Raw genomic sequence first — 72,089 nt, forward strand, 5'->3', positions numbered from 1 at the left:
GAGCTACAAGGTACTGCATCCCTCACCCGGATGCAGGGCCTACCCCCTAGGGACCCAGAAGCCCAGTGCTGGTAACACACAAACACTCCAGATAATCCCAGTTTTCCCCAACATCCTCCATAGAATGGTACAAGGCTAGGGTCGGACCAATGGATGGCCACCTAGAGGTGGAGCCAATCTAGTCCACTAGTTGACCAGGTGGGAGGGGCAGACTGTGTACAGTCAGGAAGATAGTAGTCAGTCTAGCAGGGACAGAGGAACTGAACAGTCAGACAGTAGTTAGTCGGAGTTGAGCAGTGACTGTGAAAGTGAGCAGACATGCTGACCGGAGTGAACAGTAACCTGGTGCCCAGGAGGGTAGTTGCCGGTGTACGGTGGAGTACTCCCGGAACTACGCATCAACGGGGTAGAGGACCCTAGGTAGGGCAGAAGCTCTAGGCAGGCCTGGTGACACCTGCACAGTGAGGGGACCATCAAGGACCTCAATGACCTGGAAGTCCGGGACTCAGTAGCAAAGGGAGAACCTGGGACAGGACCAGAGACTCCAACCCCACAGGGTTCACGCTACCGTCATACGGACTGCAGTGGAAGACCACCAGACGGGGACCCCCAGCTGCTCTACGCCATGGGGACCCACCAACCAGAGATAGGTGCAGGGGAAGAAGGCACCAGATTACTAAACTGACATTGGGTCTACGGGGACCTGAAGGTGAAACCAGCCGGCTTCGGGTGACCAGTTACCACCAGAAAGTGAGTAAAGAACCAGTTGCACTGAACCCCTTGTGTGGACTACCTTCTTCCGACACCCGTCATTACACCTACCCTCTGGGGCCTGGCCCTGCTTGCGGAGGGTCTAACATCCAGGCTGCCATTAACACCAGCCCTGGTAGTGGATATTGTGCAGCGGCGGCTCCATCCACATAGCCGCAACACCGCAAGTGGCGTCACGTGTGAACATTATTCTAATCCCCTGTAAATATTCCCCTTTTCAAAAAGGACCCAGGGCACGGGACCGGGCAACGGCCACCAATGTGACATTCCCCAGTTGTACACTGCCCGGGACCGAGTACCCCATAACCCTGGGCGACACACACTTGTATGTTAAAAATTCTCAGTACTCCACTAGATGAATTCCTTGAAGGGTCTAATTTCCAAAATGGGTTCATTTGTGGGGGGTTTTGTTGTTTTGCATGTCAAAGACTCCACAAATGAGATATGTTGCCTGCAATCTATTCCAGATAAACTTATACATCAAAAATGAAATAGCGGTCTTTCCTTTCTGAGCCCTGCCATGTGCAGAAACAGCAGTTTTTGACCTCTGTGAGGTAGCGTCGTCGGCTGCGCTGCAGAAGACACGGGATCCAGGCACCAAGGTTCACAGCACATGGTTTATTATTCAAAGAACAAGTCCACAATAGTACATATGGGCCTTTCCGGCAGAGAACTCAGAGAGATGTGATCACTCCCTCACACCCGGCACACCTGCCCTCGTTCCTGTTTCCTTTTAACCCTTCCTGAAGCCTGTAGGGAAACAGCATTAACCCCTGAGTGGAGTTGCTTTCTATCATGGAGTGAGCACAACCAGGGCGAGACATACCGGCCGTCATAGATAACCCCGGTCACAGTCTCACATATCCCCCCCCTCAGTTCAAGCGTGCGGGGTTGAACTCCTGCCATCAAACACGGGCCGCGGGACAAGGCATCGGCGTTGCCCTGCAACCTACCGGCCCGGTGTTCAACCGTAAACCGGAAGTTCTGCAGAGAAAGGAACCACCGGGTAACCCGGGCATTCCGTTCCTTGGCGGACCTCATCCAGACCAGTGGAGAGTGATCCGTCACCAAGCGAAACTGACGTCCCAGCAGGTAATAGCGTAGGGACTCCAAGGCCCACTTGATCGCCAGGCACTCCTTCTCCACTACGCTATAATTCCGCTCGGGAGGGGTGAGCTTCCTACTCAAGAAGGTGACGGGGTGTTCCTCCCCCTGAACCACCTGAGACAGCACTGCCCCCAGGCCGACCTCCGAGGCGTCAGTCTGTACTATGAACTCCTTCCGGAAATCAGGGTTGACCAGAACGGGCTGTCCAAACAGGACCTCCTTCAGGGCCCGGAAGGAGTCCTCGGCCTGCGGAGTCCAGCGCACCATGACGGACTTCTTGCCTTTGAGAAGGTCTGTCAAGGGGGCTGATAGTCCCGCAAAATCTTTTACAAACCTCCTGTAGTACCCCACGATACCCAGGAAGGCCCTAACCTGCTTCGTGGTCAGGGGTCTAGGCCACTTCTGGATCGCCTCAACCTTGTTAATTTGGGGCTTAATCACTCCTTGGCCTATCACGTAGCCCAAGTAGCGGGCTTCCGTGAGTCCCAATGCACATTTCTTGGGATTGGCTGTCAATCCGGCTGTTCGAAGCGCGTCCACCACCGCTTGTACCTGTTCCAAGTGGGTCTGCCAATCGGAGCTGTAAATAATGATGTCATCAAGGTACGCTGATGCATACGCCTGGTGGGGTTCCAGCACTAAGTCCATCAACCTCTGGAACGTGGCCGGAGCGCCATGTAACCCAAAAGGCAAGACAACATAGTGGAAGAGACCCTCTGGCGTAACAAAAGCGGTTTTCTCCTTGGCGGACTCCGTCAGTGGCACCTGCCAGTACCCCTTGGTCAGGTCGAGCGTGGTAAAATATCGCGCCTGTCCCAGCCTATCAATCAGCTCATCCACCCGCGGCATGGGGTAGAGATCGAACTTGGATATTTCGTTCAATCTCCTAAAGTCATTGCAGAACCTTAAGGAGCCATCGGGTTTTGGTATTAGGACAATCGGACTAGCCCATTCACTCCGGGATTTTTCGATGACCCCCAGGCGTAACATTGTCTTTACTTCCTCCGATATGGCTTGTCGTCGAGCCTCCGGTACCCGGTATGACTTCAGGCGTACCTTCAGGTGGGGCTCGGTGACAATATCATGTCGTATCAGACTGGTCCTACCGGGCAGCTCAGAGAAGACATCGGGGTTCTGCTGAACCAACCGTCTGGCCTCTCGCCTCTGTTGCTTGGTGAGGGCTTCTCCAATCCTTACTTCCGGGTCGTCCTCTCCGGAGGTCGCTGGAGCCGGATGTGAACGACCCGAAGAGGAGGGAGATGGGGAGAAAACAGCCATCAGGCTTTCCCGTTCCTGCCATGGTTTTAATAAGTTGACATGGTATATTTGTTCAGGTTTCCGCCTACCGGGCTGCAATACTTTATAGTTAACCACCCCGACTCTTTCCTTTATCTCGTAGGGGCCGTGCCACTGAGCCAGGAATTTACTCTCCGCCGTGGGGATCAATACCAACACCCGATCCCCGGGATTAAAGGTCCGCACGGTGGCTTGTCTATTGTAGCGGCCGCTTTGCGCGGCCTGAGCCTCCTGTAAATGCTCCTTCACAATTGGCATGACCGCGCTTATGCGGTTCTGCATACCCAAAATGTGTTCAATCACACTTTTATGGGGGGTGGGCTCCTGCTCCCAGGTTTCTTTTGCCAGGTCCAACAATCCCCGGGGATGTCGCCCGTATAACAATTCAAAAGGCGAAAACCCCGTGGATGCCTGTGGCACCTCTCGTATGGCAAACATCAAATAGGGAAGCATCATATCCCAGTCTTTCCCGTCTTTGGAAATCACCCTTTTGAGCATGGTTTTCAGGGTTTTATTGAATCGTTCCACTAAACCGTCCGTCTGAGGATGATACACAGACGTACGCAACTGCTTGATCTGGAGTAGCCGGCATAGTTCTTTGGTCACTTTAGACATGAATGGGGTCCCCTGATCCGTAAGGATCTCCTTGGGCAACCCCACCCGGCAGAACACAGCAAACAACTCCCGAGCTATAAGCTTTGCTGCAGTATGTCTGAGAGGTATCGCCTCTGGATAACGGGTGGCATAGTCAACGATCACTAGGATATGCTGGTGCCCTCGAGCAGACTTTACGAGGGGCCCCACCAGATCCATCCCTATCCGTTCAAAAGGGACTTCTATAATGGGTAACGGTACCAACGGACTGCGAAAGTGGGTCAGGGGTGCGGTAAGCTGACACTCCGGGCAGGTTTCGCAGAACCGTTTTACCTCCCCAAAGACCCCGGGCCAATAGAACCTTTGCAATATTCGCTCCTGCGTTTTATTGACCCCTAGGTGACCACTCATCAGGTGTTTATGAGCCAAGTCGAGGACCCGCCGGCGATACGGCTGGGGCACCACCAACTGCTCTACCCCTACGCCCCGTATTTCATCTACCCGGTAGAGTAAATCCTGCTTAAGAGCGAAATGGGGGTATCTTACCTGGGCACCAGGCAGCTGTGCCACCCCGTCAACTACTGTCACCCGACTCCGGGCATGTATTAATGTAGGGTCCTGGAGTTGGGCTGTCCCAAACGTATCCGGGGATACCTCCAACTCCGGGATGGGCTCGACCGTCTCAGCCTCTCCTGCCAATACCTCTAGGGGCGACCTATCAGGTTCACATCCTGTCCCTATCATGGGGACCCCTACGGCAGGCGTCCCGGATTCAGGATTGTAGGGCTCAGGTCCCGGACTGACCAATATCTGAGGGGACTTAGGAGGTCCCTTCCATAAAGTCCAAAAATAGGGCAGATCCCTTCCTAGGATCACATCATAGGGAAGAGTATTAATAAGTCCCACCTCATGTTGCACCTGACCGCAAGGTGCTGTGATGGTGACTATCCCCGTGGGATAGTCTCGGCGGTCCCCATGTATGCAAACCACCCCCACGGTATGTCCTGTGGCCTTTACTTTAGCCCTTAGGGTTGATCGCACAAGGGTCACTAAGCTTCCGGAATCCAACAAGCCTGTAACCGGACATCCATTCACCTGTATTTGGCACAAGTGGGGCTCAGTCTCTGGGTAGACCAGGTCAGCGGTACACACCACCTGAGCATACATTGAACCCCGTCGGGTAACCCCACAATCCATGGGCTCCGTGGTGAGGGGACACTGGGCTTCCATATGTCCCACCCGCTGGCACCGCCAACATCTAATAGGGAAGGACACCCCCTTGACGAGTTGTTGTTTAGGGTACATAGTTTTCCGGACCTCAGGGACGGAGGGTGCGGCCTCAGACGGGACGGTAGCGGACTCCCGCACCGGTGTCAGCGGTGGGTCCTTGGCCCTAGGCTTGGAGGGGCCGGACCGACGGGCGGTACGCAAAGTCTCAGTGTCCCGTATCAAGTCCTGCGTAGCCACATGCCGCTCTACCAGGCATACTAATTGGTCCAGGGTACTTGGGTCGCCCTGTCCAACCCACCGTTGAATGGTGACGGGTAAAGTGCGTACAAAACGGTCAACAACTACCCTTTCTACCATTTGCGCCGGGCTCAGAGTGTCAGGCTGCAACCACTTTTTTTACGAGATGCAACAAGTCATAGGCCTGGGAGCGTACAGGTTTGGTTTCCTCAAAGAACCACTGATTTACCCGCTGAGCCCGTACATAGGTATTCACCCCCAACCGAGCCAGTATTTCGGCTTTCAGGGTCACATAGTCAATGGCGTCCTCGGTACAGAGGTCCAGGTACGCTTTTTGGGGTTCCCCCGTCAGATAGGGTGACAATACCTCAGCCCACTGCGGGGTCGGCAGCTTTTCCCGCTCGGCCACCCGCTCAAACACCGCCAGGAACGCTTCCACATCATCACCCGGGGTCATCTTTTGCAACGCTTGTCTCACCGCTTTCCGGACGCTGCCGTCGTCACCCGGTCCCTGGGTTGTTGCTGCCGGTCCGGCACGGATCGACTTGGCCAGGAGAACCATCTGTTCTTGGTGCCTTTTTTCATGCAATTGCAAGGCTTGCTGCTGACGTGCATTGGCCTGATCCATCTGTTCTTGGAATTTTTTTTCCTGCACTTGCAAGGATTGGAGCAGGTGTGCATTGGTCTGTTGCTGCTGTGCATTAGCCTGTTGCTGCTGTGCATTAGCCTGAGCCAAATGCTTTAGTATGTCCTCCATGGCGTCGCCGGGTTTGGGCTGTAGTATAGCCGCTCGAATCCAGGACATGCGCAGCTGGGTCACCAGGGATGAATGCTACACCTCACCGGCTGTCATGCCCGCCGATTCTCCACCATATGTGAGGTAGCGTCGTCGGCTGCGCTGCAGAAGACACAGGATCCAGGCACCAAGGTTCACAGCACACGGTTTATTATTCAAAGAACAAGTCCACAATAGTACATATGGGCCTTTCCGGCAGAGAACTCAGGGAGATGTGATCACTCCCTCACACCCGGCACACCTGCCCTCGTTCCTGTTTCCTTTTAACCCTTCCTGAAGCCTGTAGGGAAACAGCATTAACCCCGGAGTGGAGTTGCTTTCTATCATGGAGTGAGCACAACCGGGGCGAGACATACCGGCCGTCATAGATAACCCCGGTCACAGTCTCACACCTCTTATGGAGTATCATCGCCTTCGGTAGAAATTGCCTAACAAACTATGTGGTCTGTTTTCTTCTTTTATCCATTGGGAAAATTACAAATTTGGGGATAACACAATATTTTAGTGGAAAAAAAATATAATTTTTTTTCACATCCATATTTTAAAAAGTTCTGTGAAGCATCCAGACGTTCAACATGCTCAACACATGCCTAGATGAATTACTTGATGGGTCACTTTTGGGCTTTCTGCTGTTTAGGCACCTCAGGGGCTCTGCAAATTGTACATGGTGTCTATAATCTATTCCAGTGAAATTTACACTCAAAATACCAAATGTTACATCTTCCCTTCGAGTCACTGCCATTTGTCCAAACAGACCTTTTTGACTACAAGTGGGGTATCACCAAACTCAGAAGACAGTGGGTAACAAACTGTATGGTCCACTTTTTTGTGTTGCCTCTTGCAAAAGTGAAGAATTTGGGGTTTTAACCCCTTCACGACCGCGGGCCGTAAAATTACGTCCTATTTTAACGTGACTTAACGACCAGGGACGTAATTTTACGGCCTAAACTTCATTTGATTGCCGTGGCCATAGCAACGGCTTTCAAATGATGTCCCCTGCTGTTTCTTACAGCAGGGGACCTTTGCTTGACCCCAGGGGGGCCGGCATCGCCACCCCCTATCGACGATCGATGTGATTGGCTGTTCAAATCTGAACCGCCAACCACATCGATCGCACTAATTTCGGCAAAAATAATGCCCGAATTAGTGCGATCCTGTGAGATCCAGCTATGAGATGCCGCAGCTGCTGCAGCATATCATAGGTGGACCTCAAACATGCCGCCCCCAGCCCCTGCAGCACTGATTGGAGCGATCGTGCTATGACGCGCAATCGCTCCAATCAGTGTGCAGTGGGGCGGTCTGATCTGCCGGTGGCCGCCCTCCCCAGGCCTGTGTTGGTTTGGGAAGCCCTCCCCCAGCATGTTTGCGGCGTGCACTGGCTGGTACTTGTAGTACCACACAACGCTGCTGCCGCCGCCCGATCGCCGCTCCTGCCCCACTTGAGTATTGCGCGCCTGATAGCCCCTGCGCGCTCCTGTGATGGCCCTGCCCCCTGCCGATGTGTCCCCCCGATCTGCTCCCCGCCACGATCTGCCCCTCTGCTGCGATCTGCCCCCCTGCCACAATGTGCCCCCCTGCTGCAATCTGCTTCCTGCTGCGATCTGTCCTCTGCCATGATGTGCCCCACTGCTGCGATCTGCCTCCTGCCGCAATCTGCCCCCTGCTGCCATCTGCCTCCCTGCTGCGATATGCCCCCTGCCGCTGCGAGCCCTCCCCCAACATGTCTGCAGCGTGCAGTGGCTGGTACTTGTGGTACCACGCCACCGCCGCCGCTGCTGCACGTGAGTACTGTGCTCACTTTGCAGCCCGTGCGCGCTCCCGTGGTGCCCCTGCGCGCTGCCGTGATAGCCCCTGCCGTGCCCCCCCGCGATCTGCTCCCCCCAACCCCCCCCCATCCCGATCTGCTCCCCCCGCTTTCTGACTGCCTCCCCCATTATCTCTGTTCTGCTTCTGCAGCTCCCTCTCCGGTCTCCCCCTCTGCTCTACCCCCTCCCCCTCTGCTCCCCCCCCTCTGCTCTCAGCCCCCCCTCTTCTCTCACCCCCCCTCTGCTCTCACCCCCCCTCTGCTCTCACCCCCCCCTGTCCCCCTCTGCTCTCCCCCGACGTCCTCTTACCTGTCTTCACCGGCCTGATCACATCTGCGTCCATCGCTGGGTCCTTCCTGGGCATTCTGCTGATCTGCCTGCTGCTCCTGTAAAGCTGTCCATCTCTCTGCCATCTGTTCCTCTGCAGCTCTTCTGGTCAGTGATCCTCCTGCTAATTGTCTGCTAATTGTCTGGGTACTGTCAGTATAACTTTTTTTTTTTTCCGTATCCCCTGTCCATTTTTACACCTCATCCGTCCGTGCGTCCCGCCAAGCGCTGATCAGGGATGCAGATAACGGATCGGCATCCCTGCTCAATTTTTGGCGGGACTTTTTTTTCCGTATCCCCGACGCTTTTTGTATTGCATCCGTCCGTGCGTCCTGCCAAGCGCTGATCAGGGATGCAGATAACGGATCGGCATCCCTGCTCAATTTTTGGCGTGACTTTTTTTTCCGTATCCCCGACGCTTTTTGTATCGCATCCGTCCGTGCGTCCCGCCAAGCCCTGATCAGGAATGCAGATAACGGATCGGAATCCCTGCTCAATTTTCGGCGTGACTTTTTTCCGTATCCCCGACGCTTTTTGTATCGCATCCGTCCGTGCGTCCCGCCAAGCGCTGATCAGGGATGCACATAACGGATCGGCATCCATGGTCAATTTTTGGCGTGACTTTTTTCCGTATTCACGACGCTTTTTGTATCACATCCGTCCGTGCGTCCCGCCGAGCGCTGATTAGGGATGCACATAACGTATCTGCATCCATGGTCAATTTTTGGCGTGACTTTTTTTTTTTTACGTATCCCCGACGCTTTTTGTATCGCATCCGACCGTGCGTCCTGCAGCGGCCGATCAGTGCACTGCGTCTGTGCGTTTGAAAAGTCAAATGGCGCTCCTTCTCTTCTGAGCCCCGCCATGCGCTCAAACAATTACTTTCCACCACATATGAGGTATCTGCGTACTCAGGAGAAATTGCACAATACGTTTTATGGTGCATTTTTTCCTGTTACCCTTGTGAAAAAAAAAGCTACCTAGTTGAAGCAACCGTTTTGTGGTAAAAAGAAAAAAATTTCTTTTCACGGCTCAACGCTATAAACTTCTGTGAAGCCCCCAGGTGTTCAAAGTGCTCACCAAACATCTAGAAAAATTATTTGAGGGCTCTAGTTTCCAAAATGGTGTCACTTGTGGGGGAGCTCCACTGTTTAGGCACCATAGGGGGTCTCCAAACGTGACAGGGCGTCCGCTAATGATTCCAACCAATTTTGCTGTCAAATGGCGCTCCTTCTCTTCTGAACCCCGCCATGCGCCCAAACAATTACTTTCCACCACATATGAGGTATCTGCGTACTCAGGAGAAAATGCACAATACATTTTATGGTGCATTTTTTCCTGATAGCCTTGTGAAAAAAAAAGCTACCTAGTTGAAGAAACCGTTTTGTGGTAAAAAAAATTTTTTTTCTTTTCACGGCTCAACGATATAAACTTCTGTGAAGCCCCCAGGTGTTCAAAGTGCTCACCAAACATCTAGAAAAATTATTTGAGGGCTCTAGTTTCCAAAATGGGGTGACTTGTGGGGGAGCTCCATTGTTTAGGCACCTCAGGGGGTCTTCATACCCCACATGGCGTCCGCTAATGAGTGCAGCTAATTTTGCACTCAAAAATTCAAATGGCGCTCCTTGCCTTCCGAGCACTGCCGTGTGTCCAAAGATTTGATTTCCACCACATATGAGGTATCTGCGTATTCAGGAGAAAATGCACAATACATTTTATGGTGCATTTTTTCCTGTTACCCTTGTGAAAAAAAAAGCTACCTAGTTGAAGCAACCGTTTTGTTGTAAAAAAATTTTTTTTTCTTTTCACGGCTCAACGCTATAAACTTCTGTGAAGCCCCCAGGTGTTCAAAGTGCTCACCAAACATCTAGAAAAATTATTTGAGGGCTCTAGTTTCCAAAATGGGGTCACTTGTGGGGGAGCTCCATTGTTTAGGCACCTCAGGGGGTCTTCAAACCCGACATGGCGTCCGCTAACAGGTGCAGCTAATTTTGCACTCAAAAATTCAAATGGCGCTCCTTGCCTTCCGAGCACTGCTGTGTGTCCAAACATTTGATTTCCACCACAAAAGAGGTATCTGCGTACTCAGGAGAAAATGCACAATACATTTTATGGTGCATTTTTTCCTGTTACCCTTGTGAAAAAAAAGCTACCTAGTTGAAGCAACCGTTTTGTTGTAAAAAAAATTTTTTTTCTTTTCACGGCTCAACGCTATAAACTTCTGTGAAGCCCCCAGGTGTTCAAAGTGCTCACCAAACATCTAGAACAATTATTTGAGGGCTCTAGTTTCCAAAATGGGGTCACTTGTGGGGGAGCTCCATTGTTTAGGCACCTCAGGGGGTCTTCAAACCCGACATGGCGTCCGCTAATGAGTGCAGCTAATTTTGCGTTCAAAAATTCAAATGGCGCTCCTTCCCTTCCGAGCTCTGCCGTGCGCCCAAACAATTGATTTTTACCACATATGGGGTATCAGCGTACTCAGGAGAACATGCACAATAAATTGTAGGGTGCACTTTCTCTTTTCTCCCTTGTAAAAATGAAAATTTTATGGCTAAAGTAACATTTTTGTGTTAAAAAGTAAAATTTTCATTTTTTCCTTCCACATTGCTTTGGTTCCTGTGAAGCACCTAAAGGGTTAATAAACTTATTGGATGTGGTTTTGAGCAGTGTGAGGGGTGTAGTTTTTAGAATGGGGTCACTTTTGGGTATTTTCTGTCACCTCGGCCTCTCAAAGTCACCTCAAATGTAATGTGGTCCCTAAAAAAAATTATTTTGTAAATTTTGTTGGAAAAATGAGAAATTGCTGATGACCTTTGACCCCTTCTAACTTCCTAACGGAAAAAAAATTTGTTTCAAAAATTGCGCTGATGTAAAGTACACAAGTGGGAAATGTTATTTAGTAACTATTTTGTGTGACATATCTCTCAGATTTATGGGCATAAATTTTCAAAGTTTGAAAATTGCGAAATTTTCAAAATTTTCGCCAAATTTCCTAAATTTTCACAAATAAACGCAAAAAATATCGGCCTAAATTTACAACTGACATGAAGTACAATATGTCACGAAAAAACAATCTCAGAATCGTCAGGATCCGTTGAAGCGTTCCAGAGTTATAACCTGTCAAAGTGACACTGGTCAGAATTGCAAAAAATGGCCCGGTCATTAGGGTGTTTTAGTGGCCGGGGGTGAAGGGGTTAAGCAATGGTTTGATTAAAAAAAATAAATTCCAATATGATGACTTCATGTTATCAAATTCTGTGTTGTATTTGTGAGTTCAAAATGCTCACTATACCCCTGATTAAAATCCTTGAGGGATGTAATTTCCAAAATGGCACCTTAGGGGCTCTGCAAATGCAACATGGTGCCCGAAATCTATTTCAGCCAAATTTATGTTCCAAAATTGAAATGGCGCGCCTTCTCTTCCGAGCCCTGCCGTGCTCCCAGAGGTTTCTGACCACATATGGGGTATCAATGCACTCAGAAGAAACAGTGTAGCAAATTGTGGAATCCATTTTCTCATATTATCCTTTGTAAAAGCGTAAATATTGGTGCTAGGGCAACATTTTTGTGGGAAAATTCACATTTTTTTTGCTTCATTCCACTTTGCATTACCATATTTTCCAGATTCTAAGACGCACATTTTTCCCCCAAACTAGGAGGGAAATGGGGGGGTGTCTTATGATCCAGATATGCCTTACTGGGGCGGCGATGTTGGAGCGGGGTCACAGGAGGCAGGAACGGCGATACTGAGGGCTCAGAGGAGGGGGTGTCACTGCAGTGGAGCACTCAGAAAAGTCACAGGACAGAGGGGCAGGGATACTGCGGGCTCGAGGGTATCGCGGCGGTGAGCGCCATTGATCTGTCGGCTGTTGACGTGATGAACTTCAAGAAAATAGCTGCAGATGCCTATCTGCGCACATGCTGCCTCCACGGCTATTTTCTTGAAGTCAACGCGTCAACAGCTGGTAGTTTAATGGAGTATGCAGCCCACGGGCAGATAAATGGCGTCCGCTGCTGCGATACCCCAGAGCCCGAAGTGTCGCCGACCCTCCATCCACTGACCCTCCTGAGCCGCAACATCCCCTCCTCTGAGGATTATTAGATGGACCCTCATTTTAACATTAAAAAATATTTTTTTCCTCCTCTAAATTTGGGGTGCATCTTCTGATCCAGTGCGTCTTATAAAATGAAAAATAGGGTAATTCTTGTGGAGCACTCGAAGGGTTAAAAAATTTCAAGGCAACAGTTTGAAGTATTTGAGGGGTGCAATTTTTAAAATGGCATTACTTTTGGGGAGTTTCCAACATATAAGCATCTCAGAGTCAATTTACTGTCAGTGTGCTAGCCGTGTAACATCCGGATAACACACGGACAGCATGAACTTCTAAACTCACCTGTCCCCAGCACTGCTGCTTCTTCTGGGTCCGCAGTGCAGTGAATATGCATAAGCATAATGAGCAGGCCCGGAAGCAAGTGACAGCAGTGCCGAAGACAGGTGAGTATAAAAAAAAAAACATTTTATTTCAAACACACGTGTTTCCTCCTGTACGTGTCACACTGATGTCACACGGATCACAACAGTGTGCAGTCCATGTGACATCAGTGCTGCCGGAGAAAAATGGACTTATCGCAGTGTGTGAAAACATGGAGGTGTGCGCAGACCCATTGATTTTAATGGGTCTACGTGTGTCTGTGTCTCCAGTATGTGTGAAAACGGATGTCACACGTACCTGAAACACAGGAAAGAGAAAGAGTTGTAAGGATATGTGCACATGTGGCATTTTTTTGTGTTTTTTTATGAGTTTTCCTTGCTCCTTTTAATCAATAAAAGCAAGGAAAAAGCATCCCAGCAAAGTCTATGAGAATTGTGACCTGCTATGCACATGTTGCTTCTTTTTTCCTTGTGTGACGTCCTGGACTAGCCAGGTAGTCACAGACATAACAACACACACACCCCCACCCTAGACAGTTACAACAGTCAGACAAAAACCCTTGTTGCCTCCCTCCAGGGTCTGATGTCCACACCAGGTGGGGCGGAGCCAGGTGGTTGGCCCCACCCACCGAGGAGTTCACAGGCCTGGAGGCGGGAAAAAGCAGAGAGTTAGAAGTTGGAGGTGAAAGTGAGAGGTCACGAACTGCGTGTGCCTGAGTAGGAGCCCAGGCACTGACAGCAAGGTTGGCAGACGGTGGTGGCCGTCTGCAGGAGTTGGTGGAACTCTGCGAAGCCTTAAGGACCGGGGTCGGGCGTTAGCCCGCCGGTACCGAACCGGGGAGCGGAGTGAAGCTAAGCACACAGGCAGGGCCATCGGACCCCGACCAGGCTTGGAGCCGCCGTCAAAAGTCAAATGTGACAGGAACCCCAGGGGTTTCCCAACAACCAAGTCCCGACAGAAGGCAACAGTCCACACCGTGAGGATATACAGCCACCGCCACAGGCTAGAGATCCAAGGGCCAGCGCCTGTGGGCAAAACGGGCTCCTACGGCACATATATGCCGGGGAGTGGACTACCGGTGGGCAACCACAGGAGTCAGAACATTTCTAAAAGGTGCAGGGAAAGACAGCCACCATCAGCCGTCCGGGGAGAGCACAACAACAACACTGCAGCCAGCTGCAGGACCCGTCCATCCAGCCGTTTTGGTTTAACAGTGACTCTGTCAGTGATTGTCTGAGTGAGTACACCAGTGCCGTCCGGCACCATGCCGCGCTGCCCCTGCAACCCTGCACCCCAGCCATCCAGCCACTCCGTTACACCACCGGGCCCCGGGATCACCAACCCGCCTACCCACGGAGGGGACAACATCCTAGCTAGTCCCTACCATCTCTCCTGGGATCCCTGTCACCAGCAGCGGTGGTGCCATCATCACCACGTCCCGTGGGTGGCGTCAAGAACAATCTCCCTAATCAAACCACCCCTTTTCACTCACGGGCGAGGAGCGCTGCTCGAGTCCCCGGGTCCGGCCCACCGCTCGAGCCACCGAGCAGCAGCAGCAGAAGCCCCGGACCCGAGCGTGGCGAGCGTGTCCCCTCCACCCGCGACAACTTGGCGTCTACGAACAAGATAGAACCAGTCTACCTACCGGTAGAAGTGCGCCTTGTAGTCTCCGCCGGCGGCATCCGGCCGCAAAATTTAAAGCGCCGCCATCATTGGCGCGAAGATTTCCCACTCGAGTGTCTTCCCCGAGCAGGGAAGGCGCGAAAGTGAAGCCCCGCCCCCAAAGAAGGAAGTGCTAGAAAGAACCAAGGGGGGCAGGTAAAGGCCTGCCTAATGTAGCCGAGGACATAAAAAGCGGGGATGCCAGGACTCTGCAACATATCCGGTTCCTGGAAGCCTACCAGCAAGCATGTCCGTTCCGTCCGGTGATGCCAAAATTCCCGAGCCCACGCCAGGAACGGTGGCGTGGGTGGAAGCCTGGCCGCACAAATGTGCTGCCGCCTGCAAAACCAGATCCGGTTCTTGATGGAGCACTGGATGGCTGAGATGGAGGAGGTGGCGGCGGCTGCCGTGCGGAGACGCGAGGTGGAGGCAGTGTTGGAGGAGCGGGTAAGCGACCCACGCCCCTGTGTCCGAGAAGGACCGGTCGCTGCGGCCGAGGGGCCAGGTCTGTGTCCGCTCACCCTCCTGCCTCTCCGAATATGCGATAAGTGCAGCCCCATAAAGCCAGCACTGCACTGATCAGTCTTGTTCAGTGACTTCTGTCTCCATGACAACAATAATAAATAATAAGGGAATAACTGCAGACTATTCTGATCTCCAGCTGCACAGATGAGGCATGCTGCTGCTGAAGAGTGGCAGGAGAATAACGTTCCATAGTCCACTTCTTCCAGCTATAATAACCGAAATCCGCCACTAGATGGCGCAAGATCATACTTTCTTGCCACAAGTAATATGGCGCCTCCACCCTGACGTGACGTAAGGAGATCACGCGCGCTATCGCGGTGCTCCACCATCCTGAGCTTAGTTGAAGCCACTCCCCTTCCTCTTACTTCCGGGCTGCCTTCGTAACAATGGAGAAGATGGCGGAATAAGGAGAGGTCTGGGCGGAGGAGCCGGAATAGAGCGGATACCGGAGCAAGAGGGCTCTCCTTGAGGTCTGTACCTTGAGAAAAGGCTTTATGGTAGGCGTGTGAGATAAAACAGTCGTCGTTTTACCCGTCGGATAACGAATGCCGGGGCCTCGCTGTGTGGCGAACTTTCGGCTGGAAAACTACGAGAGCCCCAGGCTTTATAGGGGTGACTAGGCCTAACGCGTTAGGAGCGGGAATATAGAGCCGGGGCCGTGTGGAGCGGATTGTGGCGGGATCCTACCCGCGGACACGAGCGCTCGTGTGTACAGGGGGCGGCCTGCTCCTCGGGCCCAGGGCCCATGACTGTGCTGCAGGGGAGTGCGGCGGCCATGAACAGCTCCTGTACACAGTGCGCGGCCATTACACCTCGCCGCTCCGGGCGGGACGGTCATCGCACTGCTGCACCCCCACCTTTATATGCCTCATAGATGGTGTGCTGTCCGGGGCAGCCAATCACAATTCAGGTTTTTAGTTCTCGGGTAGAATAAATGAGTGGTGCGATGTGATTGGTGATTGTGGGCGACTCCTCTGCATTTCTGTTAGTGACCCGAAAGTCAGTGACAGATTTGCCTCCTCTGTGACCTCCACTAGGTGGCAGCAGAGTGTCGGTGCCTCTCTGCTTCAGGGCTGAGTGCATAGGTTATTTCTATAGGAGCATACAAGGGAACTACTGTGACCGCCTGCCCCAAAAACCACATCTGCAGGGCTTTGTATGTTCTTCCCGTTTTTGTGGGTTTCCTCCCACACTCCAAAGACATACAGATAGGGAATGTGAGGCCCCAATGGGGACAGAGATGATCCTGTCTGTAAAGTGCAGTGAAATATAATAGCGCTATACAAGTGAGTAAAATGAACAGTTCAATGTGTACAAAATGCTGCAGATTTCCATGCGGATGTGTCTGTGGAACATCTGCCGTAGTATACAGCTGGTTTCACCCACACGTGCCTGATTTTTCTGCACAGAATTCCCTGCACTGTGGATTTTCACACTTGCATTATGGATTTCACTTATTTTAGCACAAAGGGATGACATTTACTAAAGATCAACTGTTACAAACTTGCTGGTGAATTTTTCTGCATTCTGGAACCTTTAGGCCAGGACTACACAGGTCATGTGGCCAAAAATCGCTATATGCTGCCGCCGCCATATGGCTGCCTATTGCAAGGGAGTGGCGGTATATTTTGTCTCGCAGGGTACCATCATTGCGACAAGCAGGTTGTAAAGAGTCGGAGCCATCTGGATCTAGTTGTATTTCCTGTTGCAGTCCACTGATGGAGCCGCAGGATGATCTTTGGCCGTGTGACCGGCAGTTTCTGCTACATGCAGGAGACATCCGCTGCAGCTGTAAGGCTATGTGCCCACGTTGCGTTCTATTCCGCAGAGTGCAAGTCACTGCATGTGCGCCTCAGAACGCAGCTGAAAAGCTGCGTTCTGAGACACATTGTAACTGCAGAATTCCTGCGTTCTGGATGCTTTCAGAACGCACACTTTTCACAGTGCGGTCCCACTCGCCTCAGCTGCATCCCCATAGACTTGAAGCAGAGCAGAGTGGGACCGCACTGTCAAAAAGAGCATGGCTGGCTTCGAGACTGAGCCGCGCAATCAGAATGAACTTCACCCGACTTCATTGTGATCGTGCAGCTCTGTGCATGTGCCGTGGCTTGATTTGCGATCACAGGTGAAGGACTCACCGGAGACCGCAAATCTCCTGAGTGACTGAAGTGAGCCGCGCGATCACCGGTGCCGTCACTCAAGTTACCTGCGGCCAGCTCGAGTACTCCACCCGAGACCTGTGGCCGCGGGAAACCTGAGTGACGTCTCCGCTGACAGTGCGACTCACTTCAGTTGCTGCGTGGAACTGACAGGAGTGGCGGTGTTCTACGGCTGCTCCTGTCTGCTTCATGTAGCAGAGCTGGATGCGTCGTGGGACCTCGTGAGGATTACGCCGGACCTGGAGGGGTGTTTGGGGATTTTAATAAAGTGGTGAAAGAGGGTTTTTTTTTTTTTTTTTTATTTTATTTCAAATAAAGGATTTTTTTTGGGTGTATGTGTTTATTTCCCTTCACTTACAGGTTAATCATTGGGGGTGTCTCATAGACGCCTGCAATGATTAACGTAGGACTTGGTGGCAGGTATAGGCTGCCATTAACTCCTTATTACCCAGATTGCCACCGCACCAGGGCAATTCTGGATGAGCCGGGTAGAGTCCTGGGACTGTCGCATCTAATCAATGCGGCAATTCCGGGCGGCTGCTGGCTGATATTTTTAGGCTGGGGGGCTCCCCATCCTGAGAATACCAACCTTCAGCCGTGTGGCTTTATCTTGGCTGGTATCAAAATTGTGGGGAACCGCACTCTGTTTTTTTTTTTTTTTTAATTATTTATTTTACTGCACTACATAGGCCCGCCCACCGGCGACACTTTTTGCAGTGAGACAGCTGTCACTCAGCATGGGGGCGCGTCTGACTGCAACCAATCATAGGCGCCGGTGGGCGGGGAAAGCAGGGAATACCAGATTGAATAATGAGCGGCCGCCATTTTCAAAAGCTGGAGAAGCTGCCGCAGTGTGACAGCCGCGCCGATGTTTGGTCAGTGATCGGTGAGTATGAGAGAGGGGGAGAGACCGACCGACTGACAGGAAGAAAGAGACCCACATTGCAACAAAAACGCACAAAAGAAGTGACATGTTGCTTTTTAGAACGCAGCGTCTTGGCAGAAGCTGAAATGCTGTGTTCTAAAACGCAACGTGCGCATGGATTATGCACAATCTTCATAGATTGTGCTGGGGACGCAGGACGCGTGCAGTTACGCTGCAGTGCAATACACAACGTAACTGCATGTAAATACGCAACGTGGCCACAGAGCCTAATAATGATTTTCTGCTGAAGTCTTGACATTTTATCACTCTAGGCTGAAATGGGTGAAATCTGCACCAGTAAGTGATGTGCAGTGGATTATAGGATCCTCCCAGATGTCTTCTTCTGTTCCGGAGCCTGTGGATGAGAAGTGGTACAATCTCCTGCCTGGTCCTAAATACATCTGCAAATTTCCTATGCGCAGATCTGCTTGGAAAATCTGCAGCGTTCCTGTGACATGTTTCCAAATGCTGTAATGCCACCCATTGCAGGCTTCTAGTGTCGGCTTCAATCTGTACAAGGTTTTATCATGGCTGTGACCGGCTATGGATAAGTCCTGTAATGTTGGTGTGGTGAATGAGGCATCGGGAAACACTACAGAGGTTTCCTAAATAATAACAGCCGGTGACCTCACAAGGGACGGTGAGGAATGCAAGAAGTGCGTGGAGCTGCCTCTGGCCTCTATGACATGAATTAGGCAATCACATAATGGTCGTGGCCCTCAGCTTATCACATGTGACATGAATCTGTCATACTGGTCACACCAGACCCCCACAATAGACACCGGGGGTCACATTAATGGTTTTCATGGGAAACCCCTTATTCAAGACCCTGATACAGATATTAATGCATTTGAACAGTTGGTAGGGCCCAGAGGGCTCGCCGTGTGATGCCACCTGTTTTGCCCCATACTCCATTCATTTATGACCTGTTACAGATTGGTACAAAACATGGAAATGAAGAGAAATGTGAATATCAAAGTTTATTATTTTGCGTGCTGTATTTAGTTGTGTTTATTGAGGACAGAATGTAAGACCTTGACTGCAGGGACCCCACTAATCCCGAGAAAAGGGGCTCTGAAGAGACGCGGGGGTGGGTCACATGCCGCACCACTCCATCATTAGTAGTGGGACCGCCGGAGCTAGCCAAGGGCTGTGTTTATAGCACCCCCCCCCATAAGAAGCTCTTCAGAGCCCCAGTGGTTGGGAGAATATTGCTTTGTCCTTGCAGGCCATTATTGTACATTCTACCTACTGACAATGTGCCTAGGAGACACTGATCCCTACCGTTTTGTGCATATTATTCAGTTTTATATATTGTCTATGTACATATCAACACTCTGCTACCGGACCCACTAATGTGGCCTGTATTTTCTCCTTCTGTCCTCCATCCTGCATGAATACTAGGCAGATGAGGAAATATAAAGGATATATTCTACTTAAAAATGTGATCAATGCCTTCAGCTCCATTCTCCACTACAGGACTCCACCAAGGATCTTCAGTGCGAGTGTAAGGCTGGGGCCACACGGGGACTACTGCGATCCTCGCATGACACTGCGGCTCACGCTGGCAGCACTGCAGAGCCGAGTGTCATTGCGACTGAGGTCCGATCGCGCGATCAGACCACCGCTGAGGAGGAGATGGAGGGATTTATCTTCCTCTTTCCTCCGTTGCCGGCTATTGCCATTCTCGCTCTGCACTCGCGGTACACTAGTGTAATGCGAGTGCAGTGCAATGTTTTTTTCGCCCCATAGGCTTGAATGGGTGCGAGAGAAAGGATCGCATTCCACATGCTGCGACTGTTTTCTCGCTCTGATTAGGGCAGAGAAAATAATCGCTCATGGGTGCTGGCACATGACTAATATTGGTCCGACTAGAATGTGATGTTTTATCGCATTCCACTCGCTCCGATTTTCATGCCGTGTGGCTTAGGCCTTATCTGACAACATCAGATCGCTCTCAAATCAATGATATTCAGTGAGGCAGTCACATGTCCATATTTTTTTTTATTTATTTTTTTATTCTCCTCGGGCAGTGTTATCATAGGGAAAAAAAATCACAACCTGCACGGTTTGTGTCAGTAAATTGGACCCAAGTAGGCCTGCCCTGTATCTGCCAATTTAGATTAATTTATTCAAGCACTGTGCACTTTAATATATCCCTAGCCACCTTTTGAGGCACTGCACTTTATTTGGCAGGGGGATACAGGATTAAATAGGGTAAGCCTACTGTGAGTGGGGGGCCATTACGCGATCTAGGGTGCCGACCTCTGCTGGTAGGTAGGGCACAGGAGGGAGAAAACGTTATAGGGTCAGCAATTCTCATTTTTCTGTGCACATGTAGCAAGGTACTCACTTGTTGTCACATCTGGTTTGAGATTTTAGATTATGTAATTAAAAATTGTTTTTAAGGGGTAATTTGATTTATGACCCAAGTGGCCATTCAAGTCTGTGGGTCCATGAAAAACACCAGATTTTCATGCACTGACAGACTAGAGACATTTTTTTTACTTTATTCTTTTCCATATCTGAGGTAAACAGCTCCCACTCTGATCATTCTGATTAGCAAATCTGGACTGGTTTTCTTGGATGGAGAATATACATTGTGACCCCCACCCCCAGGGTATGAGCACACCATGTCTTACAGGAGGAATCCACCAGTAACTCGCCCGAAAAAGGGCTAGAAAAACGCCAAAAAGAATGAACAATGTCACAATGACTTGCTGTGTATATGTAACGTATTTATTTTTTTTTTCCACTTTTTTACCACCTCAGCCTTCACTATCTATAAAAGCGCTAAAAGAAGTAACCTGGCCATTGTTCATATCTGTAAAAGATGCCGTGTGCACATCCCCTTAGTGTCAGGACGGGGGCGCCGATGGCATCCACTACATGATTCACACAAGCAAAGTTCACCAATGATTCCAATCTTTAAGTTTTGATAGTTTATATTTCCATTTCTTAATAAGTTTTGTACTGACATGGAATGGTGAAGAGTAAATGAATAGCGTGAGAGGAGGAGAATCGGGTTCAGGGGACCTTTTATAATACTCAACGGTTTAAATAACAGTCACATCAGCATGCCGGAGGCCTATCTGTACTGGAGAGTGGTCTCTGAGCCTTCATACCATATGACTGTGTATGGTGGTGATATATTCTTTCAAGTGGGGTATATTCTCCCATAGAACAGCATATGGTCAGCAGAAAATGTGTTTATCTCTGATTCACATGGAGTATGACAGAAAAGTCCTCCTTAAGGCTATGTGCGCACTGGAAAATGGAATTTTCTCAAGAAAATTCTGCAGGTATTCAAAGATTACCGCACCCGCGGTAAAAAAACGCGGCAAACCGCACCCGAAAACCGCATGCGGTTTGCTGCGGTATTGTTCGCGGTATTGCCGCGTGCAGGTTGGGATGTGCTTTATTGCATTCAATGCAATAAAGCACATTGAAAAAGAAAAAAAAAAGTCATTTCATTCTGAGATAGTAGATAGATAAAGAGACAGAAGAATAGATAGAGGGATCGACAGAGGACAGATCGCTGCATTTCCCACGGTCGGCAGTGAGTTCATATTACTGGCCGTGGGAAATGACCGGTAATTACCTCTGCTGTCTCGCTGCGAGACAGCAGAGGTAATTCAGCGCTGTGTGTCAGTCGCGGCTGGATGTAAGCAGCGCAGGACGCCAGAGCTGTGGATTACGCCGGAGCTTTGTTTCGGGAGGGGTTAATAAAAAGGGTGAACGAGGCTTATTTGTGTTTTATTTAAAATAAAGGATTTTTCTGTGTGTTTTTTCACTTTACTTACGGGTTGATCATGTCAGCTGTCTCATAGACGCTGCCATGATCAAGCCTGGAGTTAATGGCGGTGATCCGCCACCATTAACTCCTTGTATTACCTTGACTGCCACTGCTACACGGCAGCAGGAAGAGCCGGGGACACTCCGGTACTGCCGCATAATGCTGCGGCTGATATTCTCGGCAGCGGGAGGTGGGAGGGAGGCGGGGGACATTAACCCTGCCCCTCGCCCTCCCCAGCCTGAGAATACCGGGCCGCCGCTGTGTGCTTACCTCGGCTGGACGGTAAATATGCAGCGGAGCCCACGTGCTTTGTTTTCTATATTTCCGTTTTCTTTTTATGTGTGTTCTATGTGTCTGTGTCTGTGATGTGTGTGTGTTCTATCTGTCTGTGATGTGTGTGTGTCTGTGATCTGTGTGTTTGTTACTCTCTGCTCCGCTTCCTCTTCCTGTAATGACATCACTTCCCTGCAAAACCGCAGGCAGCGATGTACATTACCGGAGGCAAACCGCGAAATACCGCAGGGAATAACGCAGGAAAACGCAGTGAACCGCACAGAATTTGCTGCCTGCGTTATTCCCTGCGGGATTTCACGATTAACATTGGAGTCAATGGAGTGAAATCCCGCAGCGACGTGCGGAAAAGAAGTGACATGCAATTGTTTTTGCTGCGGGAATCCCGCAGCAAAACATGCAGCTGTCAAATTCCGCCTAGTGCGCACAGGATTTTTTTTGCCATAGGTTTTGCTGGTGATTCACTGCAGAGATGTTATGAACATTTTCTGCAGCGAAACATGCAGCAAAACCGCAAAAAAATCTGCGGCAAAATCCGGTAAGTGCGCACAGGGCCTTATAACAGTGGTACGTTGTCAGGCCCTGTGTGGTCGAGGCCTATCTACAGGATGATTCCTTCTTTGTGAGCAGGATGACGACAGCAAATCCAGATAGTCACCGATGCTCCTGGGTACAGGCTGTAGAGTAGTTTCCATTGTATCATGGTCCATCTAGGACTGGAATCATAAATAGCTGAAGAGGGGATGTCTACAAGCTCAACTTTTTTTTTATTTTATTTTTTTATTTTTTTTTACCCAATTTTTCAGACAACACAAGACCTTTTGTGAAGAATTAATCTTGTTTTAAAGGCTTGTTGGGGCAGCAGTGCCCAGATTTCCTGACTACTTTGATCAGGCAGGTCATAGAGGGACGCTAATCACCATGACCGTTAGCGCGCATGAGCGATAATGGATGGCGGTAGGCCTGGCCTGCTCATGGTCATGGAGAGAGTTCACATGTCCAGTAATCATCTATTAGAAACGATCCACCAGCAAAAAACTTATGCAGACACAACTTTTTTGTTCATTTTTTAAATAACTGATTTTAGTTCCATTTAGATCCATTTTTTTTTTTTTTTTTTAACATTGAAGTCTATGGAAAATGGATCCCTTAGCTGATTGCTATTCTTCCATTTGTAAAGAATCCGCTTTTTGCTTACTGGATCAGTTTTGAATAAAAAGTAAATAAGCATCTGTTAATAGACTCCCATGTTAACAAATGAAAATGGATGCAGCTGAAATCGGTTACTAAAAAATAGGCAAAAGTTGTCTGTTCAACTTTTTCTAACAAAATAGTGCTGGATCCGCTCTGACATCTGGACATAACCGAAGATGCACAATATGTGCACAGCGCAATATGAGAGAGTCGCATGATGGGAGAAACATTTAGATGGAAAGGAGGTGATTGTGCACCATTGCAGCTCAGAAGACACCGCCATCTAACAAGAGCCGCATGATACCTACTAATCCCTTCCAAGCAGCACATATTACTGGCGTTGACCCCTCCAAGGCTATGTGCAGACGGAGTTTTTCTTTTTGAGGCTGTCAAAAATGAGTTTGTGGAAACTGCTACCTTTGGCGAGGGTGTTTTTTTTTTTTTTTTTCTTTTTGTTTTTTCCTTTCTTTGATGCTGATTTAAGATCTTTTTCCTGAAAGTGACCATTTAATTTTCATAAATCAATAGTACACAAGAAAATAAGCAGCTTTTTAATACATTTTATCTGAGAAATCTGCTTTCTTTCTCGTCCTGCACTGATAATTCACTCTCATTTCATGGGTAAAACCTGTACAATACAAGCAGCGATGACTGGTTTTTCCATTGCTGAGATGACAGTCTAGGGAGGAGCTAGAGACAGACATTCTGCTGTAAGTCCCTTACAATTCACCATAGAACTTTATGAGCACAAACTGTCATCTTCCTTAGTAAGGGCAAAATATGTATTTACTGAAGACAGATTTCACCCGGGAATTGAGAATCTTGAGAAAGATCAGTCCAGGAGAGGAGAAAGAAGCAGATTTCTCAAATAAGGCTGCTTTCACACTACGTTTTTTTAACATGTGTCATGAACGTTTTTTTTTTTTTTTGCTGTAAAAGTGGATCCTGTTTTTACAAAGAAAAACGCATGCAAACGGATGTGTTATTTTGCAAGATCCTGTCACTTGAAGTTTATGGGCGGGCATTGAAGTCATGTGATCGAGAGTGAGGGGAACTGAACGGGATAGACTGGGAGCCGGCATCTGAAAGCTGTGGACGCTAGTAACCAAGGTAAACATCGGGTAACTAAGTGAAGCACTTTGCTTGGTTACCCGATATTTACCTTGGTTACGAGCGTCCGCCGCTCTCAGGCGGGGGAGAGAGGGAGGGGGAGAGAGAGACTGATCACGCCAGGCTGGTTTCTGGGCATGCTCAGTAGAACAAGCAGGATCCTGTCTATCAGTATGCCAGCGTTCACATACGTTTGCGTGCAGTATAGTCAGGATCCAGTGAAAAACAGTATTTGGACGCAGCTCAAAAACGCTACAAAACTGCAAGTCGCTGGATCCTCACTATAACGCACGCAAACGCAGGTGAATGCATGTTGACACGAGTCCATTGCAAATGCATTGAAATTAAAACGCATTTGCACTGGATCAGTTTTTGGGTTTAAAAAAAACATTTATGACGCATGTTAAAAAAAAAAAAAAAAAAAAAGTAGTGTGAAAGCAGCCTTAGGCTGGAGTCACACTTGCTTGAGCACTGCATAACCAGTCTGGCCGCTGGCTCTCTTGATAGGAGCAGGTCAGGGGCATAGAAATACATGAAGCTGACACGCTCCTGTCAGGAGAGCCGGCGGACGGTCCAGGCAGTGCTGTCCTTGCGCGAGTCACACACAAGTGACTCCAGCCTAAGATATATTTCAGTTTCTTATTCTCACCTGAATTACTGACTGTTACTCTTGGCAGCTCTTATTGGACGGGGCTTAGTTTGCAGCAGATTTCATCAGGAGCCGCTTCATAGAAGTGACTTGCACTTTTTTTTTTTTTTTTTCCTACCAGGTGTTTCAAGGCCTAAAGCTGAGAAACAAAACCTTTCAAAACCCTGAACATGTGATCAGTAGACTTTTTTTTATAATAGAAAGTAATCAGAAGAGTCACGAATTTTATAAGTTTTTTTTTTGTTTTTTTTTTTCTTTTTTCTTTTCAGGTGTTATGGCGCCGAAACCGCGTTCCAAATAGCTCCAAGGATGTGTTCACTGTTTTTTGCTGAGATTTGGAGCAGAAAGTCTCGAAACTTGTGGTTTTCAGAGTGATTCTGCCTTTTATAAATAAATGAAAAATAATACGGCGTGAACACGCTCCCAATACTCTGCATACGTGATCTTAGGGAAGGTTTAAAGGCATGGTCCAAAGTATTTTTCCATCTAAATACCCATGTGTTAAAGGACTTGTCCGACAAACTCCAAAAAAATGTTTTAAGCTAATCTGTGCTGTATTATCATAAAAAAAACCCTGTTTTGTTTTTTTTTTTGTTTTCTAACTTTAATTCCCATTGAATTATCACTTTATTTACCTGCAGCTCAACCAAACTTGACTTTTTTTGTTTCCTTGGTTGTCAAACCTCAGTCAGACTGGCACTGCCCCGCCTGACTGTCCAGCCCTGCCCTCTGCACACTCATTGGCTGTCAGTATTCTGCTCAGCCCAGACCTCTAGCAGGGCACAATATGGGCACAGATAATGTAGTAATGTGCCCCATCCTTGTGCCCATGAAATAGTATTGTGCCCATCCTGCTCATCCTATAGTAATGGCCCCTTTCCTGGTCCTCTTCCATCATGTAGTAGTGCCCCCCTAGTGTGCCATACTTCACACACAAAAGACAAATCCTTCTCACCTGTCCTGGTTCCCTCTGTGTCCCGCTTCTGACAGCGCTTTATATCAGAGGCCAGATTCCCTGGCGGTATGCAGGGATGCTCTCTCTGTGTAGCTTCTCCAGTGATCCGCTGCTGGTCTCTGGCCAGCGGCTGATCATTGCAGTAGCAGTATACAGAGCTCCCATCTGAGCAGCACCGGGGAATCTGTCTTCTCATATAAAGCGCTGACCGCACGGCCCCCTGCACAGGCAGCGGTCATTAAAGAGGCCACTGCCTGCGTGCTGCAAGAAGGATCAGGGGCCGCAGCTGACAGCGCTTTATATTGGAGGACAGATTCCCCAGCGCTGCTCAGATGGGAGCTCTTTATACAGCTACTACAATGATCAGCTGCTGCCTCTGATTGGCCGGCGGCTGATCATTGCAGTAGCCGTATACAGAGCTCCCATCTGCACAGAGCCGAGGAATCTGTCATAAAGTGCTGTCAGTGGCCCCCAGCACAGGCAGTGATCAGCAAGTGGACCACTGCCTGCGTGCTGCAAGAAGGATCAGGGGCCGCATGTAGCATACCGGCAGTGTCTTAGACCACTGCACTACGGAATGTGTGGGACGGTGCAGGGGAAGGTGGGTGGGGACTCCACGCACGGTACCCGCCCAGCAGGGCGGTAACATGAAGCCGCTGTGATGCTCGTTAACATTGTCCTGCCCCGTCAACGTGACGTCACAGGAAGCAGCAAAATCACGGCAGCAGTGGTCACATGACCGCTCTGAGCCAGGGGAGAGGGGCTGACGGCAGGGCAGGTAGGTACTATCTACTTACCTGCCCCAATGTAGCCCAATAGGGAAATAACAAAAAAGGCAACATAAGCCGGATAACCCCTTTAAGTGACATATTCTAAAATAATTGAATTTTAAAATTCCCTACCTACACTTTCTAACTGCTGTTCTATCCTCTTCTTTTTTTTTTTTTATGTTACACTCATTTCAGGGCTGGGCTCGTCCCTGTGCACTGTGTGATGTGCACAATGACAGCGCGCTCTGTTGCTCAGATCAGCTGTAATGAGCCAGCAAAAGACCATGTTAGAATAACTGATATGCAGAGACCAGTCCCACTCACGCAAGTGATGTCCCTGGTCTCTGTACGCCGGGTATTCTAACTGCACTCTGTTGCCAGCTCATTACTGCCGATCTGAGCTGACAAAGTGCGCTGTCATTGTGCACATCCCACAATGCACAGCTTGGCACAAGGACTAGCCCAGACCCTGAAACAATCTCCTATCCACAGGTGTTAAATGTGTGTTTAGAGGAAACCTCACTGCTGTAATAACTGTTGGTGGTCCCCATCCCCTTTTCCTTCCCACTGTGCTTGGGAGTTAACCCCTTCCTGACATATAATGCATGATTATATCCAACGTTTGATCCTCTTTGATGTAGGCTTAGAAGCTGATCTTGCATCGTTGCCTGCAGACACTGGTCGTGTTAAGTCCTCCACCATGTCCCTCCACTACATTGGGGGGAGTTGAGCTCTGCCTACTGATGTTAACATCTTAAATGTTGAAGTTTATTTTTGGTTTTTAATCAATCTACAAGGGAAATCACATCCCAGCAAAGTCGGAGACTCCTGAAATGCTGTGCACATGTTGTTGCAGATTTTTGTGGAGAATAAAAACTGCATCAAACAATTGACATGTCAATTGTTTCTGCGTTTTAATCCAGCGTTTTTCCTATCACAATGCATAAAAAAGAAACCCATTGAAAAAACACGCAAAACCACAGCAAAAAAAACATGTTTTTACTGCCAACAGATGCAGATTTAGGTGCAGAACATCTGCAAACAAATCTGCAATGTGGGAACATACCCTTAAAGGCTGTTTCAGCCACCATTGCCTGTGGCTGGTGTTCATAGAGACCCTGATTTTTTTTCACTATATACTACAATACTTTGATATATAGTACAAGTGATTAGACAATTACAGGTTCAAGTCCCCAAGATGACCACAAAATACAAATGCGTATAGAAAACCATATAGATATTCAATTCTCAGATTTCTTTACTCTTAATGGGAGGAAAACAATCTGGTATTGCTGCGTTCCTAAAAGGCCTGTCTCTCGAAATATAGAATTAAAGGGAATCTGTCACCAGTTTTTTTTGCACCCCCAGCTGAGAGAAGCATAATGTAGACACAGAGACCCTGATTCCAGCGATGTGTCACTTACTGAGCTGTTTGCTGTCATTTTGATAAAATCAATGTTTTCTCTGCTGCAGATTTATCAGTTATACAGAGATCATGAATATGCTGGACCTGGCAGCACAAGTAGTCCTCTGATGATCCACTGCTGATTAAACAGTGATTTTATCAAAACTACAGTAAGCAACCCAGTAAGTGACACATCGCTGGAAACAGGATCTCTGCCCCTACGTTACAATGCTCTCAGATTAGGTGGTAAAAACCGGTGACAGATTCCCTTTTAACCTGATTGATAAACTGAAAAGAAAAAAAAATTGAAACCCTGGAGTTGCAGATTTGTGGTCACTGCAACACTATTAACCCCTTCACGACCGCGGGCCGTAAAATTACGTCCTATTTTAACGTGACTTAACGACCAGGGACGTAATTTTACGGCCTAAACTTCATTTGATTGCCGTGGCCATAGCAACGGCTTTCAAATGATGTCCCCTGCTGTTTCTTACAGCAGGGGACCTTTGCTTGACCCCAGGGGGGGTGGCATCGCCACCCCCCATAGGCGATCGATGTGATTGGCTGTTCAAATCGGAACCGCCAATCACATTGATCACGCTGTTTTCGGCAAAAAAAAATGCCAAAAATAGCGTGATCTTGTAAAATCCAGCTAGGACCGGAGCTGCAGCAGCTCCGATCATTGGCTGGAAGCAAGCAGACACCGTGGCCCCCCCTGCAGCACTGATTGGAGCGATCGTGCAGTGACGCGCAATCGCTCCAATCAGTGTGCAGTGGGGCGGTCTGATCTGCCGGTGGCCGCCCTCCCCAGGCCTGTGCTGGTCTGGGGACCCTCCCCCAACATGTCTGCAGCGTGCAGCACTGGCTGGTACTAGTGGTACCACGCCACTGCTGCTGCTGCCGCTGCTGTCACGTCGCAGGAGCGGTGAGTATTGTGCTCACCTTGCAGCCCCTGCGCGTGCCCCCCTGCGATCTGTCCCCCCCCCCCCCCCCAGACATCCCGGTCTGCCCCCAGCATTCCCGGTCTGCCCCCAGCATTCCCGGTCTGCCCCCAGCATTCCCGGTCTGCCCCCAGCATTCCCGGTCTGCCCCCAGCATTCCCGGTCTGCCCCCAGCATTCCCGGTCTGCCCCCAGCATTCCCGGTCTGCCCCCAGACATCCCAGTCTGCCGGCCTCCCCCGTGATCTCTATTCTGCAGCTCCTCCGGTATCTCCCTCCTCTGCTCTCCCCCTCCCCCTCTGCTGTCCCCCTCTGCTGTCGCTCTCCCCCTCTGCTGTCCCCCTCTGCTGTCGCTCTCCCCCTCTGCTGTCCCCCTCTGCTGTCGCTCTCCCCCTCTGCTGTCCCCCTCTGCTGTCGCTCTCCCCCTCTGCTGTCCCCCTCTGCTGTCGCTCTCCCCCTCTGCTGTCCCCCTCTGCTGTCCCCCCGACGTCCTCTTACCTGTCTTCACCGGCCGATCACATCTGCCTCCATCGCTGGGTCCTTCTTCCTGGGTCTTCTGCTGAGCTGTCCAACTTCCTGCCTGCTGGCTGCTGCAAAGCTGTTCCTCCTGCTAAACCTCTGGGTACTGTGAGTATAACTTTTTTTTTTTTTTCTTTTTTTCCTCTATCCCCTGTCAATTCTTACACCTCATGCATCCGTGCGTCCCGCCGAGCGCTGATCAGGGATGCAGATAACGTATCTGCATCCGTGGTCAGTTTTCGGCGGGACTTTTTTTCCCGTATTCCCGACGCTTTTTGTATTGCATCAGTCCGTGCGTCCCGCCGAGCGCTGATCAGGGATGCACATAACGGATCGGCATCCCTGCTCAATTTTTGGCGTGACAAACAGCATCGGGGATACGGAAAAAAAAGTCACGCCAAAAATTGAGCAGGGATGCCGATCCGTTATGTGCATCCCTGATCAGCGCTCGGCGGGACGCACGGACTGATGCAATACAAAAAGCGTCGGGGATACGGAAAAAAAAGTATCGCATCTGTCCGTGCGTCCCGCTGAGCGCGGATCAACATCCCTGCTCAATTTTTGGCGTGACTTTTTTTTCCGTATTCACGACGCTTTTTGTATCGCATCCGTCCGTGCGTCCCGCCGAGCGCTGATCAGGGATGCAGATAACGGATCTGCATCCGTGTTCAGTTTTTGGCGTGACTTTTTTTTCCGTATTCACGACGCTTTTTGTATCACATCCGTCCGTGCGTCCCGCCGAGCGCTGATTAGGGATGCAGATAACTGATCGGCATCCCTGCTCAATTTTTGGCGTGACTTTTTTCCGTATTTGCGACGCTTTTTGTATCGCATCCGTCCGTGCGTCCCACCAATCGCTGATCAGGGATGCACATAACGTATCTGCATCCATGGTCAATTTTTGGCGTGACTTTTTTTTTTTACGTATCCCCGACGCTTTTTTTTATCGCATCCGACCGTGCGTCCTGCAGCGGCCGATCAGTGCACTGCGTCTGTGCGTTTGAAAAGTCAAATGGCGCTCCTTCTCTTCTGAGCCCCGCCATGCGCCCAAACAATTACTTTCCACCACATATGGGGTATCTGCGTACTCAGGAGAAAATGCACAATACATTTTATGGTGCATTTTTTCCTGATAGCCTTGTGAAAAAAAAAGCTACCTAGTTGAAGCAACCGTTTTGTGGTAAAAAAAAATTTTTTTCTTTTCACGGCTCAACGCTATAAACTTCTGTGAAGCCCCCACGTGTTCAAAGTGCTCACCAAACATCTAGAAAAATTATTTGAGGGCTCTAGTTTCCAAAATGGGGTGACTTGTGGGGGAGCTCCATTGTTTAGGTACCTCAAGGGGTCTTCATACCCCACATGGCGTCCGCTAATGAGTGCAGCTAATTTTGCACTCAAAAATTCAAATGGCGCTCCTTGCCTTCCGAGCACTGCCGTGTGTCCAAAGATTTGATTTCCACCACATATGAGGTATCTGCGTATTCAGGAGAAAATGCACAATACATTTTATGGTGCATTTTTTCCTGATAGCCTTGTGAAAAAAAAAGCTACCTAGTTGAAGCAACCGTTTTGTTGTAAAAAAAAATTTTTTTTCTTTTCACGGCTGAACGCTATAAACTTCTGTGAAGCCCCCAGGGGTTCAAAGTGCTCACCAAACATCTAGAAAAATTATTTGAGGGCTCTAGTTTCCAAAATGGGGTCACTTGTGGGGGAGCTCCATTGGTTAGGCACCTCAGGGGGTCTTCAAACCCGACATGGCGTCCGCTAATGAGTGCAGCTAATTTTGCGTTCAAAAATTCAAATGGCGCTCCTTCCCTTCCGAGCTCTGCCGTGCGCCCAAACAATTGATTTTTACCACATATGGGGTATCAGCGTACTCAGGAGAACATGCACAATAAATTGTATTGTGTGCTTTCTCTTTTCTCCCTTGTAAAAATGAAAATTTTATGGCTAAAGTAACATTTTTGTGTTAAGTAAAATTTTCATTTTTTCCTTCCACATTGCTTTGGTTCCTGTGAAGCACCTAAAGGGTTAATAAACTTCTTGGATGTGGTTTTGAGCAGTGTGAGGGGTGTAGTTTTTAGAATGGGGTCACTTTTGGGTATTTTCTGTCACCTAGGCCTCTCAAAGTCACCTCAAATGTAATGTGGTCCCTAAAAAAAATTATTTTGTAAATTTTGTTGGAAAAATGAGAATTTGCTGATGACCTTTGACCCCTTCTAACTTCCTAACGGAAAAAAAATTTGTTTCGAAAATTGCGCTGATGTAAAGTACACAAGTGGGAAATGTTATATAGTAACTATTTTGTGTGACATATCTCTCAGATTTATGGGCATAAATTTTCAAAGTTTGAAAATTGCGAAATTTTCAAAATTTTCGCCAAATTTCCTACATTTTCACAAACGCAAAAAATATCGGCCTAAATTTACCACTGACATGAAGTACAATATGTCACGAAAAAACAATCTCAGAATCGCCAGGATCCGTTGAAGCGTTCCAGAGTTATAACCTGTCAAAGTGACACTGGTCAGAATTGCAAAAAATGGCCCGGTCATTAGGGTGTTTTAGTGGCCGGGGGTGAAGGGGTTAATGCAATAAGAAGCAATCAAAATGCTGTATCAGTGACATTGTTAGCTCACCATGCAAAATACAAACCCTAAGAGTCTCGTAACACGGCGAGTTTTTTTTTTTGTTTGCTTTTTTTTTTTTCTATGTTGCTGGGACATTTTTATCATGGTGAATGCCGTAAAAACCAAACTTAAAAAATTCTGGTTCAATTGCATTTTTTTGGTCATTCAAAAGTACAGATCATCCAACAAAAAAAACAAGTCCCCATATGGCTATATGGTGGAGGCTGAGGCAGGCTGGTGGAGGCTGCATGAGGCAGCGGGTGATCTCCTGCTCCCGCTCATACAATATGCACTGCCGCTGTCTATCACCGTGGTGCTGAAACCGAACCTTGGTGATGTGCTCGGGGATCAGCGCATATATGTGCCTGCGCCCCCCTTTGATGGCACATGCCCCCCCCCATATGTTGGATATGGCCCCCGTGCTGCTGCCCATAGTAAAATAAAAAAGCTTTACCTCCTCCAGCGCTGATCTCCCGGTGTGTCCCCGGTATCCCTGCTGCTGTGATCAGGCACGCAGAGATGTCACTCTGCTGTGCCGATCACATGACCGGCACCAAGAACCAGGAAGTGCAGCACGGAGGGAGACACGAGGAAGGACAGCTCTGGAGAAGGTAAGGAAAGAGTTTATTTTACTATGGGCAGCAGCATGGGGGCCATGGGCAGCACAGGGGGACGTGTGCCATCCATAGGGGGCCATGGGCAGCACAAGGGGACGTGTGCCATCCATAGGGGGCTATATTCAATATAAGGGGGCTATGGCCAGATTAAGGGGGCTAATTTTAGGATGGGGGTGGCTGAGGGACATGTACCCTATATGATTTGTTAGAAGGACACTGGCATTATAAGACGGACCCCATTTAACATTAAAAATAATAATAATTCTCTTTTCCTTCACCAAATTTGGGGGTGCGTCTTATAATCAGGTGCATCTTATAAAGTGAAAAATACAGTAAGTTATAGCGCTTGGAGGATGGGGAGGGAAAGGTGAGAGGGGAAAAAAAACTGAAAATTACCTGGTTGGGAAGGGGTTAAATTGTACATCCACTAAAGTGAGTATATTGTAGGACAGCACAATATGGTGAACCTTGAACAGTAATGTGGTGGCGCAGTACAGACTACTGTACAGACATCTACAGGTTAGAGTCTGTTCCACAGCCACTGGCCATCACATTACTGTGCAGACATCCGCAGGCTAGTGTCTGTACCTGGGCCACTGGCCACCACACTACTGTATACACATCCACAGGCTAATGTGGTGGCCAGTAGCCCCGATACAGACTCTAGCTTGTTGATATCGGCACAATAATGTGATGGCTAGTGGCCCCGGTACAGACTCTAGCCTGTGTATGTTTGTACAGTGACGTAGTGGCCTGCGGATGTCAGTACAGTAATGTCTGTACCTGACCCACTGGCCACCGCGTTACTCTGCAGATATCTGCAGGCTAGTGTCTGTACCTGGGCCACTGGCCACCATACTAGCCTGCGGATGTCTGTCTTGTGTACATGCCTCTATTGGCCTCTTCCCAGAAAGGTATTGCAGGTACACCGCTCGTTAGTGTTACTATTTATGTCGCTCTATCTTCTGGTAACCGTATGTTGAATCCTTGCCTGGTTACAATGCCTGTGTGGTGTTTGCTCTCGTGTTGACGTGTGACACCCCTTCACGACATCGCTGTTTTCTGTGATCTCATTTCCATGTTCTAGATGATTTCCACTATTTTTCACTGATTCCTCTTTACTTGTCTCAGCTAAGTCTGAGGCTACATGCGCACGCTGCTTTTTTTTTTTTTCTTTTTTTTTTGCTGCTTTTTTGGCTGCAGTTTTGTCAGCAGAACTTTCTGACATTTGACTTCCCAGCAAAGTCTATGAGAAGTCAGATTTGTCATGCGCACATTGCAGTTTGTCAGCGGGTTTTTTGTCAAAAGTTTGTGACAAAAAAATGCAGCATGTTCATTCTTCCTGCGTTTTTGTCAACATTTGTCACCCATTGAAATCAATGAGGGCATCAAAAACGCAGGAAAAATGCATGCTAATCAAAAGTGGTGCATTTTACCTGCGTTTTTGGTACCAAAAACGCAGGTGATTTGTCAGGAAGTGAGGTAATAGGCAAGTGGAAACCCCATTGTTCCATGCTAAATAGTGTAGAAGTACTTTGGAGTGCAGCAGAAGACATGACCTGGTATCAACGTATGCAGATTAATGTAAGGAAGCTGATTGAATTGGTAAGTATATTTCCAATATTTCCACTGATAGTCCCGTCCTCCACGTGTTCCCCGAAGTACCACTGTCCCCAGCGTGCACGCACAGGGGAGATGATGTGGAGGACGGGACTATCAACGGCGGTGGCAGCGAGAGGGGTCCATCATCTCCCCTGTGCGTGCACGCTGGGGACACAGTACTTCGGGGAACACGTGGAGGATAGGGACTATCAGCGGCAGCGAGAGGGGAAAAAAATCAATGTTTTCAGCTGCCAATGTCCATCCCCCTCTCGCTGCCACTGATCCGTCCTCCACGTGTTCCCCGAAGTACCGCTGTCCCCAGCATGCACGCACAGGGGAGATGATGTGGAGTACATGACTATCAGCGGCGGCAGCAGCGAGAGGGGAAAATCAATGTTTTCAGCTGCCAGAGCCACCAAATGAGGTGAGCCGCGCAATCAGATGAGCTGTCACTGAGGTTACTCGCGGCCACCGCTGGATTCAGCGGTGGCGGCGGGTAACCTCAGTGACATCATCAGCTGATCGCACGGCTGTCTTCATTTGCTGCGTGGAGCTGACAGGAGCGGCGGTGTCTGCTGCTGCTCCGGTCATCTCCATGCAGCAGAGCTGGAAGCGACGCTGGACCATCCTGGATTACGCCGGACATGGAGGGCTTTTTCGGGCTTATTAGATGGAAGAACGAGGGAATTTGTTAGTGGTTTTTATTTCTAATAAAGGATTTTTCGTGTGTGTGTGTTTATTTACTGTAACTTACAGATTAATCATGGAAGGTATCTCGGGGAGACGCATGACATGATTAATCTAGGATTTAGTGGCAGCTATGGGCTGCCAATAACTCCTTATTACCCCGATGTGCCAACGCACCAGGGCAAATCGGGAAGAGCCGGGTACAGTCCCAGAACAGCCGCATCTAATGGATGCGGCCATTATGGGCGGCTGCTGAGTGATATTGTTAGGCTGGGGGGCTCCCCATAACGTGGAGCTCCCCATCCTGAGAATACCAGCCTTCAGCCGTATGGCTTTATCTGGCTGGCATTGAAATTGGAGGGGACCGCACGCCGTTTTTTTAAATTCTTTATTTCTAAGCGCCATAGTGACACGCCCACCGGCTGCTGTGATTGGGTGCAGTGAGACACCTGTCACTCGGGGGGGGGGCGTGTCTCACTGCAACCAATCATAGGCGCCGATGGGCGGGGGAAGCAGGGAAAATGTGATGGAATAATGAGCAGCTGGCATTTTCAAAAGAGAAGCCGCCAGAGCAGTGTGACAACCGTGCAGCGCCGCGCTTGTGATTGATGAGTATAAAGGAGGGAGAGAGACTGACCGACAGAGAGAGAGACCGACCGACAGAGACTATTTACAGTCTGGGCATGCCCAAAAACGAAACCGGCGCCGGCTTCCGGCATATGATCCGGCGTCCATAGGCTATCATTATAAAACACCCCACCAGACCCGTATTTTTGCCGGGTACAAAAACGTTCCCCTCGACGTTCCATTCGGCCGCCGGACAAGCAAATTTTGCCGGATCGATATGGGCTTGTTTGAACTGAAAAATACATGAAACAATTGTTGACAAAACTGCAGCCAAAAACACACCAAAAAAGCACCTACATTTTTTGTGACATTTCCAGGCTCTCTCTGACAAGGTGCAGTTTTGGCTGCAGTTTGTGAACACGAAAAAGAAGCAGCGTGCGCATGTAGCCTGACAGACATGACCAAGACTGAACGGACTGAAAGTGCCCACATACCTTGTGCGTCAGATGCCCCGATTAGATCTTCAGTGCATCTTAATGAGCGCCAATTGGCTAGCAGTGGTTTTGTCAGTTTTTAATATTTCTTTTCCTGTACAGTATCATGCTGTTGGCGTCACATCCCGTTTACACGGGACATTGTGCTGCTGCTAATGATGACTTTTTTTTTTTTTTGCTGACATAAACAATCCAATTACCCAACCATCCAATGTTTGCTGTCATGTTTACACAGATAGTGTAAAGAGTCAGCGCGCACACACACACACACACACACACACACACACACACACACACACACACACACACACACACACGTCATCCTCTTGCCTAAATGCATCCTTAATGGCATCCACCAGTCTCCCCGACTCCCCTGAGCTGCATTCACACTCACAGATTATTGTGAATGAGCGTTCAGAAGCACTGGCAGTGAAACGCCCTCTGATCAGTAGGTGTGTGCTCATTGGCGGTACATATAAATGAACCCATAGTGTTCATATGTTTATGGCGGGGAGAAGCTGCTGTAGGAGGATTCCTCTGGTGGTGACTTATCTCCACTGAGAATAAAAGGATCTGCTTTTTACACCCTGTCTCCCACTCTACATCTGATATTTATGGGGTCTCCCAAGTCTCCTCTAACAAATGATTGGTCCTACAAACTTAATTTAAGCTATATGGGTGTGTAAATTCAAGTCCTGACCTGAATGTTGGTCTAATGACCAGAAAAGATTTATATACACTAAGGGTATGTGCCCACGATCAGGACTCGCTGTGTCCTGGGCGCAGCAAGTCCTGACCTGCGGGTCTGCGAGTCTCCTCCGCAGGAGACCACAGCTGCTCGTACCGACGATCAGTGTTCAGGGCGCTGCGGTCTCCTCGCTTGTGCTCGCCCTGCAGAGGACACTGCAGCAATCAATTGACATGCTGCGGTGTGGAAAGACGCTCCACAGGTCAGTGTTTGCTGTGGAAAAAAACACACAGTGGGCATGGAATTTCTAGAAATCACATGCACATTCCCCAGCAAACCTATGGAAAAAAAAATATCTGTGCGCACACTGCGTTTTTTTTTTTGTTTTTTTTTCTCAAGAAAATTATGTCTGCAGAATATCTTGAGAAAAAGAATGAGCATGTCACTTTTCTGCAGGTACCTGCATTTTTGCCATAGATAATGGTAAAGAAAACACAGGGACCAACCTGCGGAAAAAAAACGCATCAAAAACGCATGCGTTAAGGCACCTGCATTTTAAAACGCACCAACAACGCATGGGTTTTTGGTGCGTTTTTTCCACAGGTTGGTCCCTGCGTTTTCTTTACCATTATCTATGGTAAAAACCGCAGGTACCTGCAGAAAAGTGACATGCTCATTCTTTTTCTCAAGAAATTCTGCAGAAATAATGTTCTTGAGGAAAAAAAACGGTGTGCGCACAGATTTTTTTTTTTCCATAGGTTTTGCTGGGGAATGTCTGTAGAAAGGTTACAACCATTTTCTCAAATTTCTACAGCAAAAACGCACAAAAAGTGGGTAAAAACGCAGTGTGCGCACAGGGCCTTAATGTGAGAATTGCAAAACCAAGGAGGAAAAGTCATGGAGTTATGAAAATCACAGGATGGTGATCTAAAAATCATGAAATTGGAAACCACACTTTCAAAACGTATCGCGTATTTGCGCATCATGCAGAAGTATATGTATTTAGTATACGTATTTACGCACCTTGACTGCAATACGCGAGGATATTAATGGTTGTCATAAGAACATTCTGCTATGCTGAATGCACCTGGACAAATCATCAAGATCCGCTGCTGGCAGCTCCCTGTGCAGTTTCCGATCAATGATGTCCCAGTTGTGCTCAATGGGAGATGAGTACAGAGGCGCGGCAGCACATGGTAGCCCGTTTAGGCCACACAGGCTGCTCACAGTAAGACGAGCAACATGTGGTCTGGTGTTGTGTTGACAATTGGCTCCTGGGACACTTTGGAGAAATGGCTGTACCACTGGTTCTCATCATAAAATTAGTGTAATACCAAGCTCTTGGTGTACCTGGAATAAATACCAGAGGGGTGTAACATTATGCCACCTCACCCATAATCCTAGGAGTAAGACCACTGTGACGTTCCCTCATGAAGGCCTCTTCATTGTGTTGCCCACAAAGTCTCCAAATGGAGACTGGAAGCTTGGCGTGAGCAATGGAGGTCTGTCATCTTAGCGGGAATCTGTCACCAGGTTTTTGCCACCTAATCTGAGAGCAGCATGATGAAGGAAGAGACCTTGATTCCAACGATGTGTCACTTACAGGGCAGCTTAGTGTAGCTTTTATAAAATCGCTGATAATCTACTGCTGATTAATCAGTGATTTTATCAAAGGACTACTTGGCGTTTGCAGGTAGTCCAGCATATTCATGAGCTCTGTATAATTGCTAGATCCACAGCAGAGAAAACATTGATTTTAGCAAAATGACAGCAAACACATCGCTGGTTTCAGGATCGCTACATCATGCTGCTCTCAGATCTGCAAGCAAAAACCTGGTGACAGATTCCCTTTAAGTGGATGCAGTGATACCCAGAGATAATGTCCTCCGCCATTCTTTGCACAGCAATGATGTGAGAAGGGTTGCTCGTTCAGCGATATTGACTGTGTACTGCTTAGAGGTGGTCCACTACAAAGCATAGTGGCCACATCGCTATAAGCCTGTGACAGAAGGCTTTTTCTAAGTACCTTCTGTTGTCAATTCTGCATGTGAGCGGCGCTTACTCTCCGCTCAGTCCCCATCACTGGACTCGGGCTGCAGTGACCATGATGTCCGGTGATGTCACGTCAACATCCGGAATTGGACGTAGACCCGACATTACCGAGGTGAAACCCAGTCTCCGTGAGTTACTGGTCTGTGGGCGGAGTTTCACCGCTCGGCATCGCTTGTACTTGCGGGGCTATGCGGTGAAGGGTCGTGAGCGTGCGATGCTCGGCTGTGATGTGGTGAAACTGCGCCCACAGCCCAGTCACTCAGTCTGGGTCCCACCTCGGTGATGTTGGGTCAACTTTCAATTCAGGAAATTGACGTGACATCACCGTGCATCAGAGGTCCCTGCAGCGCTGGTCACATGATGGGGATGAGAGGGCAGCGATAGCGCCACTCACGGGCACAGCTGGCAGCAGGAGGTATTTAGAGAAAAGCCTTCTGTTTCAGCTTTACACTGATGTGGCCACTATGCTGTGTAATGGACCACCTCTTTAAATGCTGGAAATAGAAACGATTGAGTTAATATCGCTCTGCTTTCATTGCCAACAGGATTGTTTACCTTTTACAGGTTCTTTTAGGATGTGTTCAGGTGTGGCAGATTTGCAGGGGCTGTAGCGGACCCTGTGCAGTGAAGCCGTGCACTGCTCTTGATGGACAGTCTTATTGCAGATGTTGCACAATAAGGACAGCGTTGTGGTGCGGCTTTTCCAATCTGCAGCATGTTCGTGACAGGATGTACACGCCGCACCACGAGTACTTGTCCTCAAGCAGCTGCAGATGTTTTATAATGGAGTTAGTCCATATTAATACTGGCAATGTTTCAAATAAGGAATCTGCGCTTTATTTCTGAATTAAATTGGCAATATAGACCTATCCGCACCAAGTTTGCAACGTTTAAAGACAGCTTTATAGTTGTATACCCTTTAATGTAATATATAAATTGTGTGTGTGTGTGTGTCCGCAGGAATCCGCACTGTCACATTTACGATCACAATATTTTGCACGGACACCCCATGTGACTCAGTGTGGCTCAGGGAACATCATACTGGGTTGACAGCAAAATTTAACCCTGCGCTTTACAGTTATTCACCAAAAATTCTGCCTCCATTAAAGTCAATGGAGCTGCGACCTATAGGTTATTAATAGCAGCTATGAGTGGTTGCTAAAGGATAAAAATACATTCTTAGTATAAGAAGCTTATGTGTGAGGTAATATGATGTCGGTGGGGAGACTTATAGAAAGAGGCAGACTTGTATAGAAAGAGGCAGACACTTGTATAGAAAGAGGCAGACTGTTACTATCCCGGGCAACACTCGGGTACTACAGATAGTAAAAAGATAAAACGTGTTGTTTTTTTTTCTTTTTGTTTTTTAATACTCCTGTATACTTTTTAAAGTAATTGTCCTCACAAGAATAAGTAAAATGTCCACAGCCGTGTGCATCCATCCTTATAGAGAACACTATTTCCCAGTATTCTTTCTATTGTTACATGTAATGAAACCTTCACTCAATCATTGATGTAATAAGTCTCATTTTTTACCTAATTTGTGTCTTAGACAGATTCACCTTTTCACATCCATAAATCAACATGGAAAATACAGATTCACCTGGGAAGGGAAGTTCTGAACAATCGGATTCTCAGCGCCAGAGTCAGATGGATCGGCTGGACAGAGAGGAAGCTTTCTATCAGTTTGTGAATAACCTGAATGAAGAGGACTACCGGTTGATGAGGGATAATAATCTGTTAGGAACTCCAGGTACGGCCAATTTGATCAGCTGTTGGAAAACAATTGTCGTTTCAATTTTTTTTTTTTTTAACAGAGCTGTTTCTGCAAACTTGGCTTATGCAGACGTCTATGCAATTGGACCAAATCTCAGACTGAAATGCACGGACTCTCCATGGGTCTCCTGACCAGAGCATGACCGCTTCGTTTTTTTTTTGTTTTTTTTTGAGGCTGTGACGCTCGGTTCTGGAGAGCAGTGTACAGTCCACGCATTGCAGACTCCTGCATGCGCCTTAAGAAGTTTTCTGAATTTAGGAAATTTTAGCATGTTGAACTATGTTCCACAGAGTAAAAAAAAAAGCAAAATGTACCAATACCGGGTCACATTACTAATATACTTCAGGCCCCCTTGATCAAGGCAGTCAGAACAACTGAGTCCTCATGCATTTTCTTAATCCTTGCGCTATGCAGTCAGGCCCTGTAGTTTTGATGTGGACGTGTCTGTTCATGTGGGATGCACTTAGAGTGCTGGGCAGCACGTTGGGTGTAATGGGCTTTAAGCTGGCATGATGCACTAAATCTGTGTAATTGCCACCCTTACAAGCCTTATGCCGCCGTCCCACTGTACGATATATCGGGCGATATGTCGTCGGGCCATACGTCGTTAGTGACGCACATCCGGCATCATTTGACATATCGTACCGTGTGACACCTCCGAACGACTGTGAACGAGCAAAAATACTCACTTTATCGTTGCTCGTTGACACGTCGCTCATTTTCAAAATGTCGGCCCTCCTTCTGTGCTCCGGTTGTTCAATGTTCCCGAGGCAGCACACATCGCTCCGTGTGACACCCCGGGAACGACAAACACAGCTTACCTGCGTCCCGCCGGCAATGCGGAAGGAAGGAGATGGGCAGGATGTTACGTCCTGCTCATCTCAGCCCCTCCACTTCTATTGGCCAGCTGCTGTGTGACGTCGCTGTGACGCCTAACGTCCCTCCCTTTTCAGGATGAGTATGTTCGCCGCCAACAGCGTCGTCGTCCGGGAGGTAAGTGCGTGTGACGGGGTTAACAACTTTGTGCGCCACGGGCAACTAATTGCCTGTGACGCACAAACAACGGGGGCGGGTATGATCGCTCGTGCGATCGCACGATAGATCGTACTGTGTGACGCTGCCCTTTATTCTGGGTCAAGTGGCGACTTTGGCCATCACAGTTAGGCCAAAGACACACTGCATGAAAATCTGATGAAGTGGAATGCGATAAAACATTGCAATCTACTCGGGCCAATATTAGCCTATGTGCCAGCACCCATGAGTGATTATTTTCTCAGCCCTAATTGTTTCCTTGTTTCTCTCGCACCCATTCAAGTGTATGGGCCGAGAGAAAAATCGCACTGCACTCACAGTATACCGGTGTACCGCGAGTGCAGGGCGAGAATGGCAATAGCCGGCAACAGAGGAGAGATGGAGATAAATCCCTCCCTCCGCGCCGACCCTCCCCGCCGGCCCTCCCCTCCTCAGCGCGGGCCCACTCCTCCTCAGCGCCGGCACACCCCCCGCAGCTGTGGTCCGATCGGACCTCAGTCGCAATGATACTGTGCTCCTGCTGTGCTGCCAGCATGAGCCGAGTGTCAGGCGAGGATCGCAGTAGTCCCTGTGTGGCCCCGGCCTTATGCTTGGTGCCAATGCTACATTGCAGTGCTTTACAAGTGAATGGGGTAAGCAAACCCAGTAAGCAAGTTATAAAAGAACTTGTTTTTTTGGGGTTTTTTTTTAGCTTGCCTGTCACGGTAGTGCAGTGCTCGCAAATCGACCCCGTTCACTTCCATATCACCAACCCTGCGATGTAGCAGCAGCACTGAGCAAACTTCAAGTTGCCCTGTAGCCCCAGCTTTCATCCGTGTGCATTTATAATGGTAACCACCAGCCCATGGATGTTAGATGTGAGTGGTGGTCCATCAGTACTCTGCACCTGTGCCGCCTCTGCCTTTATCAAGGGGCCTGTGCACCCTACAGTACATTAGCATTGGGAAATAGGGATGTTGTTTTTGGGGGCATCTTTTCCATGTGGCATCACTGAGCTCTGTACCTCAGCTGATACCACCCACTTGTACATTATGCCTTTTCACGTTGGAGTAAAGTGGCACATCCACAATTTTAATTAAGATTAGTGATCCATAGGGAATAGACAAAGGATTAAAACCCACATGAGACAGTCTTAGTATTGACGAACGCGTTTCTGGAGTCTCTGCATCATTATTTACTACTAGAAGGTGGCCCGATTCTACGCATCGGGTATTCTAGAATTTACGTATTGTGTAGTTCATGTATGATTTTTGTTATATATATATATATAGATGGATGGATGGATGGATAGATGGATGTTGTTGTGTGTAGTTACCAAGTGTTTGTGTAGGGCGCTGTGCATGTTCTGGGTGTTGTCTGGGTGTGATGGGGGGTGAGAGCAGTGTTGTTTGTGTGTTGCGTTGTTTGTGGAGCGCTGTGTGTGTAGCGTTGCGCAGTTTGTGTGTGGTGTGTTTTGGGGGGAGGTATGTTTTGTGCAATGTGTGTGTTGTGCGGTATGTGCGTATATTTGTGTGTGCAGCGTTGTGTGTGGGTGTCTGTGTAGGGCAGTTGTTTGTGGTTCCCAGTGTGTGTGTGTGTGGTGTGTTGTGCAGTGCGCGTGTGTGTGTGTGTGTGTGTGTGTGTGTGTTGGGGGGAGGTGTGCACTTCCCATCGTGCTCCATTCCCCCATGCAGCGCACTCCCCATCGTGCTCCATCCCCTATGCTGCGCACCCCCCATCGTGCTCCATCTCTCATCCTGCGCACTCCTAAACGTGCACCATCCGCCATGCTGCGCAATCCGAAACGTGCTCCATCCGCCATGCTGCGCACTCCCCAACGTGCTCCATCCCCCATGCTGCGCACTCCCCATCGTGCTCCATCCCCCATGCTGCGCACTCCCAAACGTGCTCCATCCGCCATGCTGCGCACTCCCCATCGTGCTCCATCTCCCATGCTGCGCACTCCCAAACGTGCTCCATCCGCCATGCTGCGCACCCTCCATCGTGCTCCATCTCCCATCCTGCGCACTCCCAAACGTGCTCCATCCGCCATGCTGCGCACTCCCAAATGTGCTTCATCCGCCATACTCCGCACTCCCCATCGTGCTCCATCCCCCATGCAGCGCACTCCCAATCGTGCTCCATCCGCCATGCTGCGCACCCCCCATCGTGGTCCATCCGCCATGCTGCGCACTTCCAAACGTGCTCCATCCGCCATGCTGCGCACTCCCAAACGTGCTCCATCCGCCATGCTGCGCACTCCCAAATGTGCTTCATCCGCCATACTCCGCACTCCCCATCGTGCTCCATTCCCCATGCAGCGCACCCCCCATCGTGCTCCATTCCCCATGCAGCGCACCCCCCATCGTGCTCCATCCCCTATGCTGCGCACCCCCCATCGTGCTCCATCTCCCATGCTGCGCACTCCCAAACGTGGTCCATCCGCCATGCTGCGCACTTCCAAACGTGCTCCATCCGCCATGCTGCGCACTCCCAAACGTGCTGCATCAGCCTCTCTGTCCCCAGCATCAGCCTCTGTCCCCAGCATCAGCCTCTCTGTCCCCAGCATCAGCCTCTCTGTCCCCAGCATCAGCCTCTCTGTCCCCAGCATCAGCCTCTCTGTCCCCAGCATCAGCCTCTCTGTCCCCAGCATCAGCCTCTCTGTCCCCAGCATCAGCCTCTCTGTCCCCAGCATCACAGTACTCACCTCCGTGACAGCCGTGTCAGTTCGGGGAATGCGCGGGGGGAGGTGGGCGGGGCCAGAGCTAGCGTGCGTTGCGTGAGGGGGGCGTGGCGTGGCCGAATTGCCAATGCCTGCAGGGTGCCGGGGCGAGAGGCCAATCTGTGGGGGGGGGTGGAGCCTGGGCGCAGCCTGGGCTAGCGGCCAATCGGTGTGGGGGGGCGGGGCCATGGCGAGCCCAGCGGCCAATCAGCTTTGTGTCACCGTAAGGACACAATGTCACCGGAAGGACACCATTTTGAAGCATGACAGACAGACAGACTAAGGCAATTATATATATAGATACGAGTAAGAGTGCAGAGACTCCAGAAACGCGTCGGCAATACTAAGACATTGTCATGTGGATTGACTCATCCTATATTGAAAACTGAAAGTAGTGCCCCCCACCCCCATAGACATGGAAAATAAATATTTGCTAAATACCTTAATGTCTGATTACTTTTCTGTTGCTTTTTGCTTTAGGGGAAATCACTAAGGAGGAGTTGCTGAGAAGATTGCAGCAAATTAAAGAAGGACCACCTCAACCGAATGCTGAAAACAGAGGTGCGTTACAAATGGGAGACTCACATGGCGTGTTTGTTATAAGGGCATATTATCCAGTATCAGTAAATCCTGATGTAAGTGGGGGCGGGTGAAATCTGGTTGTAGTGAGACTGAGGCGACTTGCATGACTTCCATGTGCTTGTGTCAGTTTGATTGCATTACAGTGTGCACATTCATTTTTCAATGGTTTCATGTACAAGTAATTACCCCCATCCATAGCTATTATACTACCAAATTAATTTGGGTGTAGAGGTGTATTCTAATTAATCTCTGCTCTTCTGAAAGGTTTTATTTAATTTTTTCCTAATTTGTACTACGGATTAGAGATGAGCGGTTCCATCGAGGTTCGGTTAGCCGGCACCAAACGAGCCTAGCTCAACAGGCTCGAGCGTGACCCGAACCACGGATCAAGTCACTGATTGGCAGTTTATCTTCGCCCACTTTCAGCCAGCCATTAGCAGAATACTGGTGGAGCGGAGCTGTGGTCCCCCCACGTCCGTGTGCGACGTTTAAACACTGCATAGGGCTGAGAATAGCTTTGCTCGTGCAAGTTTTATTCGCACAAACTGCATCCGAACCTTGATTTTTAAATTTGGTGTTCGGTTCAAAAACCAAACCTCAGGTTCGCTCATCTCTACTACTGCAGACAATGATTATGGCATTGGATGTGATGGAGACTCCAGAATTTCCTTTAGGCCAGAGCTCCACTTGTGTATGACCCACAAGTCTCGCATCGCATCACCCGGCACGGCCTGACGCTCTCCAGACACGAGTGTCCCAGCTGCATAGATATACAGCAGTCGACCCGCTCCTGTCAGGAGTGTGCGGCCGTGCCTGGGTGATGCGATGCGAGACCAGCGCGTGTCATGCGCAAGTGGAACTCCGGCCTTAGAATCATTCCCAATCTTTGATCTGTTGTGGAGCTTTCTGGCGGGCAGTGCAGTCCTGACTGATCGGATCTTCGGCGTTGTCTCACCGCTGTGCACTCTGATGCTTCTATGAGGCAGCTGTAGCTTTTGCAGCATCGGAAAATCACAGTGATGCTAAAGTGTTTGATCCAATTGTCTGGCCTTCTTGAGAGCAGTGCATACTCCTTGCCTTGGACACTGGCCACCTCTGATATACTGCAGAAGAGGCCAGTAGTCTAGGCAATCCAGTAATAAATAGAATTAAAAATCTTTGTTCTTAAAAACAGAACTCTTAATAACAAGTACCGTATTTTTCAGACTATAAGACGCACCGGACCATAACACGCACCCTGGTTTTAGAGGAGGAAAATAGGAAAATAAAATTTTAAGCAAAAAATGTGGTCATGACACACTGTTATGGGGCGAGGATCTGCTGCTGACACTGTTATGGGGGTAATGTCCCCAAATTCTCTACTAAGGTACCACAGCCTGGTAATGATCCTCCTGCCTTGTATAGATGTCCCCCATCCAGCTATATACCCCCATCCTGCTCATATACCCCCATCCTGCTATATACCCTATCCTGCTATATGGCCTGTATCCTATGGCACAGAAAAAAAATAAATGTGTATTCTCACCTTTCCTCACTCCCTGCAGCACCGATCATCTTCCTCTCTGTGCCAGCGCCGCTGACCTGTGTGGAGCCGTTCCCTGCAGCATTGCGATGTCCTCCTGTCTGCCGGCTTGCTGATGTGTGTGGAGAGCGGTGCGCACAGGGATGATGTCATCGCTGTGCTCACTGCTCTCTACACAGATCGGCTGGCAGACAGGAGGACATCGCAATGCTGCAGGGAACGGTGAGTATACAGTACTTATTCACTGCCCCCATGCTAATGATGATGCGCAGGGGGCAGTGAATATAGCCGCACATGATCACTCCAGACTGTAGTTGCCAGGGGTGATCACGCAGGCTGGCTCTTTACTATGCGCGCACCCCCAGCCCATCATCCCGCCCACCTGACAGTGCTTGCTTCAGCGCTGAGAAATGATGGGCGGGAGGATGCGTGCATATGAAATTAGCGGGCCCACGTGGTCACGGCAGGTGCTGCTGCAGCCTGCACATTCCACCGATGACCCGCTCCACCTCAGCACCCTCATTCCCCACAGCCATGCTTTACATTCAGACTATAAGACGCACCCCCAACTTTCCCCCAACATTTGGGGGAAAAAAGTGCGTCTTATAGTTCGGAAAATACGGTACATTGCAGTGTTGCTTGTTGTTAAAAGTGCTTTTTACCCATTTACATTCTGTGAGTAAAAACTGCAGAGACCTTTCTACTTGCATCCGAAACTTGCTTCTGTTGTAGCCAATGTATACAATCATTTGAAACCTCCTTTTGTGCTGATTTGATACATTATGGCCACTGATCCATTGTAGCTGCCAATAGACTGCTGCTGCTGATGTACTGTAGATCACGGTATGGCCTTGTCTTATACTTGGTATTGTAGCAAATTCTCAGCTGTATCATGTCTGTTTTTAGCACTTTGTCAATATTTTCTACCTTATTTAGAACCCAATCACAAGGCTAAGGCTGGCCAAGCACATTAAGTAGCTGTGACTGTGAATGCTGCAGCCAATCGTTTGGGCAAGCGTCTTTGTGTGCTCGGAGTTGATCAGCAGCTTGACTCCAGGAGGACCATGTGATCGGCAGTCTAAATATAACACGCGTGATCTACATCTCTTCCTACCATGAGTCGGCCGGGCCCCATCCACATGAGTGTCATAATGCACAGAGCGGTGTATTGCCACATGGCCTACTCTGTGCAGGATCTCAGCACTCACACCAGTAGCGCAGGGAAATTCAGGGACTTGTTATTGAGCAGTTAAGAAGGTCCACGAGAGACAAATATATTGGACATATCATTTCACTTTGCCATAATATAACTAGTTGTATTGTTAGGCTTGGTTCACATTGCGTTTCAGCCTTCTGTCAGTGGCCTTGTCTTTAGCTCTGGAAAACTGGATTCGTACATTTGCAGTGACAGAGCCAGTGACTTTAATGATGCAGACTGAGTTATCAGTCTAACATCATTTTCTTGAGGTGAGCTCCAAGATGTGGTTGACTCCATCTTAGAGCCCACCTATATACTCCAGGAATGATGTCCGACAGAGCACACAGTGCCCCCATCTGCATCATTACAGTCAATGGATCTGTCAACGCAAATGTCCGAATCCTGTTTTCCAGGGTTTCAGAGATAAGCCCCAACAGAGCCCTCTGACAGGTTAAAACGTGATGTGAGCCTGGCCTCAGGTGCATTCTGATTTAGGATTTACAACTTGATGCAAGGTTTTGTTGTTTATGCTTGATCTCTCTACAGCGTTGAAACCTATTTTAATGCAGTTTCTTCTATTTTAAGCTCCTACAGGAGAGGGGACCGAGGACTCTTCAAATGGCGACTCAATAATTGACTGGTTGAATTCAGTCAGACAGACTGGAAATACAACAAGAAGTGGCCAGCGCGGCAACCAGTCATGGAGAGCAGTGAGCAGAACCAATCCAAATAGTGGAGATTTTAGGTTTAGTTTGGAAATAAATGTTAACCGTAATGCTGCTAATCAGAATCTGCCTCCTGGTGAGCAATCATCAGAAACCAATGCAGCTGAAGATATGGAAGTTGTTAGTCAAGGCGAGGGTGAACCAGAGGCAGAGCCGGAACCAGAGGCAGAACCTGAGCCGGAACCCGAACCTGAACCTGAACCTGAACCAGAGCCTGAACCTGAACCCGAACCAGAGCCTGAGCCTGAACCTGAACCAGAGCCGGAGCCAGAACCAGAAATTACACCCCCTGTTGTGGTTCAAGAGCAAGTAGTTACCGAGGAGCCAATTCCTCCAAGAGGTCAAAGGAGGGCAAGAAGCCGAAGCCCAGACCAACGAAGGATACGGGCAAGGACTGATAGAAGCAGATCACCCTTGAATAGGCCCTTAGAGCCGCCTACTCGCAGGGCACTACATAGTTTATCACAGACTATTGATGCTCCCACTGTTGATGAAGCAGAGGGTAGCTCTAGAACCAGGCAGCTTGTGACTGCGTACCTGAGCAGTTCCTCTTCGGAGGCCGAGGGAAGCTCAAGAACTAGACAGCATGTAATTTCCAGACAACAAGCACTAGCCACCGAATCTCAGAATCCTAGTGTAGTGCTTTCAAATCCAGACACGAGAGCCTCTCCTCAGCCTCCTCCAACAGAGACTCCAGAAAATGCAGAAGGCGCAGGTACTGGTCAGAGGCCACCAACTATAGTTTTAGATCTTCAGGTTAGGAGGGTACGACCAGGCGAGTATCGTCAACGGGATAGCATTGCAAACAGGACACGCTCTCGCTCTCAGACCCCTAACAATACAGTTACTTACGAGAGTGAACGGGGAGGATTCCGTCGCACTTTCTCACGGTCGGAGCGAGCTGGAGTCAGGACATATGTCAGTACGATCAGAATCCCAATCCGTAGGATTCTAAACACAGGCCTGAGTGAGACCACCTCTGTTGCAATCCAGACCATGCTCCGGCAGATAATGACTGGTTTTGGGGAGCTCAGCTACTTCATGTACAGTGATAATGATGCAGAGCCTGGCGCTCCAGCAGCTGCCTCTCAGCCAGTAACTGTGGGAGTTGAAGCTCCTCCCAGTGATAACGTACCAGAAAGTGTCCAACAACCACAACCACCACCACCACCACCTGCACCCGGACCAGAGCCTGTCGAATCGCCCATGCCCATGCCTGTAGTGGAAGCTGAAGATGCCAATGCAGAAATCGTTTCAACATCTGGTGGTCGGAGAGAAGCTCGTAACAACCGAGGATCTGTAACATTCGAAGAAAGTGGATCTCTTCCATTTCTTAGGCTGGCCCAGTTTTTTTTGCTCAATGAAGATGATGATGATCAACCCAGGGGACTCACCAAAGAACAAATCGATAACCTGTCAACCCGTAATTATGGTGAAAACGACGCCCTGAAAACGTGTAGTGTGTGCATAACAGAGTACACAGAAGGTAACAAGCTCCGCAAGCTCCCCTGTTCACACGAGTACCATGTCCATTGCATTGATCGCTGGCTGTCTGAAAACTCTACTTGTCCCATCTGTCGCCGAGCAGTTCTGGTGCCTGGTAACCGAGAAAGTGTTGTGTGAACTGGTTGCTACAAACTGTCTACCAAGCAGCCACTGTTTCTAGGCTCGGAGAAGGAGAAATTTGCTTTTTATGACCACTTTTTGAGTGGTGCTTAAAAAAAATAAATAGGATTTTGGCTTTGAGTGAGTTGTCCTGTTGAAATTAAACATTTCTAATTCTCCCTCCCAAAATTTCCACAATTCATAACCTGGTAAGAAACGTGGTCCACAAGGAAAATTAACTTTCTGGAAACATTGCATTTCACAACAGTGGGCATATCTATTTTGCAAGGATGGCATTCCTTACACCCCTGCAGGAGCAGAAGCTGAAACGCTCAGTGCTGGGATGATGCCGAGGAAGAGCGCCTCAGTACTGGACTTTTCTAGCGGGATCATTGTGAGAATCACTTGTGTTTTAAGTCAAAGTTTAATTACAGGAATAGCCTTAAATATATGCAGTGGTATATTTTATGCTTATTGTCTTTGCCTACAGGTTTTTTTTTTTTTTTTTTTTGTATGACAATTTGTGATGGTTAGACTTCCTTAAATCCTCTGGCCATATGACAGCATTGCCAGCATAGCAAATACTTGTAAATAGGCACCAGTTAATTGCTCACATTGTGCTTTCCTGGGTTCTAGTTGCATTATGCATGCGTTTAATCGATAAGCGACACCTCCTAAACGTCAGGGCATCTGACCCGCTCCCACTTATCCCATGCAGTGAAGCTTGTAGCTTCCTTGGTTTTAAAGTTTAAATCTGATCATTTAAGAACATAAGGATTGAGGTTTTGTTTGTATTGTCCTTTTCAATCCTCCCAAGTTGAAGGTAGTCAGTCATTAAGACCACAGATGACATGCCCGATAAGCAGCAGGTAGCACCGTACTACAAGATACAGTTTAGGTTTGTACAATAATACATTGCAGGGGTTTGGAATTTCTTTCCCCTGAATAGCCCATTTCTAACATTGCAGAACCACGATACCACACACCGGCCACAGCTATGCTGGTGGCACTGAGGTGACCATATCGGAATATGAAAGACGTTGTGTCTGCAGTCATCTCAGCAGGTAGCGGACATTGCAGCACTTTGCCAAAACTTGGCCCTAGTAGTCAGGAATGGGGTGCAGCATGCTGGACCTCTCATCCAGCAGCAGGACAACCTTCAACAATAGCTGGTCATCTGCTTGCTCCGGCAACATGGTAGGCGTTGGGTTGGAGCAGTCTTCTCCTTTGAGAAGGCAACATATTGGTTTCTGAATCCTTTGTGCTAAGCACTTATAAGTTATTGAGATGGTATTCTGTTATAGTCCACTCAGTGTTTTTTTTTGTAAATCAATCCATTATATGGTTTATGTTGAAAGCAGGAGTTGAATATTCTTTTTAGTATTTTAAAGTCCTTTTTAGGGTGTGACAACTAAATGGTCAGTTAGTGCCGCTCAGACTTTGAAGGTACCCGCCATATGTTACGGTAAATGATGAACTCTTAAAGCAAGCTAACTTTTAATGCCAACAGTCATACTTCTATTTTTTTTTTTTTTTTTTTTTATTTCCTTCCCCCTCCCCCCCCAATCATCCGGTTGGGGTCTTTCTGCACTGTAGCATGGGGTGTCGAATGCATCTGTGCCTTGCATTCTAGATGTGACTCTGTGTGGTAGTGAATAAGCATCAAGTACATGACACAGCATAGCTTTATCTAACAAGTGACCATTTTTTTTATTTTTCTTTCAAAGGGTTTTCCTTTTGCACAGAATTTAATCCTTTTTATGTTTGTATATAATTCCTAAACTTCTGGGGGGGTGGGGTCGGGTATTCTTATTTACAAAAGCTGCTGGGAGGTTAAAAAAAACAAAAAAAAAAAAAAAAAACAAAAAAAAAATTCCTTCCAGCACTAAAGGGTGAAACGGCCACAAAAAATGATTCTAAATGTCTGAGATTAGTTTGTTGAAAACCCGAGGACAAAGTATACATGTGTAAACTCACTTTAGGATTTCTGTAAATAAAGACACTTGTCAGATTTTTTTTCTTTTCTCATTCTGTATGTCTGATGGCCCATTTTAATTGACATACTGTAGAAATTGTTGATTTAGTTTCAATTTGAGATATTTATCTTGTGAAATATAGCAAATGTCTATGCTTGTTGAAATAAAAAAAAAAAAAAAAGAATAAAAGAAACCCCTTTCTTTAAAATGTATAGCTTTTTGTAGTAGCAGCAGCAGCGACCACTCCATCCTCCGGCCACTGTCCCCGCGCAGTGTTTGTAACGTGTAGCAGACAATCTGTCTGACATGACGCTTGCTCATAATTCACATATACACATGGCTATCCGTATCTGACCGTGAAACGGGGGACGTAGTTCTTGTTTTATTATGTCAATTATAAACCTGAGGCTGCTAACTTCAAATAAGAATAAAACTTTTAAAGCTGAACCATGAAACGGATCGATGCTTCTATTTCTTGTCTGCTCAGGACTTGTACATCCGCTGCCACATAATCCACTGTATGAGGTTGCTGACTCTTGTGCCGTTCCTTTATTGTTCTTGTTCCCATCTCGTTACCATTATTTTGTTTTGTTACACATTCCCCAATTTTGATACATTGTTTTTGACAGTAACTCGTCCATAACTGTGTGAGCCATTCATCAGGTTCTGCAAGTATTATAATAAATGGTGTACTTTAAGCTGTGTGAAGATTTGTCCACCTCACTCCCCATGTCTGTAACGCCTTTATTTTTTTTTTATTTTTTTTATATAGCAAAATATTTTAGGAACCTAGACTGCTGAAAATGCATTTTATTGTCACAATATTTTCTGTCTTAAAAAGGGCTGTCCAGGCTTGGGGTTAAAGCCTGCTTTCATTCTGTGACTGCAGACCTGTGAATCCTCAGTGCACACTCAGAATTCACTGGGAATATCCTTCCGCTACATTCCAACTAGACGGGTCAGGCCTTGCTCAATTCACTTGTATTGAGCGAGGCCTTGCACGTCTAGTCTGCATGTGACCACTGATATGCAAATTGCATACTTGCGGTCACATGCCCAGCACCAGAGAATCATGATAGTGTGCACTGTGAGGATTCACAACTCTGTAGTCACAGAATGACTGCAGCCTTGAGCCCCAACACTGGACAACCCCTATAAGGCCAGAGTCATACTGGTAAGACACTTGCACATAGCATCACCCGGCACAGCCGCATAGTGTCCGGACAGGAGCGAATCCGCTGCATAGAAATACATGCAGCCGACCCGCTCCTATCTGGAGAGCGGCATGGCATGCCGTGCCGGGTGATGCGAGTCTCTTGCAAGTGTGACTCCAGCTTAAGATCATTGTTTCTACATATCTTGTTTACACTTTGTTGAAGGAGTTGTCCATGACTCGGACAACTTCTTAAATGCTGCATGCCCCATTGTAAAATAATAAAAGAAAAGCTACTTGTCTGCCGCATCTGCGCTTTTCCAGTTCTTCAGTGCTTATTCCGCCAGTGCTTGCATGATGTTGCTAAATGTGAGAGCTGCAGGCAATCAGTGGCCACTAATGGGCAGCTTTGCTCTCATTTCTCAGATGTCTGTTTTTGTCTGAGTGAGCACTAAATAGCTGCAGTTCACAACATGATCATGGAATCCCTGCAGGGCCCAGGCCTGACATTGCTGCACTGGGGATGAGCATTATTTTATTTTTAAATAATTTTACACTGGGGAATACAGTGTCTAAGGAGTTGCCCGTGGAGTGAATAACACATTTAAACTCTTGTTACAAGTATTTTTTTTATGAAATAAATTTTGATCTTGGGAAGTTTACTTTCCTGTGGGGTTCGTTTCCTTTCTTTTAAGAGTAGATACATAATGTTCATATATGAAGAATGAGACTGGATCAGCAGCCAGCATGTTAGAATAATTCTAAGTTGTCTTGTGCACGTCACCTCCTGTGTGTACAAGGTCAGAGCTGCACAGTCTTAGGCCGTGTGCCCATGGGAGAAAATAACTGCAGATTTTGCTGTGGAAAAACCCACGGATTTTCTAGACTTTCCAGATAAATCTGCAGGTTTACGCAAGTACAGACACTCCCTATGTTATCCTATGGGCTTTGTGGAGTGCTGTATCAATGCTGCGGTATTTGCGGCTGCGGAAAATGCAGATTTCCCGCAGCCGAATGTAACTGCATGTCAATTATTCATGTGGAATTATGTGTGGAATTATGTGCGGAATTCCTGCCTTTCCGCTACGGAGATACAGGGTGGGAATTCCGCACGGTTTCCACAGGTTTACCTCAACTATTTCGCAGAAATACCGCATCAATAGATAACTGGATTCCGGGGAGTTGCTGCGTGAACCTGCAGAAAAGTCCGCAGGTACGTTCTCCTGTGGGTACATGGCCTTAGGCTTTGTTCACACGCTGCATTTATGCAGTGTTTCATAAGTTTTATTCAAATTTAAAAGCTGAGATTTCAAAAATCTTGTGCGCACTTTTTTTTTTTCCCTGACAAATGGAAAACCTGTTCTTTTTCAAGAATCGGCCTAATACTTTCAGCATTGTTTTTTTTTTTTCTTTTTTCTCACCATTGAAAGTAATGACTGCAAAAACGCCACTGCTCCATTTTTTTGCTGCGTTTGTGGTAAATTAAACTAACTTTTTTTAAACAAGTACTGTAGACAAATGACACACCAAAAACCTAGTTATAAAAAAAAAAATACAAACACCAAAAACCTGCTTTTTGGAAGAGACTGTAAGGCTATGTGCGCATGTAGCGTTTGTCCCTGCAGAAATTTCTGCAGCGATTTGAACAGCACACGTGCTCTTCAAATCACTGCAGAAAGAGTCTGTAATGGAAAAAAAAGCAGATTCCATGCGCTCTGAGTGCAGCCCCTCCCATAGACAGAGCGGGGGCTGCATGCAGAGCGCAGGAAAGAAGTGACATGTCACTTCTTAGAATGCGCTCTTCGGGCAGCAGCCGAAGCGCTGCGCTCTAATACGCCACGTGCGCACGTCTCCTGCATAATCTTCATAGATTGTGCTGGGGATGCAGGACGCATGCAGTTACGCTGCGGTGCAGATCGTAGCGAAACTGCATGCAAATACGCAACGTGGGCACATAGCTTAACATGTCTGGTTCCTGCAACATTTGCAGTAATGATCTAAAGGCGGGTGGGGAACCTTTTAAAATGGAAATGTGAATAACCTGAACATTAATAGTATGTATGTGTGATAAAGTAATTATCATACGGCGAGATTTACAAGATAAGGTTAACAGTGCTGGACTTGGGGATAACATCTGACTCTTCCATCCATATGACACTAACTGGACATCCTGATGTACAGAACACCTATGAGTAGAGGTGCAGTAAGGCACAGCCCATACCAGACCTTACCATAGCTTTGTGGTGCACATGATGTGCAATACATTAGTGGAAGACACCGGGAACAATAGTGACTTGGATTAGTAGGCACTAAAAAGTACAGAAAGTTGCTCACCAGGTAATGTTGTGTGATACACAGCATAAATTATATTTAATGGCTTTCAGTTCACTGTCGAGCCATAGCGACTTGATGGATGAACAATTTGTAAGATCGATCTTGTGCGAGTCTAGATAGGTCCACCAGGGTATTCTTCGCCGTTATTGATAGTATCAAGCCATTGGACTGCTGGTCCTTCGCCTAGTTCCATCTATTTTTCCCGACCATGATGCCCTTCGCCAATGATTACGCTCTTCATATGTGTTCAAAGAAGGCAAGTCTTATCTTGGTGATCCTTGCTTTGAGGGACATGTCTGGCTTGATTTGTTCCAAAATTGATTTATTTGTTCTATTTACCATTCATGGTATTGAAAACCTCCTCCAACTCCACATTTTGAGGTAGTTGATTCTTCCTTCTGTCTTGTTCCTTTATCATCTAGGTTTTGCATTCATATGTATAACCTAGACAAAGCTTGTGAAAAATCAGCTGCTGCAGACTTAGGGGTTCCAAAAACCATAGATAGCCAGAAGGGAAAAGAATGTGGTGCTTCTGCGCTGCTAAGAGTGGACCAGTGTGGTGTTAATCTGTTGAGGATGATTTTGAACCAACAAACTCATTTTATGCAGTCTTCCTGATTTTTCCCTTGGACCACTATGTGCAGCGCAGAGGGACCACATTCTTTCCCTTCCGGGTCTGTAGTGTGTGTAATACATTATCTGCTCATCCAGGGGCTGGTGCCATGGAGCACTACATTTTCTCTTAGGACTTATTCAGATGAGTGAATATTTCCATTCTTTGTGTGCAGTGAAATTGTATATGGGTCAATTCAAAGCCAATGTGCTGGAGCACGTGAGAAAAGTTCCATCTCGATCAAATGGCATAGTCCGCTGTTCTTGCGTGTATGTACCAGACTAATCCATGCCAAAGACAACCGCTCCTGCTTCTTTTCCCAGCCTTATGTGGTCCCAAGCACCTAACGACAAACTTCTCTCAAGATGTCTCCTAAATCTGGCTAGTGCCATGTTCAGTAGGTTGCCATCTTTCCAGTTTTGATCAAAATGTATTTATTTTTTTTGTCCCGAATAGAAAAATAGTGTAACAGACAACTGTTGTCTGCTGTGTGCAAAAAGGGAACGTAGGTGCCTAATCCCTGCATATCCTATGTAAGCTCAGGCCATGCCATCTGCAAGGGCAATGTTTACTTTCACACATGGGCACTTTTTACACAGCTGTTTCACTTTTAGGCACATAGATCAGTAGCGTTTGGGATGAGAGGACTGACGTCAGATGTACACCATGTTCTCTTCTTTTCCTGGTATCACTGCCACAGCCATGTAAACACAACAAACTATTCCGGGCATGCACTGCTCGTCATGTGATCCTCCCCTTCTATGAATGTGTCCTTATGAGTAAAGGTCACATGACAGGAAGGCGACTTGCATACGTCAACATTACCATGGCAACACCAGAGCAAAGCAAAATGTGTAACTACAACTTGAAGCCTAACGTTAAAATCCCCACACGTGTGATGAGTGCGGCGTCTCATTTGATTACCTCAAATAGAGCTACAGATATTGTATAAAAAAGTTTTCAGTCCAGCAGTGACTTAGTAAATAACCAAGCAATATGGATGGAGACAGAAAACACTGGGCATAAGAGGGGCACTGGCACCCTAGACTGTGGGATGCAAGCTCTCAGGTTACAGCAGCTGCCAGAACCCCCTGTGGCACTGATAGTTTATACGTGGCAAAATAATACCCCCCATGTGGGTGCTTATGCTCATCTTATGGGGTTGTGCTTGGTGCACAAGACCCTTGGAAGAGGCCTACACAAGTATGGCCAGCTGCCAGACTGCTTCCTTCCGAATGGCCGCAGGGGACCGGTCTTTTGTAAGAGATGTATGAGAAAAGCAGCGGTTGTTGGTTGGCGCCTCATTACCTAAGATCAGCAGTCTAAAAACCCATGGTACTATTGATGCAGATGTTTTAGCATTTACACGTTTTGGTGAGAGGTCCCCTTCATCTGATAAAAAACAAAAATACTCAATAGGGGCGGTTTTCCCTAAAAGGGCCTTTTATGCTAAATCCCTGTGTTGCGGGCGGGGGCCGCTGCCGCTTCTCTCGGGGGCCTGCTTGGATCCGGGTTCGCTGCTGCTGCGGCTCGAGTGGTGACAGGACCCAGGCTTGCACGGTCGCCCGTCCTCACAACCGCCGGAAAGGGGATATTTACAGGGGAGGTGTTGTGTCTGTGACGCCACCCGTGGGTTGCGGTGAGGGATGGTGGCAGCGCCGCTGCCTGGTGATGGGGCGCCTGGGGCTGATGGAGCTGGGCAGCAAGATTGGATCCCCTCCACGGGTAGGGGAGGTGTAGTCCCGGGCCCCGAGGATTGAACACGGGAGTGATGGCTGCTGGAGGTGGCGCACCGAGCTGGACCGGGGGACAATGGTGTACTTACAGTTCAGTAATTTCACACAAGTACAGAAGTAAACCAAATTGCCAGTGGCCGGCTGCCTTAGGAGGGTGTATTCGGGTCCTGCACCCAGGTTAATGAACAGGTATCCCTTCCTCCTGCACTTTGTGTTTTTCTTTCCTTCTGGATGACTTCACATGCAATGGAGAAGTCCACTCCCGGTTCTGTGTGTTGGGAGCTGTGGCCCACGAAAGCTGAACCTTGGGATTTCAGTGGGTTCTGACGGACACCCTATTCCCCGCGTTTGGCTTCCGTTTCGCTCTATCTGGGCAGTTAATAGGACGAAGTCTGGAACCTTGTCCCCGGCTAGTTAATTGGAGAGGGGCTTGCAACCTTCCTCGCCCTAGGGTCCAGGCACCCTAAGTGGGCGTTCTCATCTGCCTGATCTCGCCCACTGGTGGGCCTTTATTATCATGAGGGGGTGGCTAGGGTTTAATGGCTGTGTGGGTTTCTGGTGGTAACAAGGAGGATGTACAACTTTTGTGACGACCTGGTTTTGCCAGGCCGTCACACCTATATCAATAATAAAATAAGGACCTAGTTTCATTGTCTTCCCTTCCTTAGCTCTGGGAACATACACGACCAAATACCTCATGTACTTCACAAAACATATGGCTGTGTTCACACCTTGTAGCCACAGTGAAGTTTTAATTTTTTTCCTGTGACTACGGCAGGTAACAAAATGTATCATTAAGTGCAGCAGTTTTGTATTTGAGGAACAATCACCATGTTTTATGTAGAAAACCGTTTTACCCTCAACCCCTTCACCGAGCCTGTTTTAACCTTCATGACTGGGCCATTTTTTTCAGTTCTGACCAGTGTTACTTTATGAGGTTATAACTGGAATGCTTCAACAGATCCCGGTGATTCTGACACTGTTTTTAGTGATATATTGGACTTTATGATACTAGTACATTTTAAGATTTTTTTTTGTTTCTATTTGTGAAAATATTGAAATTTGGTGAAAATTTAGCAATTTTCAAACTTTGAATTTTTATGCTCTTAAATTCAAGTTATGTCACACAAAATACTTACTAAATAACATTTCCCACATCTCTACTTTACATCAGTGCAATTTTTCAAACAATTTTATTTTTTTTTTGTTTGGAAATTAGAAAGGTTCAAAGTTCATCAGCAATCTCTCATTTTGCCAACAAAATGTAGCTGCTTCACAGGAACTAAAGCAATGTGGAAGGAAAAAATGAAAGATGTACCGTATTTTTCGGACCATAAGACGCACTTTTTTTCCCCCAAATGTTGGGGGAAAGTTGGGGGTGCGTCTTATGGTCTGACTATAGGTCTGCGGCCGGAAATGAGGGTGCTGCGGTGGAGCGGGTCATCGGGGGCACGAGCAGGCAGTAGCAGCGCCTGCCGTGACCACGTGGGCCCACTCATTACATATGCACGCCCATCCTCCCGCCCATCTCTCAGCGCAGATGCCGGCACTAACAGGTGGGCAGGAGGACGAGCGGGGACGCGCGCATAGTAAAGAGCCGGTCTGCATGATCACCCCTGGCAATTACAGCCTGGAGTGATCATGTGCGGCTGTATTCACTGCTCCCCGCGCGTCATCATCAGCGCGGGGTGTAGTGAATCAGTGTACTCACCCGTCCCCGTGTGTGGAGCCGCCCCCTGCAGCACGCGATGTCTTCCTGTCTGTGCCGGTCACATGATCTGTGCTGAGCTGATCAGCTGATCGGCACAGACAGGAAGACATCGCGATGCTGCAAGGGAACGGCTCCACGCACACAGATCAGTGGCGCAGAGATGAAGATGATCGGTGCTGCAGGGAGTGAGGAAGAGGTGAGTATAAACGTTTATTTTTTTTTCTCTGTGCTATAGGATACAGGCCATATACCAGGATGGTATATGAGCACGATGGGGGCATATAGCAGGATGGGAGTATATGAGCAGGATGGATGGGGGTATATGAACAGGATGGGAGTATATGAGCAGGATGGATGGGGGGTATATCAATAGGATGGGGGTATATGAACAGGATGGGGGTATATGAGCAGGATGGGAGTTTATACCAGGATCATATACAAGGCAGGAGGATCATTACCAGGATGAGGTACCTTAGTAGAGAATTTGGGGACATTACCCCCATAACAGTGTCAGCAGCAGATCCTCGCCCCATAACAGTGTGTCATGACCACATTTTTTTGCTTAAAGTTTTATTTTCCTCCTCTAAAACCAGGATGCGTCTTATAGTCCGGTGCGTCTTATAGTCCGAAAAATACGGTACTTTTTCACACAAATTTGTTACTTTAGCCATAAAATTTAGCATTTTCACAACGGTAATAAGAGAAAATATACCATACAATTTGTTGTGCGATTTCTCCCGAGTATGCCGATACCTCACATGTGGTGGAAAACTACTGTTTGGAAGCAGGAGGAGCTGTAGGCAGAGCTCCGCCCCTCCTCCCTCTTCTATTTACTGTACATGGAATCTCATCAGCACCAACTGCCATCTCCTATCTCAGTAATGGGAAAGTCTTCACTGAATACAGATTTTACTCAGAATTGAGAATTTTGATAATGACCGATCAATTCTGGCAGAGAAAGAAGCAGATTTCTCTGATAAGATATATTACAAAGTTGCTTATTTTAATGTGTACTATTGATCTATGAAATAAAAATTAAAACAATGTATACTCTACAACATGGTTTTTCGAGTTTTTTGTATGATAAAAATGATCTGGCAACTTTATTCTCTAGCTCAGTGCACTTAAAAAGTGTTATTTTCTGTCGTCATTTTCCAAGATTGGGCTGTGCAAGGGTTTGGTTTTTTTCTACACTGAGCTGATTTGCAGTTATACCATTTTGTGTTGCATACGATGTTGTGATTATTTCTTGTTTGTATTTTTTTCGGCAGGTGCAGTGAAAGAAAAAATGTACTTTTGACGGTTAAATTTCCCTTTATGGCATTTACTGTAGGGATTCATTAATTTTTCCGGATTATTATGGACGCAGCGATAATAAATGTTTTTTTTTCCATTTTTAATGGGGTGGGGAAAGAATGATTCAAATTTTTACATTAATCTTCTATTACTTTTAACTTTTTAGAAAACTGCGGTATTCTAGGGAGATCAGCCTGCGGCACAACTTCACAGAAAGAACAAAATGTCAGTTACGGGAGTCTGCAGCTGACCGTTATGTTAACATACTTCTGCCACACAAATATGTCTTTTGTGGTATTCAAAGGTAGGCATAGGTAGGGGTTTAGCTAAGGGGAGGGGGGGTAAACATCTTTGTGGGCCCCGCGTTAACCAGGTAGTCATGATACCTACAGTGGCGCAGACTTATCATCGGTATAGGGTACACTCAGCAGATGACACTGATATTACTGCTATATGGTGACTATATAGTGATAGATATCAGTCCTGCAGCACATACAAGATATCACAGTACAGTTATAGATGGTGACTTACAGCTGATGTTCTTTCTCATAGAATTGTTCACTTTTCCCGTATGTTCCATCTGGCCCAGACCGTCATGACAACTTTTTCCAGCCACGACTTGTCTACAGAGATTACAACAAAGACACATCTGACTTCTCACATTTCCGGGATTATCCCAATCTATTCCAGACGTGCAAATACTCCTCATCCTGCTGATACCCCAATACTGAGCCAATGAAGCTCTATGTGCCCCTATTACTGCATCTGCTGTGTGGCACAAAAAAGACGACTCCTACTGCTCCACGCAATAATGCCACCATTGTGCCCCTTATGTGGTAAAATGCCTCCTTTGTGCCCTCTAGATGGTAAAAAAAAATATAAATGACAGAAAATATTAATGCCCTGTGTAAGTGCACTAGAAGTGTCCACATTTTGCTCCTAGAAAGTAATAGTGCCCCGTGTACTCCTTTGATGGTCACAATACCCTGAGTGTCCCTATAACAATAATGGTTCTTAAGTGCATTCTTAACAATTAATAATGTCTCCTATGTTCCCCATGTACAGCTCTTCTATACACATTATCATTCCCCTACACCTCTCCTAAACAAAGAATGATGTCCCCATAGCTACACACAGTATGATGGGCCCACAGCTCCTCAAAAACAATGGTTCACACGCTGTATAATGGCCACCACAGTAGCCGACACACTGATTAATTGTCCCCACTGTAGTCCTCACATTGAATAATGGGATCAATAGTAGCCTCCCACACTGTATGAGGGCCCCCAAAGTAGTCCACACAGTATATGATAGCCTTCCACATTAGCTCCCACACTGTATAATGACCCCTACATTAGCTCCTAAACTGTATAAGGGCCCCCCACACCAGTGACATAGCTAGAGTCCGATGGACCCTGGTGCAAGATGTGGATCTGGCCTCCTTCCATTTCCAACCCCCCCTCCCCCCCCCCCCCCCCCCCCGCATGGTGATGTCAGATATGCGGGCCCTTGTAGCTTTCTAAATCCTATAAAGGCATTTTTTTTATATATATATATGTATATATATATATATATATATATATATACACATATATATATATATATATATATATATATACGGTATATATACAGTCATATGAAAAAGTTTGGGCACCCCTATTAATGTTAACCTTTTTTCTGTATAAAACTGTATAAAATCGTGGACCCGTAGAAGTCTGACTTACAGACGAAACGGCCGTCGTCCTGTGGAGGGACTCGCATCCAAGCCACCTCCCGCATTTTTACCTGCACCTATGGAGAAAATCGTCTAAATAAAAGAAATTGTTTGGCATAGCAGCTGTTTAACCAGCTGCACGTGAGCCACTGAACCAAAAGGTAAATTGAGGGCAGGCAGTGCAGGACTTGTTCTCGTTTGGCTTTTTTCTGTATAACAATTTGGGTTTTTGCAACAGCTATTTTAGTTTCATATATCTAATAACTGATGGACTGAGTAATATTTCTGGATTGAAATGAGGTTTATTATACTAACAGAAAATGTGCAATCTGCATTTAAACAAAATTTGACCGATGCAAAAGTATAGGCACCTCAACATAAAAGTGACATTAATATTTTGTAGATTCTCCTTTTGCATAAATAACAGCCTCTAGTTGCTTCCTGTAGCTTTTAATGAGTTCCTGGATCCTGGATGAAGGTATATTTGACCATTCTTGTTTACAAAACAATTCCAGTTCAGTTAAGTTTGATGGTCGCCGAGCATGGACAGCACGCTTCAAATCATCCCACAGATGTTCAATGATATTCAGGTCTGGGGACTGGGATGACCATTCCAGAACATTGTAATTGTTCCTCTGCATGAATGCCTGAGTAGATTTGGAGCGGTGTTTTTGATCATTGTCTTGCTGAAATATCCATCCCCTGCGTAACTTCAACTTCGTCACTGATTCTTGCACATTATTATCAAGAATCTGCTGATACTGAGTTGAATCCATGCGACCCTCAACTTTAACAAGATTCCCGGTGCCGGCATTGGCCACACAGCCCCAAAGCATGATGGAACCTCCACCAAATTTTACTGTGGGTAGCAAGTGCTTTTCTTGGAATGCCATGTTTTTTTGCCTCCATGCATAATGCCTTTTTGTATGACCAAACAACTCAATCTTTGTTTCATCAGTCCACAGGACCTTCCAAAATGTAACTGGCTTGTCCAAATGTGCTTTTGCATACCTCAGGCGACTCTGTTTGTGGCGTGCTTGCAGAAATGGCTTCTTTCGCATCACTCTCCCTTACAGATTCTCCTTGTGCAACGTGCGCTGTATTGTTGACCGATGCACATTGACACCATCTGCAGCAAGATGAAGCTGCAGGTCTTTGGAGGTGGTCTGTGGATTGTCCTTGACTGGTCTCACCATTCTTCTTCTCTGCCTTTCTGATATTTTTCTTGGCCTGCCACTTCTGGGCTTAACAAGAACTGTACCTGTGTTCTTCCATTTCCTTACCATGTTCCTCACAGTGGAAACTGACAGTTTAAATCTCTGAGACAACTTTTTGTATCCTACCCCTGAACAACTATGTTGAATAATCTTTGTTTTCAGATCATTTGAGAGTTGTTTTGAGGAGCCCATGATGCCACTCTTCATAGGAGATTCAAATAGGAGAACAACTTGCAAGTGGCCATCTTAAATACCTTTTCTCATGATTGGACACACCTGCCTATGAAGTTCAAAGCTCAATGAGGTTACAAAACCAATTTAGTGCTTTAGTAAGTCAGTAAAAAGTAGTTAGGAGGGTTCAAATCAAGAAATTGATAAAGGGTGCCCATACTTTTGCACCGGTCAAATTTTGTTTAAATGCGGATTGCACATTTTCTGTTAGTACAATAAACCTCATTTCAATCCAGAAATATTACTCAGTCCATCAGTTATTAGATATATGAAACTGAAATAGCTGCTGCAAAAACCCAACTTGTTATAAAGAAAAAAGGTTAACATTAATAGGGGTGCCCAAACTTTTTCATATGACTGTATGTCCCCAGTCTGGACCCCATCCTTCTATATATGTCTCCCAGTCTGGGCCCCCTCCTGGTATATATATCCCGTTCCTGGTGTATGAGTCCTTATCCTAGGCTCATCCAGGTTTATATGTCCCCATCCTTCTATATATGTCCCCCAGCCCGGACCCATCCTGGCATACATATGTCCCAAGTCTGGGCCCCATTCTGGTATATATGTCTCCCAGCCTGGGCCTCATCCTGGTATATTTGTCCCCTTCCTGGTATATATGTCCTCATCCTAGGCTCATTCAGGTTTATATGGCCCCATCCTGGTATATATAGGTCCCCCGGCCTGGGCTCCATCTTGGTATATATATCTCTCCCAGCCTGGGTCCCAGTCTGGTATATATATTTCCCATACTGCATTAATAAAAAAAAAAAAACATCATATACTCACCTAAACCATGGTTCTGATCGGTGCAGCATGGGCAGATCATTGCACGCACAGACAGAGTCTTTGTGATGATCACCACGCTGGGACTCTGATGTCCTTCGTGTACACTGTCATCAGCAGCAGTGCAGCGAGAAGCGAGATTGTGTCTCCTGGCACTATCGCAGGTGCTAACTATATCAGCGAGCTGCAAACACTGATATAGTTAACAGTAGCATAGCTCCAGGTGGACCTCTACCGAGCACGGGGCATGGAGCGACCAGACCTTTTTCCCCTTCCCCTGGTAGCTACGCTATTGACTGTGTATATATACAGTGTGTGTGTATATGTGTATATATATATATATATATATATATATATATATATATATATATATATATAAAATCACCAATGGTTCATATGTTCTAGGCTCAATTGCACACACAGACGTCTGTTCACATCATTGGGCGTCTGTGTCATGCAGGATGGGTCCTCCAGGGAGAGATGGTCTTTGTAACCACTTATACTCTGACCAAAAGAGGGGGATTCAGGACGCCGGACTCCTTATATTAATTAAGATTGACCTAAAAATGTTTAATAAAACTGGAGACTCAGTATGAAGAACAATTTCATAGGATAAACTACTTAACTGTAATTTTTAACAAAGACCTGCTATATACTTCATACTAATGTCTATTTTTACACACAAAAATTGTTAAATTTGACTGATTAAGCATCATCATGGTGTTCCAAAATCCCTATGGCAACACTTCCTGTCTTGGTGTCATAAGGTCACTGGCGTGGTCACTAGTGGAAATGTTGAACTTAATGCCTTGTAAGTTCTGCCTGCCTGATAACTTTCTACAAAATTAGGAATTAAGGAGGTACCCTAACCCCAAGGGCAGACATAGCATTGGTGCAGCCTGTACAGCTGCACAGGAGCCCTAGAGGTAGGGGGCACATTTTTACCTTCAAAGCAGGTGGAATTGTGCATTTTGATGTGTTATTGGACTGACAAGGCCCATATATTGTTGTTGCACAGTGGCCATTTTCTGTCTGTGTCCGCCAGTGCCTAACCCTAATTACACTTTATAGATATAATTATTTTTTAATTTGGCAGTAAACCCATCATGACCATCCGAAGAATGAAGCCTGCAGTTCTCCTGCTGCTATTATATGGCTATTACAAGGATTTTAACCCTTTCATCCCGAGTGATTTTTCCTTTTACCTCTCCTCCTAAGAGCCATAACTTTTTTAATTTTTTCCCTTCATATAGCCGTGTGAGGGTTTGTTTTTTTGCGGGCCGAATTGTACTTTTGAATTAAACCCTTCATTCTGCCCCATATTGTATTAGAAAAGGGGAAAAAATTCCAAGTACAGTGAAGTTGGAAAAAAAAGGTGCAATTCCACAATGATTGTTTAAAGGGGTTTTCGCATGAACAATGTTCATTTTAAAATTGATTTTAATCAATAGATCTTATAATAATAATAATAATACTTTCCACAATTAGATGTATTTTTAAAAAATGTTCCTGTGGTGAGATAATCTATATATATAATTGCCTTATTCTGTTTGTCTGTCTTGCTCCAAAACAATGTCATTACAGTGACAACCGTCGCCACACCGCGCGCGCTAAAGAGCCTGCAACCAACGGCTCAGCTAACTGAACAGCCCGAACTACGGGCCGACAGGACGACGCCCGACACTTTTCCCCGCACCCACACGGAGCCCCGACTCCCCGGTGAGTGCTGCACCTCCCGGGAGCCCACACCGGCAACCCAGCCAACACATACCCACCGCTCGCCTCCGCCCCCTGCACACATTACCCCACTCGGCTACACCCGCAGCTCTCCTCCGCCCCCCGGACACATTACCCCACTTAGCTACGCTCGCCTCCGCCCCCCCCGCACACATTACCCCACTCGGCTACACCCGCCGCTCGCCTCCACCCCCGCACACATTACCCCGCTCGGCCACACCCACCGCTCGCCTCCGCCCCCGCACACATTACCCCACTCGGCTACACCCACCGCTTGCCTCCGCCCCCGCACACATTACATCACTCGGCTACACCTGCCGTCGCCTCCACCCCCCGCACACATTACCCCACTCGGCTACACCCGCCGCTCGCCTCCGCCCCCCGCACACATTACCCCACTCGGCCACACCCACCGCTCGCCTCCGCCCCCCGCACACATTACCCCAGTCGGCCGCACACACCGCTCGCCTCCGGCACACACACACACACACACACACACACACACCTGGATAGTCACCTGTCCCCAGCCATGCAGTCCCCGGCACTGACGTCCTCAGCGCCATGGCCCCGCTCGGCTCCGCCATCCCCCGCACACATTACCCCGCAGGGTGGGGGCACATGTCAGGATGGTGGCTGCACCACGATGGGGGCACATACCAGCATTGGGACACATCACAGCATCAGCATATTTTTACTTAACTTTACACTGTTCATGGCCTTCTTTCATTACAAGCCATGGACATCATTAAACATTAGACTCCTCTATTAAAACTGTTCCTTCTGTTGTTTGTCATTTTAAAACCAATAAAGAATTATAAGAATACTAAATTATACCTAACCCATCCAGTCCATTCATTACCTTATTATTCAATCTGCTAACCTCCATACACATTCTAGACTACCCGATACGTTAGAATTGGGCCACCTTCTAGTCTTCTATATGTGCCCCTGCTATGTACTATGACCGTGTCTGACTGTACAGGGACATGGTCTGATCATACCACATTTCCTGGGCAGGGGAGGAAAAGTATAAAGTATACAGACATTACAGCACGGGATTGCAAATTATTCTTTCTATGAGGTAAAATATTTTTTAAAAACAGGCAGGAAACATTTTACCTCAAAAAAAGAATCAGATACTATCCCTTGCTATGCTATCTGTATACTCTTCTTTTGCTTCCTCTCCGGTCCAGGAGATGTAGTATGATCAGATCATGTCCCTGTACAGTCAGATATGGCCATTACACAGTACATAGCAGGGACACATATATAAGATTATCTCAGCACAGGAACATTTTTTTTAAACACACCCAACTGTGGATATTATTATTATTATTATTATTATTATTATTATTATTATTATTATTATTATTATCCTAAGATCTATTCATTAAAATCAATTTTCAAATTGTTCATGGGAAAACCCCTTTAAGTTTTTTATATACCATGATAACTAGATGCTAAAACTGAAGAAGCAAGATGATTATCCAGTCACATCGAGTACACAGATACCAAACGTATATATTTTTTCTATTGGAATGGTGAAAAAAAATTCTGGAATTTGTAAAAAAAAAAAAATAAAATTATTTTGTCTCCATTTTCGAAACCTGTAACGTTTTCATTTTTCTAGATCTGGGGCTGGGGAAGGGCTTATTTTTTGCACCCTGGGCTGATGTTTTTATTGATAACATATAGGGGCTCTTATTGCATTTTATTGCACTGTTACAGTGGCAAAGAAAATGTATATCTTTCATTTTGATTGATTTTCTTGTTACGGCGTTTTTGATCGGATCAATTATTACAAAATAGGTGTATTTTTTATCTTTATAAATTGTTTTAATGCTATTATCAGTGTAGTCTTGCTGTAGACCCTAGAGGGACCACGGGAGTGGGGGCCACGGGTAATTGCCCAATTTGGCCCCCCCCTTAGCTGCCCCGTGCACACCTGGTATCATTGTCCATGGAGCACATACTACCGTAAATGGGGATAAACAGTACAGATAAAAGCAGAGAAAGGCTACGTTCCATTTTTATTGCGCTTTTTTCATGTGTTTTTTTCTTGCGGTTTTTAATCAATACTGCAAGGAAAAATGCATCCCAGCAAAGTCTATAAGAATCGTGACTTGCTGTGCACATGTAGATTTTTTTCCTAGCAGATTTTGTTGCAGAAAAAAGAAGCAGCGTGTCAATTGTTTCTGCTTTTTTTCTTGTGTTTATGTAATCCATTGCAATGGTTGATCGCTGCAGTATATTATATCTGTCAGTGCTGCACTCGCAGCATTAACACTTTGCCTCACACATGATGCATCCAGCATGGTCTGTGAGGCGATCCATAACTCAGTAGCCTGGGGTCATCATGGTGACGACCCAGCGATACCATGATATCGATCGGGTGCCTGTTATCGCATTACAGGCATCCGATCACCAGAGAGAAGTAAGCGATTCCTCTCCCTGCCTCCTGAATACCGTGATCGCATTGATCACAGATTTCAGGGGATAAATTGCTGGGAGCGGTGCGGGCACCGCTCCAGGTGGTGAGAGCCGGGTCCTAGCTGTAACATCAACCGAAGACCCAGCAGCGATCATGAGGGTACAGCGCAGGAACCCCCATGATCGCCATGACTAAAGAAAAAGCATGTGAAAAAACGCGCTAAAGCAATAAAAAAAAATTGTGTTTTTTCCTGCAAACAATGGAAAACTAGTAAAGAACACACCAAGTTATGCTCTTGTGTTAAACTAGTATTATACTTCCTTTGCAGCACCTGGAAATGATTTCTAAAAGCTCTTATACCATGCTGCTAATGTAATCCAGCTGGAAAACCCATCCACAAAATCTGCTGCATCTATGACCTGTGCTCATATTCTAAAGCTATGTTCACACAATGGATTTAAATCTGGTGCACGGTATCTGTGGCAGAAATCCACAGCACACAGATGTATTGCCAATTTACATGACTCTTAGCCCTCTTGTAATTTATTTTTTAAATCATTTTAAAAAAAAATATTACAATTAATGTGGTTGGGCGTGTGGGAAGCACATTCATGAGATGTGGATTTCTAACAGAAATCCATGAACCTTTAATATGAACATACCATATCACGAGGTATGAGATGATTGAACAGGGGCTCCTACACTGATCTCAGAGGTAGGCTTGATGGTAGAGAGGTCTGAGCCCCTAGCGTGACTCTGACTTCTGTCCGATCCTTGAACTTACTCCCCCTCTCCCCCACCCTTGGGGCAGGCCGGAAAACACAATAATAAAACCCCATGAAAACGACATGGACAAGGGAAAACCAAACTCGCACACACACTCAAACACGAAGGAGAGACTAAACATGTACAGAGGGAATAAAGAAAAAAGGAAGGAAGTAAAAGTACAACAGGGGAACTTCCACAGCACTTAATATAGGAAATTACAGGTCACCAAAAACTGGATCACCACAAAAACCGGAATCACTGGAGCTATGCTGAAGCTGTTATCGGCTCAGAGAAACAGACTCCCAACCCTTAAATAGGAAGTAGATGGGTGTTGGTGGTAATCAGCAACCTGAGCTCCCAGGAGCTTTACACCAATCCACAGGAATTAACTCCTGCAGGATTGAGGAGAAAATGGAAATGAATCAGCCAACCTCGCTGTGGCTGAACAACTAGGAGACAACAGGTTGCCTGTCAGACTCTACAATGTGAACAGAGTCTGATGCCATCGTGCCACCCCACGAGTATGGAGCCGAGCACCGCATGACATACTATAATGATAACAGGTCAAAAGCTAATTCTTATGGGAAGCTGGAAAACAACCGGTCTAAATCCAATCTAATCTAAAATTAATCGGATAAGTCAAACCAGTCATACAGGATGTAAAAAATTGCGTGTCATTCACAATAACTCTACAACATAGACATTTTTTTTTTATGTCCCATATGACTGGTTTGACTTATCCGATTAATTTTAAATTAAATTGTCAGAGTTCATATGTAATATATTTACTTGAATGTATGTGTGGCCTACAATATATTGGTCGCACTATACAGACCATGCATGCTAGATTAAACAAGCATGGATTTAATATACGCACTGGCTACCAACAGCATAGCTTATCGAAACATTTTAGTGCTGTTCATCATAAGGACCCCAAATTAATGAGGCTTATTATCATTGATCATATTATAAGCACAGATCCGAACCGACTTTATAGGATGATAAAGAAAGAAATTTTATGGATATACAAGTTGGGTACTTTGTCACCTGAAGGATATAATTTAACTATTGAAAATATTGCTAAACATTAAATTCTTGTATTCATATTTGGTTATTTTTATTTATATTGTGTTATTGTGGATATGTGGACAGAGTCAATGTACCAGGCAATTTATTGCCTCTTCAGGGTATGAAATGGAATGCTATGACTTGGGATTATAATTAGTCCCTTCCTCCCTCTTTTATAATATTGATATTGGTGCATGTTTTTATGTGTTTTTATACTTGTTAATAATTTTAGTTATGACACTAATCTTCCAAGATTTCATTGCTAACGTTATATGTACTTGTATAATGCAAGTGCCTGTGCACATTCCGTTTATATCCTTGCCGTTTTTTTTGCACAGGCACTGGCATTACAATTTGAGATTTGTAATGTGTCTGTGTTCATTGGCGGTTTTTCCTACTTATACACGCATATTACTTAATGGCAATCTGTTAGTATAATAGGCATCTTTAGGGTTAATGCAACCAATTGTTTATTTTAATTGTTAATATCTAATCATTGGTTTGCTGCCCCTTTATATGTCGCTTCCCGTTCCCCATTTAATTATCCACCTGATGAAGATAGCTTGCCTATTGAAATGCGTTGTGGTTTTCAAGAACAATAAAGGATTTTAAAGATTGAAGAATCTCTTATTCCTAGCGCTCTGTTAGACCGGTTGTTTTCCAGCATCCCATACATGTTAATTCCCCTTGAGGGATCAACGGCAGGAGCAGCTCTGGACACTTCCCCTCTATAACCGGCCGGTACGTTACCATCCGCGCTCTGCCAGGACCTGCGGTGACGCGATTCCACGTGATCGGTCATATGATTCCCCAACGACCACGCCTATAGAGGTACGGATGGAGGAGGTTGCAGCATCTGTCCTGGGTCAACGGTCAGCTTTTACCAGTGTTGTACAAGGGTGTGCAACACCCCCAGGTGAGCACCCTAGGTACAATTTAACTAGTCCCAATTTCACTAAGTTCTTCACAGAGCTCCTTTTCTTTCTTCTACATTCAAAAGCTAATTCTTATGCACCTTATGTAAATATCAAAATCAAGGAATTCCCTCATGGTCTAAATTTTAACATAGTTACATAGGTTGAAAAAAGCGATAGGTCCATCTAGTTCAACCTTGCACCAGCAATTATATTGTAGACTTTTTCAGTCCAGAGAGAGGCAATAGTAGGTAAGGACCCAGCGAAATGGAATATGCCTTGACACTGGCTGCTGGGCTCACATAATACGGGCCTTTTTTATGTGCTATCTCAATTTTACATTTATTTCCTTAGCAGTAATACATAAACAAATTCCTTTATTCAATGTTTGCATACCTTAGCATCTCAGAGTGCAGCTGTTTATCTGTTAGAA

At 47.1% G+C, this 72,089-nt stretch overlaps 1 protein-coding gene across 3 annotated transcripts; it reads left to right on the forward strand.

Moving 5' to 3' along the window:
* Positions 1 to 15,132: 15,132 nt before the first annotated feature.
* RLIM (ring finger protein, LIM domain interacting) lies at positions 15,133 to 52,405 on the forward strand. 3 transcript variants are annotated; one of them, XM_075323866.1, is made up of 4 exons: positions 15,133 to 15,280; positions 40,385 to 40,585; positions 44,823 to 44,903; positions 48,230 to 52,405. In XM_075323866.1, the coding sequence occupies exons 2-4, from the start codon at positions 40,417 to 40,419 to the stop codon at positions 49,990 to 49,992; spliced, it is 2,013 nt and encodes a 670-aa protein (XP_075179981.1). In that variant the 5' UTR covers positions 15,133 to 15,280; positions 40,385 to 40,416; the 3' UTR covers positions 49,993 to 52,405. The 3 variants fall into 3 exon arrangements, with proteins under 3 accessions (XP_075179981.1, XP_075179979.1, XP_075179980.1); XM_075323864.1 differs by having other exon boundaries at positions 15,133 to 15,253; XM_075323865.1 differs by having other exon boundaries at positions 15,133 to 15,253; positions 40,389 to 40,585.
* The last annotated feature ends 19,684 nt before the right edge of the window (positions 52,406 to 72,089 follow it).

The sequence above is a fragment of the Anomaloglossus baeobatrachus genome, chromosome 9 (genome assembly GCF_048569485.1).
Source record: "Anomaloglossus baeobatrachus isolate aAnoBae1 chromosome 9, aAnoBae1.hap1, whole genome shotgun sequence".
Taxonomy (NCBI): Eukaryota; Metazoa; Chordata; class Amphibia; order Anura; family Aromobatidae; genus Anomaloglossus; species Anomaloglossus baeobatrachus.

Coding starts and splice junctions, on each gene's coding strand:
- RLIM (XM_075323866.1), top strand. CDS start 40,417: ATGGAAAATACAGATTCACCTGGGAAGGGAAGTTCTGAACAATCGGAT. Junction 40,586..44,822: donor TAATCTGTTAGGAACTCCAG/GTACGGCCAATT, acceptor TTTTTGCTTTAG/GGGAAATCACTAAGGAGGAG. Junction 44,904..48,229: donor ACCGAATGCTGAAAACAGAG/GTGCGTTACAAA, acceptor TTCTATTTTAAG/CTCCTACAGGAGAGGGGACC.